The 72,089-nt window shown below is 28.0% G+C and overlaps 4 protein-coding genes across 6 annotated transcripts in view; 3 read left to right on the forward strand and 1 right to left on the reverse strand.

The window, feature by feature from the left end:
- Positions 1-5,725: 5,725 nt before the first annotated feature.
- LOC114181629 (protein trichome birefringence-like 19) lies at positions 5,726-10,323 on the forward strand. Its single transcript, XM_028068134.1, has 2 exons — positions 5,726-6,441; positions 9,359-10,323. The coding sequence occupies exons 1-2, from the start codon at positions 5,821-5,823 to the stop codon at positions 10,136-10,138; spliced, it is 1,401 nt and encodes a 466-aa protein (XP_027923935.1). The 5' UTR covers positions 5,726-5,820; the 3' UTR covers positions 10,139-10,323.
- A 31,243-nt stretch (positions 10,324-41,566) lies between these two features.
- Positions 41,567-48,740, forward strand: LOC114180236 (protein trichome birefringence-like 19). 2 transcript variants are annotated; one of them, XM_028066523.1, is made up of 3 exons: positions 41,567-42,233; positions 47,792-48,403; positions 48,504-48,597. In XM_028066523.1, exons 1-3 carry the CDS (start codon positions 41,733-41,735, stop codon positions 48,510-48,512), a joined length of 1,122 nt encoding a protein of 373 aa, XP_027922324.1. In that variant the 5' UTR covers positions 41,567-41,732; the 3' UTR covers positions 48,513-48,597. The 2 variants fall into 2 exon arrangements, with proteins under 2 accessions (XP_027922324.1, XP_027922323.1); XM_028066522.1 differs by having other exon boundaries at positions 41,568-42,233; positions 47,792-48,740.
- A 14,856-nt stretch (positions 48,741-63,596) lies between these two features.
- On the forward strand, positions 63,597-65,701 carry LOC114182681 (protein trichome birefringence-like 19). 2 transcript variants are annotated; one of them, XM_028069600.1, is made up of 3 exons: positions 63,599-63,831; positions 63,923-64,233; positions 64,605-65,701. In XM_028069600.1, exons 2-3 carry the CDS (start codon positions 63,985-63,987, stop codon positions 65,415-65,417), a joined length of 1,062 nt encoding a protein of 353 aa, XP_027925401.1. In that variant the 5' UTR covers positions 63,599-63,831; positions 63,923-63,984; the 3' UTR covers positions 65,418-65,701. The 2 variants fall into 2 exon arrangements, with proteins under 2 accessions (XP_027925400.1, XP_027925401.1); XM_028069599.1 differs by having other exon boundaries at positions 63,597-64,233.
- Positions 65,702-69,140: 3,439 nt separating this feature from the next.
- Positions 69,141-72,089, reverse strand: part of LOC114180268 (spindle pole body component 110) — a 5,576-nt gene continuing 2,627 nt past the window's right edge. The window contains exons 5-6 of the mRNA XM_028066557.1: positions 69,800-69,864; positions 69,141-69,677 (exon numbers count right to left, since the gene is read on the reverse strand). Coding sequence (XP_027922358.1) covers positions 69,375-69,677; positions 69,800-69,864 — 368 coding nt within the window. The 3' untranslated portion in view covers positions 69,141-69,374. The remainder of the gene's footprint in view (positions 69,678-69,799; positions 69,865-72,089) is intronic.

A 72,089-nucleotide genomic window follows, 5' to 3' on the forward strand; every position in this document is an offset into this window, starting at 1 on the left:
TTGGATTAAATTAGGAAATTGTATTTTACTTTGTTAGTTAAAATGATTTTGGCCACTTGGTGGGTTGTGATTTTTCCTTCTGTGAATATTTATCGGAGCAAGGCTCTTAGCACTGTGAGTTGCTATTTTTTTTCGTGATTTTATAACGATGAGGTTTTATTGAGTATGATTAACATTGGTTGACGATTTGATCATATTACTTCTATATTATATGGATAAAGTTGAAAATTGTTTCGGACAATTGCAGATTATTTCATGAATGATGTTAAAGTATTCAAATAGTATTTTATTAATTTGGATATTATAGTTACGGTCAAGTTTTTAAGTATTAATTTTTAGGAAATAAGCAATTGGGATTTACAGTAGTTTTGTGTTCATTGGCAACCCCTGGATCTTTATTTTCTTTTATATTATTACTTGTCAATGTGATGAGTGATGTGAAATTGTGGTGATATGAATAGTAAATGTTGAGGGGTGTAGTTTATGTATTAGGCAACACTTTTGTTATTTGAATGATGCTTATTTCACAACAGTAGAGTTGGTGTGTATACAATATTGTGGATGTGATTAATTTTAGTATGTTTACATCTATATTCGCATGACAGATTTTGGAAAACTGGGTTAATAAAATTTGTTGGTGTGTGTGGTTTATTATAAAGCCTAGAGTTTATAATGATTGATATTTTATAATGGGAAGAATTGTAGAGAGAATATAGATATATTTATAAAAAAAAAAGGGAGCGCATTTTATTAGGTTGATTCTGTAGTAATTTTTCTTCTCTTTATGCTAAAGTGATACATAATAGATTAAATAATATTATTTTGGTTTATTAGCTTAAATCTCATGGGTGCTTTATTGATGAGTTTACGGGTTACTATTCACAATAGAATTCATATTATTAAATTTAATAAATACTGTAGAAAAGTTTGAAATTCTTTCATGTTAAAATCATAGTATATTTATTTTGGACATATAAATTATAAAAGGTCAAACTATATTCTTTTTTATGCAAATATGAAAGATTAAAAAAAAAAGAAGAGAAATTGGAGTATAGTTTTTAATTCTATTTCTATTAGTAGAATTATATTGATGATAGATTAGATAATAATTTATATGGACTCTCAGTAAATTTTTGGTAGTTTACATATTCTTGGATTATTATATTAAAGATAATATAATATACAATTTTGAATTATTATATTATTTTAAGATAATATAATAATATAAGGTGATTATGGTATTATGGGTTAAGCGGTTTGTAGCCCAATTTTGGTCTGGCGGCACTTAGGCAGCACCAGACGATAGTGTAAGGGTAGGGGTCCATTACAGATGGATTCGCATGGATAGCTTGATGGCTTGGTCAGGGATATGCTGGATTAGTTACGAGCGGGGAGGTTCGTAACGGAGATTGGAGATGCGTGATTGATGCGGGCGGGTAGGTCCGTATCTGTTGTACTCTTGTGTGGGGATACGAGCGGGGAGGTTCGTATGTTCCGTGCTCACACTTGAGGCTACTATGAGCGGGGAGGTTCATAGTAGGTGTTCACGCATGTTGGACTACGAGCGAGCAGGTTCGTAGAGTTGGACTACGGGCGGGGAGGTCCGTAGAGTTGGACCACGAGCGGGTAGGTTCGTGGGAGCATGATAATCCCTAAGGACCAAGGTTGTGCATGGATCTTTCTTATATAGGTTATGAGATTGGGGTATAATGTTATAAAAAGGTCGATAAACTAAAATTGACTAAGTTAGATTGGGTGAGGGTCAATTCTTACTATCTTATTATTTGTATAATTTTTCTTTCTCAGCTCACCCTTGCTTGTTTGTGTGTTTGTGTTTGGCGATGATCACGTGACTTGTTACGTGGGAGCAGACGTGAATTCAGGTGATCATGCTGATGCTTAGTAACAGAGCGGGGCTACCGATGGGGGATTTTCTTTATGCTATGCTTTCCTACCTTTTGTAATAGACATTATGATGTTTTATCCATTATGAACTTGTAATAAAGATGAGACAGTACAAATGGATTATAGCGAGACAAGTTTGAAATTTCCTGCGCTTGGGAATTTATTGAAATGTCTGATTTTCTTAAAGTATATTTTGTGAAAAATCAGTTTTATCTAGTAATATCCATCTGGGGTGTTACATCAGCACAACTGGTAGCATCTGCTGGTGACCCAGAGGTGTTAAAGGTCAGGTTGGGGGTTCGATTCCCACTGGCAACAACCCACCCAGTATGAATGGACGGAGAAGGGTGATGGGTTGGGGTGTATTGGGCTGCAGACCTAACACAACCGGTTTGAGGGTGGCAGGTGGGATGCCTGGTAAGCCCAAGAGGATCCGAGGGTGTTACAGTTTGTATTTGATTTAGAAATAAATAAAAAAAAGGAAAACAAGTATGTAAATACTAAGTTTTTAAAATGCCATTGACTTATCCTTTCATGATGTAGTTAAAATAAAAGTATGTTAAATAAAAGTTAGTTAAAATGTCAATGACTTATCCTTTTATGATGTAGTTGAAATAAAATTATGTTAAACAAAAGTTATAGTTAAAATATCAATGACTTGTCCTTTTATGATGTAGGTCCTTTAAGTTCCAGAAAAAATTCTATTCAAAAGGAAGAAGATGATGTGATCCCAATTCAAGAAGAACCTATGATACGAAGAGAGAATTACAAGAAGAATGCATAAGACATGAAAAAAAATTCTCTTAATATATGTCTTGTAATTTTCTTGTACATTAAAATATAAGATATTATTTTCTTTCTTTAGAAAAAAAAAATCAAGACATTAAGTTTGGGCATAAAGACAATTCTTGAAAATCAAGACCTCAATTGGATAGACATGTGTACCATCCAAACAAGGCATACTCTTCATATTTCATGTAAGGACCTCATTTGGAAATTAGAAACACCAACCATGAAAGTCTTAAACCTTCCATTTTCTTAGCTTGCCTATATAAACCTTCAAATTACGTTTGTAACATAAATTTCAAATTGAATTGAAGATTGTTGTGAATTTGTCTCTTTGTTTGTGAGTTCAAGAGGTTAGTTCCTCCTTTCTAGAATCATATCTTGAGTTTTTCAAATTTAAGTGGTGATTTTCCTTCTTGTACTTATCTTTCAATTTTGAAAGGGACACATTTTATTACTTCCTTCTCTTCCATATTTTTTATGCCTTTGTTTGTTCCTATAATTAAACCTTCACACTTGATTGATTTCATTCTTAGTAAAGAGATTCCAAGAACTTGGTGTGTTCTAGTTTCATAATGTTTTCTTACATGGCCGAAACATTTTCTTGAAAAATCATGAATTTAGCTCAATTTCTTTCATGGATTTGATTTTTTTTAATATTTCTCTTGAATAATAACCTTGTAAACAACAAATCAATCGAAGAAAATTCATCTTAACATCATTTCAATTGTTTTGATCTAATGGATTTAAAATTTAAGTAAGAGCTACATGGGTTTTGTTCTTTCCAACATGTTTGATCTATCCAACTCCTTAATCACAAGGTGGAATCTTATTAGTTTTGTTAAGGCTAAACAAGTTTTTCTATTACAAGATGCATGTTACAATAATAAAAAACCAAACATTTTTTGGTACATCAATATCTCTATGTATTGTGAATTAAGTATAAGATAAAGCTTATTCAGGCACATTTGTAGCTTAAGTAAATATCATGAAGTATGATCAAGCATGACAAAGATAAGATGCAAGTAGTGATAAAACTCTATACGCAGAAGACTTTTGGTCAAACAAATATCTTGACATAATTCAATGACTAGTTATGTCTTCATCTAAACTTGTACAAATATTAGATAGAGTCACACTAGACTTATATCTTCATTATTTTTATCTCTCCACACCTAACTCAAGCACAAAATTGTTTGAATTTCTCCATCACCGAGTCTCTTTTGTCATCAAACCTATAAATTCCTTGAAGAATTATCAAAGGTAACAAAATAAAGTACATCATTGAAGGATCTTACGTTTAATACTACTTATGACAACGGTTAGATATAACATTACATTAAACAATTACGCCAATAAACTTAGTACACTATTTAGTGCAAATATATTCATTTTATCAAATATGAGTTCCTCAAATTGTAGAAAAAATTTCATAAAATATATAACTCATTGAATGATAACATTGACAAAAAAAACTTATCCTTCTTTACGTTAAGATTGTCAATTCCTTTGTCATGATCTAATAACATTAATTATTTATAGTTATACAAGTATAAGTGATTCGTTAATAAATTTAGACTACTAATGAAAAATTATGAATTTAATACTACGAAACAGGTTTAGTCCATTAAAGATAATAAAATCCTAACATATTGAATATACAAAAATAAATTAAAGAAAATGTGATTTCATCGAAAAAATTCATAACATCATGTTGTTATAAGGATCACACATTCCTTAAATTATCTCAATATATGATGTAATCTTTTTTATGTAATAAAGAAATGGAAGAAAACATAGAAAACGGAAAACTTACTTAAGTATATGAATATATTTTCTCATGTAAAAAGAAATAATGAAATGAAAGTAATAAAACGACATTAGAAAAATGATAAGAGAAGCAAAAGTGAATGTAGGAAAATTTTAGAAATCAAATACTTAATAGAAATATTGATTCAAATGGGCAATTGTTCACTTATATTTATTGCATTAACATATATTAAATTGTTAATGAAAAAATATTTTGAAGAATTATTGCTTGATGCTCTTTTATTATTTTCCCTTGTGTGTGATTAATGATTTTCTATTTAATTAATTATATTAATGACAAAATCATGCAAACAATAAAAATGTTGTGTAACCAACCAAGTGTGTACTAAACATATTACACTTGTTATAATACTTATAAATGTACAATGATATATTTTTAATGATTTTCTCTTTTATCTTATCAAACTAAAATATTACTAAATAACTTTTTCTGTAAATATCATCAAACTAAATAAATGCCAAGAAGTTATTAATATGAATAATACTGTACTTAATTTTCTTAAACAAGATTTCAAATTTGAGCCTTGTAACTATAGAAAGAAAAACACGGTTGAGAGGGGAGATTATGTTAAGAATATCCAACAAAAACAATTTTCTATGAAGATTTGTAAATCACAAAACCTACCTATAGTAAGAATATTAAAAGAAATAATTTATATTTCAAAAATAATTCCAAAAGTGAATTAAATTTTCAAAAATCTTACCAAAAGTGAAAATTCTCGAATCCACTGATTTGTTTCTCTTCAAAGATTATGACACCTTGTCTTTAAAAAAAAAAAGTATAAACAATCCATTTTACTTTAATTGAATGAGGAAAATAAGGGAATTTAAAAAACTATTAAAGTTTGAAAACTCAAAAAGTAATTTCTTTATTTCTTAAAAAATAAAAAGCACATCTATATTATGAGTGTTATATTGGATAAAGTTTTCATTCCTTTCCTATATGTGGTATTACCCAACTCTACAAAACCAATGGGCTAACTAAACATTTGAAAGAATTAATTCCATTTGTAAACCATTTTGAAATTAATATTATTTGACGACTCTGCTGTTTATGTTGTACACGCAATACAAAAAATAATTAATTGTGTATGGTGATAAAAATAATTTCATGAACATGAGCAAAAGTTAATTACGAGAGATAAAATATTAAGACACAATATTTAAATTTAATGTAGGTTTTAAAATCAAAGAGTGTCAATCAACAAAAACGATAAATTTAGTGTGATCTTCTTTTGGATTGAGAAAACCTCAATTTTTGGTTCATCTCCTCAATCCCTTCTCTCTCTCTCTTTCAAAATGAAGTTTCTTCTCCATTTTCCTCTTCTCAAAGGGAACATTGGATCAAAACAAAAACAAACAATGTCACAAAAAGTCACAATACTAGTATTCTCATCCTTGTTCGTATTCCTTCTCACCACAATCTCTTATTCTTTGCTTAGTTACGATTCATTATGGAAGATCAACGAATTCACGGGGCTATCTAATGATTATGGTTTGAAGAATAATGAGACACAGAGTCTGCAGAATGAGACAGAAAGTTTGAAAAACCAGACATGTTTTAGGAATGAGACAGAAAGTTTGAAGAATTTGAGAGATAGGTTGAGGGATGAGGCAGAAAAAAGGGCATCAAAAGCTTTGGAGAAGTGTGAGATTTTCAGTGGGGAATGGGTGCCAAATCCTGAAGCACCATACTACACAAACACAACATGTTGGGAAATTCATGAACACCAGAATTGCATGAAGTATGGAAGACCAGATTCTGAGTTCATGAAGTGGAGATGGAAGCCAAATGAGTGTGAACTTCCCATTTTCAACCCTTTTCAGTTTCTTGAAATTATGAGAGGAAAATCAATGGCTTTTGTTGGAGACTCCATTGGCAGAAATCACATGCAGTCCATGATTTGTCTTCTATCTAGGGTTAGTCTCTCTCTTCTTCTTCTTCTTCTTTTTCTTCTATCTTTTCTCAATCTTCAGCTTCTAAAATCATGGTTCCTCAGTTATTATTACCATAATTATCTTATCTTAATTTTGCTCCTTCATTTTCGATGTCAATTCTACTTGTCTTTTTTTCTTTCTCTTTTGTTTATGTTTATATATAGTAATGCATCTGAACATGTCAACTTATGTTTTTCTTCACTCATAATATAAATACTTGCATATAACCTAATGAAGAATTTTCATATATAATTAACTTTTATACTTTTTTTTTTTTTAGTTAATGGTTTACGCACAGGCTTTAGCCGGCAAGTGAAAAATTAAAAAAAAATAGTTGATACTAGTTAAATTTTTTTAATGGCATTAATTTAATTATTAAGGAAAGGTGCATGACAACCAATGAGTTCAATGGTTGTTGAATATTTGACTAGGGGCAAAGAAAGTGAGAAGTGTCTATATTTTTTTATAGTATTTTAATAAATTTGAACTTCAACTTGTTAATATAATATTATCTAAAAATATAGAAAATAGTGTTGCATGTATGAAATTTGTTTTTATCTGCTTCGTTGTTACTTGTTATTAAATCATACATTTTTGTGTGGTCACTAAATTTAGTTAGATGATTAGTCGTATAGTTATCAACATGTTATATTTTTAGCTTAAAACAAATCTATAGATATGAATAATTAATATATACAACTAATATAATATTTATATATTTAAAAATAGACACATGTAACATTATTAGAAATATTTTTTTTTAAAATTGAATTCTAATAAAAGTTATCATTCTTAAATTAAATTTTAAAAGGTATTATTTGTAAATTACAACTATTGAACTATTTAAGATATATAATGGTTGAATATGTAACAGGTATTAATAAAATAACAATAATAATTATATAATTTAAAAATAATATTAAATAAATATAGTATCATAATTTCAAAACATTAAAACTATTACCATGTATACCTTGTATTTCAACTAGTTAAATATAATAGAAACAAAAGTGACTAGAAACATTATTAAATTTTTTTATTAAAGCTATGGAAAAAAATGCATACAGTCATAAAATTAACTTTTTCTTATTAATGTTTATTATGTTATAATTATATAATAAGAGTATTTTGAATCTTTTAAGACAACTACTTTGTTGTTAGTAGTGTTCTAAAATCAATAAAGTTGGTTGTGTTTATCAATATTATGTACTTTTGGTAACTATTTTTGGTGTTTAATTAGATGATTTTATCTTCTAGTAAATGCAAATAGTTTTTTATTTACTAAAATAAGCAGTTTATACCATTATAAAAAGATGCTATACTTTTTGTGATTGCTTTTTATATCATTTTTTAATTACACAATTTTACCTTTAATAAATAAAAAACATTGTTTATTTAATAAAGTAAATAATTAAAGATTTTCTTTATTAAAAAGAATTACATAACTTTTCCAATTAAAAACTATTATTTTAATAATTTCTAATATCTTTATACAAAAGCGTATATTTTTAAAACTGTTATTTTGAGGCAATAAAAATGTTGATACACATATATCATATTAAAATAATGTGAATAAAAAAACTGCCGCAAAAGGAAGTTTTATTATTAATGGCTACACATTATATTTCATTTATTTTTAAAATATTTATAATAAAGTTAAAATCCAATCAAATGTAAGTTTAGAACCGTTCTGTTTTCTGGTTAAAGGATTAGTTTTAGCAACCAGTTAATAAATATGTTAACAATATGCATTTAGGCTTAGCGGCATGTTTTTTTTTTTCCTCTAACATGTAGTAATTATACAATTTAGTTACTTAGTCCAATTTATCAATTTGGTTCTATGAATAAGCCGATGTATGATGTTAATTCTTTATATTCCAATTATATCTTAATTGGATCTGAGTGTCATTTTAGTAATATTCCATTATAATACATTGATTATGTAATGTGGAGAACCAAAACCTCATGAGTATGTGAACATCTAATCGGCACCCTTATAACCTTAAAAACCTAAAGTCATTTGTATATCATAATTGAAACAGTTCAGTGTTGGGATATTTAGAAAACCAAAATTGCAATTATGGCAACATTGTATTGTATTAAAAAATATATACAAACAATTACATTCAAATATTATATATATATATATATATATATATATATATATATATATATATAATTTAACTTTTTTAGCTTTCAATACTTAGATAGTTTGAAATTTGGAAATTAGAGCTACTGCGAAAAGAACTGAAATTTATTTCTCCTTACATTTTTTTAATCAGTAAAAAGCAAATATATTGAATAAGGACAACTGAATTATCCTACCCATACATAATTAAAATAATATATATATATATATATATATATATATATATATAAAATGATAGCAATATATCTCTCGTTAAATGATGCCGAAAAAAACATTATGATAATAATAATTCCATTGAAGACTTAGCTTTACATTGTAATTTATTTTTTATAACAATCCCAAAAACATCTATTAAAAGAATCTTCCATTATAATTCGTTTTTTATAAAAATCCCAAAAACATCTATCAAAAGAATCATCCATGCATATATATATATATATATATATATATATATATATATATATATATATATTTGAATCAAGCATACTCTCGATTCTTTATTTTCTATAACATTTCCCCTTCTTACATAAATATAATAAGCTTTTAGTTTAACTTAAATGTGAAACTCTATTTTTGTATGTGATTTATTTCTGTACAACTAATTTTTTTAAGTCTTACTTTACTCTTTTTTCTAGTTTTTCTCATCAGGATTCATAAAATAAACTTCTATGTCTGCATAACATTAAGATATACAGAAATAAAAAAAAAAAAAAAAGAATTAGGTTAATCTTAATCTTGTGCACTTTTCAGGCAGAGTGGCCCATAGATGTATCATACACAGATGACTTTTCCTTCAAAAGATGGCAGTACTCAAACTACAACTTCACAATGGCTACATTCTGGTCACCCTATCTAGTTAGGGCTGAAAATGTTGATTCAAAGGGTGATCTCATCAACATTTATCTGGACGAGTTTGATGAGAAATGGACGGCAGAGATTAAAGAGTTTGACTACGTGATTATCAATGGAGGACAGTGGTTCTTGAGGCCAATAGTGTTCTATGAGAAGAAAAAAATTGTTGGATGTCAATATTGTCCCAGGGAAAATGTGACTCATTTGACATGGCACAGTGGGTATAGGAAGGCTTTTAGGACTGCATATAAAGCCATCATCAATTTAGGAAACTCCAAGGTTGTAACGATTCTTAGAACGTATGCACCATCTCATTTTGAGAATGGGGTGTGGGATAAAGGTGGGAATTGCATAAGAACTACGCCATTTAAGAGTAGTGAAACAAGGTTGGAGGGTTACAATCTTGAGTTACACACAATACAGGTGCAGGAGTTCAAACGTGCTGAGAAAAAAGGTGTGAAGAGAGGTTTGAAATTCATGTTACTTGACACCACACAGGCTATGTTACTGAGGCCAGATGGTCACCCCAATAACTATGGCCACTCGCCACACCAGAACTTAACTAATGATTGTGTGCATTGGTGCTTGCCAGGACCTATAGACACTTTGGCTGATTTTCTATTAGAAACGTTGAGAAGGGAAGGTCTTTCATCTGTTCCTAAAAAAGACTTCATCTAAAGACAAAATTCTTAATTAGATTTACCATTTAATTTTTTTCTGTAATTTAATGTATAATCACAGGTTCTATAGACTCAGTAGTGATTTTCTACTAGAAATGTTGAAAATGGAAGTTGTTATCTCTCAGGTAAAACGAGACTTCATTTGTAAACAAATTTGATTGTTAGATCTACCAATTTTCTTCACATGTCTCGTTTTTCTGGCAAATTACCATTTGCAATTTTTGTCTTACAATTATCATCAACTTTTTCTAATAGAAAATCAATTCAGGAGTCTATAGGCCTGCACCAATGTCCAATTTATTTGTACTATATATGTTGTTATCATAGTATTACTCAAGGGAACCCTGTGTTAAGCCAAATTCTCTATGCTAAAAGGAAAGCAATAACATCCCAAAAACTATGGTGGCCACAGAAAACACAAGCTCTGTTGCCTTTTATGTCCACTAACTTTCACTGAGACGCGACTTGCACAAGCTAAGGCACTCAGTTTCTTCATTCAGGAGGACACACTACAGAGTAAGGAAGCATCATGAAATCAAGGGAAAAAAGTTGTCAAAATCCACATTACAGTCAACACCTCTCCCTATTGATTCTACACTTTGATTGGATTTAGTATTGGTTTACAAAGTCACTCACATAAAAGATAGGGCCTGTTCAAATCAGAGAAAAGAATTCTCACACCCGCTTGCATGGAAAAACAAAAGAAAACATGTAGATGTGCAAGTTCTATGGGTAGATAATGATTATCTTCAATGTAACTGAGTGAAATGAAGAGCGGGTTTCGATTACTGAAAACAGTACTGACAACACACTTTATCAGTGTTTTTAATATACTATCTTCTATTGATTAAAATTCACTATTATAGAAGATAATACGTCAGAGATCTTTGAAAGAATGGATTCAGACTTAATTCAACTTTATAAAACTGATATGTAAAATAAGTTTTATGTCCAATTATGTATTATAACTCAATCATAGATTTAATCGATATGATATCTTCTCACACCAGGAATCAGATATCTTAATATTTGTGGCTAATGGGAGACTCCATAATAGACTCAACAAATCTCACTCAGAGGCACTCTATATGTTCTAGGTTTGCAACCAACAATCTATTATAATTTATAATTTGATCCTGATTCTAGTCTATATGAAATCTACAACACGAATGTTATAAGCATTCCCCTAAAATCTAATATTGACTTGCAGATTGAGAGGTAACTGACATGAAATTCCAGATAAATACCAGAACAAAAAAGATGAAGTCGCTCAAGCATTTTGCCAAACATGTAGCACGCAAAAATAAAACAAAGAGAAACAACACATGTAACCCACACTTAAACATATCAACAATCGTATCAAAACAAATACATAAAAAGAAATTCATGGAACATAAACAAATATACAGCTGATAACATGAGTTTACATAAATCGTAATATTCAAACTCTTCATAAAATGAAATGATTGCAAAAATGAAAGTTTTCACATAAAATTAATACAAATTACCCAATTGAACTCTCTTATAAGTGTGATTCTAACTTTCTTCAAAATTTCCTTCTCTTTTAGATAAAAGTTCTCTTCCACTCTTTTGGTGCTCTTCTTACATTGTCTCTAGTACTTTCCCTTTCTTCTTTTGCTAATGTGTATTTTGTTTAATCAAGTTCTTCAAAGTTTGTACTTCATTAATAAATTGATGATTCTAATTTCACTTATTTAACTGAACTGAATTAAAAATATGACTTTCACATGCAATAAAAATTATTAAACTTCATATTTTTTACTTGTTTATAACTTAATTAATTTTATAATTATGAAAACTTTCTTCTATTATTTTTTAACTTCTTTTTAATATAACTTGTACACCATTTTAATCAAAAAAAATTACTTAAGATTTTAATTAAATTGACATCCATTCCTCAGTAATCATGTTTCCTAAGTATAAATATATAAACAGAATACAATCAAGCATAGGAAACAAACCAAAACTCATATAAACAAGAAAATCTATATTTAGATAAATCAAATCTACTTTTATAATATTTAAAACTTAGTTTTATACTAATCACATGTATTAAGAAATTATACCTTTATTATATAAATAGATGAAAGGTAATTCTTATAATAAAATAAAGGAAATAAAAATTATTTTCACTAACAAATATATTTGGATTTATAAGGAAAAAAACATATTTGTAGTATAATATCACTTAATGCAATAATAAATAAAAAGCTTTATTACCTACTTTCTTTCATATTTTGTTTTCTGATATTATAACTTTTTTAAGAAAAAAAAAACTTGTATATACACATGTTAAATTAAAAATTATGTAATTATTATTAATATTATATGTATCATTAGAAAAATAAAATAATTATAATAAGACAATAATTAATTAATAAAATATTAATGAGTGATAAGTGATATCTCTCCTATTCAATTCATTATTTTAAAACTGAAAAGGTAAGAACCGTTTAAGAGCAAATTATGGATACAATACAACTTTATAATTATGTATTATTGTTAACTTAAACAAATCCTTAAACTTTCTCTCGTGTTATATGATTATTTAATGAGTTATCAGAAGTTGTAAATGGAATTACCAAAAATTTGCAACCGAAAAACGAGTATATGAATGTGGCTATAAAACTTATAAAAGGCTTAATTAAGTACTTAAAATCAAATAACCTCATTTTGCATATACTACTATTACTGGAAAGTTTATATATATATATATATATATATATATATATATATATATATATATATATATATATATATATATATATATATGAAATGGATATATAATGTAAATTCATAAAAGAAAAACATAAAAATTAGTAAGAAAAGAAATACAATGATGAAAATATAGTTTAACATACCCATCAATCTTGATATCATTAAAGAGACTCTTAAAATATATTATTTTTAATATATTAGATAAAACTCGTAAGAGAATATTTGAGCAATATAAAACACACAAGATATTTTTTAATTTTTTTTATTAGCGCGGAAAGACTTAAATAACTTTTTATCAAGATTTAAATTAATGAGAGCATTGATAGAAATAATATTAAATATTTGAAATAAATAAATGTTTTGTAAGCAGATTTTATTTTATTATAAATTTAAAAATAAAATATTTTTCATTTGAAAAAAAAGTTATTAATTTTGTAATAGATATCTAGTAAGTCCAACAAGCTAGACGTACACATATTGAAAAACTAAGAAGTAACAGCAACAAAGTCGATCAAACTTAAAAAGTCTAATTTTTATTACTTATCTTGTTCCAATTATTGTTTACTTTCGTATTCCATAACTAATTTATTTTGTTCATAAAATCTTAGTAAATTCCTCGTTAATGAATGTTGTTGTTTTCTCTAATCATGTGTAATCTTTAAAATGTTTATTAATTATGATTTGCCTCTAGTTTACTTCAACTTTGTTTGATTGAGTCATATGCTCATGTCATTTTTTTTTAAAAGTCTTCCTTTTTTTAGTTCTTAATTTTTTAAGTCTTCTTTCTTCTTCTTTTTTTTTCTAGTTTTTTAAACATTTTTTTGAAGAGAAATGTTCTATAATGTGTCAATTTGATGTTGTTTATATAACGTCATTTATTTTTTCTAACATAATTAATTTAATTATTATTAATTGTTATATGGTACTTAAATCTTTATGTTACATATATGTATGTATGTTACTATTTTACATCAAATAATTTGCCTTAAAAATATAATTACATGCATGTATGTTACAATTTTACATCAAATAATTTGCAATACATCATATATTTTACATCCTATATTTTTCTAATATTAGGAAGAGAAGGAAAATTATTTATTTTTCCTTCCTTCTCTTCTATGTACTTATTACTAATCTTCAAGCGATAAGAAGAAAAAGTTCATGAGAGGGATGACATGAACCATTGGAGACATAAAAATAAGTGGCTATTATGGGTCATTGCATAAAAACAAGTGACAACTAAAAAGTTATCGAATTGTTGACCATGTTTGTTTATCATGCATCTCTTGAAAAAAAATGCTTATGATGTCCACAAAAAAGAGGTTTGGCACGTTCGACATATTCGTCTAATTAAAGTGATATTTTGAAATTATGTTTTTACAACAATAAAACATGGAAGTGAGATAAATATCACGTAAAATCACAACATATCAAAATAAGATAAAAAAAACACTTTTAAATCCACATACTTTATTACTCTTTTGGTTATTTTATTTGTCAAGTAATGTTAGTCCTCATTTTCTTAAATTTAGTCCTCAGTTTCTTAAAAATGATTCAATAGTTTGATCAGACGGTATTAACGTCAACGTCACGTGCCAATTTCTGATTTTTTTGAATTTTTTGAATTGTTTTGAATTTTTAAATTTTTACACGTGTCACTTTACAGTTGTGTCACATGTCAAAATGATTCAATTTAATCCCTATATTTGTGTTTTAGTTTCAATTTAGTCCCACTTTTTGCAAAAATGAAGTAATATTGTCCCGACTTAAATTGACACTCAATTTACGTGTTTATTAAATATTTCTAGAAATATTTTAAATTAACTTTAAATTCTATACAAAACATTAAACTTTGGTTTTGTTTTGAACTTGAGATTTAATTCCTAAAATTATGTGTGACAAGTTATTTGATTTTTAATCTTCACTAAGTTTGTATAATATGATACACTTGATACCTTCATGTATGATGACAAAATTATTAATCGTTGAAATTAAGTTTAGGGTTTAACTTTGTTTAATAATAAAACTAAAAACAAAACTTGCTTAAAAATATTTAATAAAAATGTCAATTTTAGTAAGAATATCATCATAAAATTTATACAAAAACTAGATTGAATGTCAATTTAATAGGGACAATATTGCTTCATTTTTATAAAAATTGAGACTAAATTGAAACTAAAAACAAATATATGAACCAAATTGAATCATTGTAACATGTGGCACAATTGTGAAGTGAGGCGTGTAAAAAATTTAAAAATTAAAAAAATATTCAAAAAAATCAAAAAATTCAAAACAAATTCAAAAAAAAATCAGAGATTGACATGTGAACTTTAACACCGTTTGGTCAAAATTAACGGCACAGACCAAATTGAATCATTTTTACAAAAATAAGGACCAAATTGAGATAACAAAAAATTGAAGGACCAATTTGGCATTACTTAACAAATATAAAGAGCAAAAGAGTAATTTAACCTTTTTTTATCATACTTTATAAATATTTGAATTAATTTTGTAGTGACTAATCCTAAAAATGAGTTTCATCATGACCAACAGAGTAACCCAACAATATCTCTTTTTGAGTAAAACTCACTCATTTACAACTCTATGGTCATACCTCCAATAACAAATAACTCCAGATAAATATAAAATAAATAAACAAAATTAGTACGTAACTAAATATAAATATAAATTAAATAAATAAAACTCATATATAATTATTAGTAAATATAAATTAAATAAATAAAATAATTACGTACAGAAAAATAAATATAAATATATCATTGCGTAACAAAATACAAATATAAATAAATAAATAAAATAATGAGGACACCTTAGTAAATATAAAAATAAAATAAATATTAATAGATAAATAAATAAATCTAAGTCTCTTTTTCTTACCTTAGTAACTATAGAGAAATAACTTTAACTTTTCAATTCTCTTTCATGTTCTTTTTCCATTTATTTGTCCCTGTTTATATCAACATTCATTCTTTATTCATGTTTCATTTTATTTTATTTTTTTACTTACTTTTTTACTATTTTAGCATTAAATATAGGTGTGGTCAAATGGATTAGTTTGATCCGCTTTGACCTGATCCCTCATCAATCCCTCTAAAATGGATTGAGCTGGTACATCATTTTTTTTCTTAATTTGTTTTTAATTTTTAATTTTTAAAATTTGTTTAATTACATTAAAAGAATAAATAAAATATTTTCTTAATTTTTAATTAATTTGTTAATATTTTTAATGAGATAAATTAAAATAATTATTATATTTTCATGTTAAATTATTCTATTATAACTAATAATTGGACTTTAAATGTAAGTGTTAATGATTTAAATTATAATATTATTATATATTTACATCTTTAAAAAATATATTATAGAAAATTTAATCTTTTAAATTATTTTATTTTAATTTTTAATTTAAAAAAATGAGTGAACATATCAGACCAGACTAACCAAAGAAAATTTCCAACCTGACCTATTTTAATTTTGACGGGTTGATGGAGCGGCCAATCGATTCAACCCATTTTATCATCCCTAATTTAATGTAAATATGTTTTTTATCTTTTAGCATAAATAAGGTTTATATGTACAACTATACATAGAGATAAGTAATTTATTTTCCTTTTAAACAAATCTATACAATTATAATATATATATATATATAGTATAATAATAAATAAATATTTATTTGTAATACTTAACTATTTATATTATTTTATTTTCATAATAATAATACGATTGTTAACACTTAATTTTGTAACTAATTATATATATATATATATATATATATATATATATATATATATATATAATCCAACTATGTTAATTAGGGTGAATACAATCATAATTAGGGATGGCAACGGGGCGGAGCGGGAACGAGTTTTACTATCCCATACCCATCTCCGTAAAAAAAATTCATCCCCATCCCCATATCCAAACCCAACGGGTATCAAACTTTTGTCCCATCCCATCCCCACCGGGTAACGGTATAATCTCGTACTCATACCCATACTCGTTTACTTACTACTTTAATATTAATTTTAACTAATTTTTATAAAATAATAAAAATTACGGTAATGGAAACATAATATTATCAAATATTCAATATTAGGAGTATGGTTGTTTCTTTGATATCAAATATTTTGAAATAAATTATAATTGTTTACATTTTAGATTAGAATACCAAATAAAATTTAATGAGAACACAAACATTTATTAAATTTGCAAACATTACCTAGTTGATAAACTTTAAAAATATTTTTTAAAAAAACTATAAAAGGAAAAAATATTTTTAAAAAAATATAAAAGGAAAAAATATTTAAATTAAAATATATTTTAAATGTTTGTTTACTTCAATTTTTTAAATTATAATGAATCTATATTTTATACACTAATAAAAGTTATAATACATCACTTGATCAAAATGATGCAAAGAACAAATAATAAACATAATAATAAAATTTTAACATAGATCTTGTATCTTTTGAACCACAATATATGTTGGATGGTGGTAAAAAAATATTCATGGAATTACATTAAATTTTTATATTATAGTAAATAAAAATTATTTATACAATTATATTGAAAAAATTAAAGTATGATTGTAATGAGTTAAAAAATAAAAAATAATTAGATAAAATTTATCAAAATAGTATTCTACATGATGAAAATAAACAAAAAATAAAAATATTAAGAAATTATCAAATGTGTGTCTTATAAACAATTTGTAGACTATTGGAAGGAATCACACAAAAAGAAACAAATATATAATTAAGGGTATGATAAGATGAAAAATATCTTAGAGATATAAGAAAACTTTTCACATATCAACATATATACTCAATGGTTGATAAAGAAATGACGCAAAGAACAAATAATAAACATAATAAAATTTTATCATAGATATTGTATCTTTTAAACTCCAATATATGTTGGATGGTGATAAAAAAATATTCATGACAATTACATTAAATTTTTATATTGTAGTAAATAAAAATTATTTATACAATTATAGTGAAAAAATTAAAGTATGATTGTAATGAGTTAGAAAATAAAAAATAATTAGATAAAAATTATCGAAATAGTATTCTACATGATGAAAATAAACAAAAAAAAAATATTAAAAAATTAACAAATATGTGTCTTATAAACAATTTGGAGACTATTGGAAAGAATTGCACAAAGAAAAAACAAATGTATAATTAAGGGTATGATAAGACGAAAAATATCTTAGAGATCTAAGAAAACTTTTCAAATATCAACATATATACTCAATGGTTGAGAAATAACAAAAATTGTTTTAGCGAAATAAAAGAGTTATTGAAATAAAATAAAAATTAATAATAATAAGTAAAGATTTTTTTTATATTACCAAGTAAATAAAATGTTTATGCTATTAAACACTTAAATTAAGAGTATTAAACATTCTCATGTGAAAGGAAAATATACAATAAATAGAAATATTAAAAAATAATAGAAATATTCAAATGTTAGACATAATTTTTTTTAATTGACATACATCATTTTAACATAATTACATAAAGATTATGATAAGATAAAAAATATATTGGATATGCGAATGAGTTTCATGACAAACCAAATATTTAGAAGAAATAAAAAATAAAAAGAATATATAGGGTTACTTAATTAATTGTGAATATTTTAATAATTTAAACGATGATGGAAATATGGCGGGGACGGGTATTATGGCGGGGATATATTCATCCTCATCCCCATCCCCATACCCAATTGAAAAAATCGGGGATTTCCCATACCCATACCCATACCCATACCCAGTCAATGCGGGGATTTCCCGTCAAAACGGGGACGGATTCGGGCAATACCCACAGGGACGGGTTTATTTGCCATCTCTAAACATAACACAATAGCAGTTTAAATTCTAACAAAAGGACTAAAGGTGCTTCTTATTTAACTAATATTATCTAGTCTTCAAAGTTTTGTCTCAAATTCAGAGTTACTAGTCCCGTCTGCACCTACTACTACTCACATATAATCATATGATTATCGCATGGAAAAGAAAAAAAAACACACCAACAAAAAATACTAGGGTAAGCTAATGGATTTAAAGAAAAATAAGGAAAAGATAATTTATAAATGAAGAAGGGATGTAAAATTTATAAGTCTGCATTCATGAAATCAATAATTCTTCCTCATTTCTCCATTTATCTACTTCTGAATTACTCATTCAATGACCATTCTCTTTACAGTCCAACATAAAAGCTCACAAAATTCGCAATCATTCAACATGGACTATCCAACGTCAAACCACACTACTCTATCCAAACATCTCAGTTAAAAAAACTTAGTCCCAAACAATTCACAATCATCGAATCATATACTAGGTACCAGTCCACATGACTCAACCCAATGGATCAAACAACTATTAGTCCAATGCTCAAACAACAAAAAATAATTCTAGACTTTGCTTCTGAAAGACTAATTTGTTGAATGGACTCATGAAATTTTGCATCTGTCATGTTTGCTACCAAATCCTTTAATTAATTAATCTTACACCACTTAGGACCAATATCCCCAAACCAAGCCATGACAGGGTTAACTCCAGCTTCCTAAGCAATGGCGGAACTTGAACAAAAATTTTAGGGGGGACAAATTATATTTGTTATATGTAAATTATTTTTCCTAGTTAAAAAAAAATAATTTCCTTACATCATTTTCTATGTTCAAAACAATAATATATGACAATAATATCTATCCAAAAAATATGACAATAATATATATGAAAGAGTAGCATAAAGTTTATCATTAATAATAATATATTAAAAAACGAAAGCAAAAGTTACCTTCCCGGCATTACGTTCTAAATCATTTTCAAATTCATTATATATAACTTTAGGAACCTTAGAGAGTTGTTTTTCATTTTCTTCAATTTTTGGATTTTCATAAAGTTTCTCAAGTTTATATGACATAGATGCACTTTTTTCATCTTCATCACAAGCCTTCCACTTGAAAAAAAGAATCAATTATTTTACTCTTTACCATAATTTTTCTAATATAAATTTGTCATCTCTCCCCTATTTAGAAAAATATTAAATTATGAATATCCCAAATTAAATCTTAAAACTAAGACTCAATATTCTTAGAAAACTAATAACTTCTAGATGATTTACCTTCCCTTACTTGGAGATTCTTAATCTTGTTCTTCCCTTACACAACTTCAAAGCCTAAAATAGCTCTATCTACACAAAGAAGAGTTTGATCAACAATTAGAGCATGATTTTATGATCTCTAACAGATAGAGATATTCCTAGAGCGTAGAAAAGTCACATACAAGAAGAAAACATATTGCTTCAAAAAAACGGGTAAAAAAGGAACTTACTCAAAAGAAGAAATTATTCAATCCAAAATATTCCTTAACTCCTTAATTTTTTCCTTGTGCAATTTGATTTTGAAAATAATAAACAATTGATGATGAGAATTGAGATGGAAATAAAAAAGAGAAAGAGATGGAAATACAAAAAGAAAAGAAAAACCAAATAAAGAAGTAAAAGAAATTATAATAAAAAGGGAAAATATGATTTTTAAATTTAGAAAAGGTTTTTTTTAAAACTAAATTAATATAAATAAATATATTTTTTAAAAATAGATAGAAAATAAATAAAAAACGTTGGGGTCAACATTATGTTCCGCCTCTGTTCCTAAGTATGATCCTCTATGTGGAGCCTCCTTCAACTTACACCACCTAGATGTCATACTCTATGTGAGTTAAACACTAGTTGAGTCAGGATAATTTAATACACTTGACACACTAAACAATAGTATTTTCCCTTGAAAATAGCCATTGGGACTCAAACTTCACATCAAACCAAAAAAAGTTCACTCAATCTCAAAACAATACCTCCTTTTGTATTGCTATTATAAATTATCCAAATTGAGGAACGAGGGTTCGAGTGAGAATATAGCTTGAAAGAAAAAGTACAAAGGAGGTGCAGCGGGAAGTGCAGCCCCTCGTTGCACCCCACACCCCACCTTTTCACATTTCTATTCCTTGTCTTTATTTTAAAAAAATGATAAACATATTTTATTATATCCATATTTTATTCTTTTATTATGATTTTCTCTTTCTTATTTATTGGACACACCATACTTAGGGATGTCAAAAGGATTCGTACCAGCGGGTATCCGCGGATAAAACCCGTAACGGGTAGGAAATGGATATTGTAAATGGATACTCACGGGTAACGGGTATGTGTATTTTTAATATCCGCATGTTAACGAGGTGGGTACGGGTGTGGGGACGAAAAAATTTCCATTTATTTATTTATTATTAATATTGCCTACAATATACTTATAAAATTTAAATGCAAAAATATACTTAAAATATTCACACACACACACACACATATATATATATATATGTGTGTGTGTGTGTGTGTGTGTGTGCGTGCGTATATTTACAATACTGTATGCATCTTACATTTACACCATTTAGTACATCTTATATTTCCTACACTAGAAGAGGAAGAATTGTTATTTATTTACAGTTTCCCCCTCATATACTGGTTTTTAAACAGGTGGAGGGAAAAGGTTATGGATAGGATTCACTTGGACTGTTGGGGGTAAATAGAAGGTCACTCCGATTTGTCCTTCGATGACAATCGGCGCATTTGGAGCAGAGAGAAAAGTAATAATAGAGTTTCTCGTTTCCTGAAATGTTACAGAATTATTTACTGCATTGGTTTGTCATGCATTCCCTGGGAAAACAACCCCAATGTCTGCAAAGAAGGGACCAGGCATGTTTGGAGCAGCCATCTATGATGATGTTATAAAATTTTGTTTTTCACACACAATCGTAAAATGGGGAAGTGAGACAAATATCACATAAAAAAAATACAGCATATCATACTAAAATAAAATGAAATGAAAATTCTCCTAAATCCATAAAACTAGATTTTTATTATACTTTTATAAAGATATTGATTAATTTTGTAGTGACTAGTCAGAATAAATGAGCTCATGACCAACAAAGTAACTCAAGAACATCTCATCTTGAGTAATACTAACTCGTTTAAATCCCCAAGGTCATACCTCCAACTACAATAATCAAATCTTTATTTATCATAAATTTTATTTCAATATTGAACCATATAATTATATAAATAAATAAATAGATAGGATCAATGGATAATTAAAATAAATATAAATAAATAAAAAGGACCAGTATGTAACTGGAGATAAATATAAATAAGTAAATGAAAGTAAATATAAATTGAGTAAATAGGACCAGTGCATAACTAGGGATGAATATCAATAAATAAATAAGAACGAGAACTAAATATAAATTAGAATGAGGTTAGGGGCACCTCACTTATAGAGATAAAAAAATAATTATGAACAAATAAAAACATAAAATGATAGATGTCTCCTCCCCTTACCTTAGTTACTATGGAAAACACACCAAGGTTGTCTCGAGACTCTGGTGATAAAAATTTTTTTTCGTTGTTGTAACCTCTCTCTCTTTCAATGGATCCACACAAAAGCTTCTCTTTGTTTTTTTTTCATCTTCTCTTTTGCTCTCTATTTCTCTTACCCCACCCCTATTTATACTCTATTAGGTAATCATTACTTCTAGTTTGATTCTTAATTAACTTAGTTCCTATACTATTTTGATTCCATTAGTTCTCAACATTCAGTCCTAGATTTTTTTCACAGTGAATGGATAAAAGATAAAGACGAATCTGCTAACATTAAATGCTTCTGATTACTTCCATTTATATATATATATATATATATATATATATTCTTTTCTTTTAATTTTTATTATATATGATAATAACGTTCTCATTCATTTGTTATTCAATCCACATTCATTTGTTATTCAATCCACTGTCACTTTGTTTTCCAAGATTTTGCATTTGATTGTAACCCGCTTTCCATTTATTCATTTTGCATTTATTCAAACTTTTGCATATAAATTCATATATCGATTATTATTAAACCTATCAGTACAATTTATTTTGTAAATTTACAGCTAGCAGATATTATAAGTACTATCAACACATTTTTTTTATGCATAAAATGTTTTGTCAATGAAGATCTTAAATATGGTTTGTTTAAAATATATTGACTTGATCACAAAATAATAATAATAATTTTTTAATAGTGTATATAATATGATTATTGGGATTTTATTTTGTAATGTTAGAAATAATAAAGATAAATAGTATAACTATAATATATGAAAAGTAATCTATCATTAACTTTTAGGTGTTATCATACTAAAAAATATTGTGGTATAAATTTTATTTTATTTTATTTATAGATGTTACATTTTCTCCCCCAGATACAGAAATTTCGCCTTCGATTTTTTTTTACTAAAATAATTGAGGATAAATATCTTTTATTTTTTCTTCTAATTCCCATGTAATATCCCATTAGCTTCATTCCACATGACCTTTACCAGAGGGATTTGTTTGCCTCTCAGTTCCTTGACCTTCTTGTCCAAAATCTGTACGAGCATTGCGTCAAATGTAAGGTTATTCTTTAATTGTACTGTATCAGGTCTTATCACATAAGTTGGGTCAAAAATATTTTTCTTAATTGAGACACATGAAAACATTATGAAGGTTGGAAAGGAACGGAGGTAAACAAATTTGATAAGCAACAGGACCTATTTTTTTAAGAATTTGGTAAGGACCAATGAACCGGGGAGTGAGTTTCTTTGATTTCATCACTCTACCAATTCTAGTGGTTGGTGTTACTTTCAAGAATACATGATCACCTTCTTGAAATTCAAGAGGTCGTCTTTTCTTGTCAGCATAATTTTTTTGTCTACTTTGAGTTGTTCTCAATTTTCCCTAATCATTTTGATTTTCTTGGTTGTATGTTGAATCATGTCAGGACCTAATACTGAATTTTCACCGGTCTCAAACCAACACAAAGGTGTTCTACATTTCCTTCCATATAATGCCTCATAGGGTGCCATACCTATGCTGGAATGGAAACTATTGTTATAGGTGAACTCAATCAAAGGCATACATCGATCCCAACTATCAGAATTTTCTAACACACAAGCTCTTAGCATCCAAAGATTGAATGGTTCTTTCAGATTGTCCATCAGTTTGGGGATGATAAGTTGAGCTAAGGTGAAGCTTGGTACCTAAGGCTTGATGTAAACTTCCCCAAAATTTTGAAGTAAATCTAGGGTCCCTATCAGATATAATACTTATTGGAACTCCATGTAACCTAACAATTTCTTTTATGTACAATTCAGTCAATTTTTCCAATGAATACCTAATGTTAATGGGTAAGAAATGAGCAGACTTTGTTAACCTATCCACGATAACCCATATGGAATCAAATTTTTGAATGGTTCGTGGGAGGCCAACTACAAAATCCATTGCTATACTATCCCATTTCCATTCAGGTATATCTAAGGATTGTAGCATTCCTGCTGGCTTTTGGTGTTCTATTTTAGCTTTTTGACAAACTAGACATTTTGCTACATATTGTGCCACTTCCTTTTTCATTTTGGGCCACCAAAACATTTTCTTGAGATCTTGATACATTTTTGTTGTGCTCGGGTGTATGCTTAATTTGCTTTTATGTGCTTCTTCTAGAATCATTTCCTTAATTTCCTCATTATTGGGTACACACATCCTGTCCTTAAATCTCAAAGTTCCGATTTTATCTATGCCAAAATTCTCCCCACCCTTTGACCTATCAATTTCTTTTTCTTATTAATGAACTCATCACTTTCTTGTGCCTCATGGATTTGCTTTTGTAAATTGTTAGTGATCTGAATGGAGTTTAATTGCATTTTATCATGGCTTAGGGTGACCAAAAAGTTCATGTCTCTAAATTTTTCTAACAAATTCATTTCATGAATCATTAGTGAAGAGACATGTAAAGATTTTCTGCTTAAAGCATATGCCACTACATTTGCCTTTCCTGGATGGTAATGTAATTCAAAATCATAGTCTTTTAGAAATTCCATCCATTGTCTCATATTTAATTCCTTTTGGTCAAACAAGTATTTGAGACTCTTATGATCACTAAAAACTTCGAACTTACCACCATAAACATAATGTCTCCATATCTTAAGTGCAAAAACAATGGCAGCTAGTTCTAGATCATGGGTTGGGTAATTTTTCTCATGTGTTCTTGTACCTAGAACTATATGCCACTACCCTTCTATCTTGCATAAGAACACAACCTAATCCCATTTTGGAAGCATCACAAAATATAACAAAGTGTCCAGTAGGATCAGGTAATGCTAAAACAGAGAAAGTGGTTAATCTTTTCTTGAGTTCTTGAAAACTATTCTCACATTTTTCTGTCCACACAAAAGCTTGGCCCTTTTTGGTGAGTTGGGTTAAAGGCATAAGCTATTTTAGAAAATCCCTCAATGAATCTTCTATAATATCCTGCCAAACGAGAAAACTGTGAATCTCAGTCACTGTTTTTGGTGGTTCCCATTGTAAAACTGTTTTCTACTTTGGTCGGATCCACTGACACTCCCTTATTGGAAATCACATGTCCTAAGAATTTTACTTTCTCTAACCAGAATTCACACTTAGACAATTTAGCATACAATTTCTTTTCTTTCAAGATTTGCAAGACAATCCGAAGGTGTTCCTCATGTTCCTCAAGAGTCTTAGAATAAATAAGAATGTCATCTATAAAAACAACCACAAATTGATCTAAAAATGGATGGAAGATCCTATTCATGTAATCCATGAATATTGCAGGAGCATTGGTCACACCAAAAGGCATCACTTGATATTCATAATGGTCATACCTAGTTCTGCTAACATTAAATGCTTCTGATTACTTTTATATATATATATATATATATATATATATATATATATATATATATTCTTTTCTTTTAATTTTTATTAGATATGATAATAACATTTTCATTCATTTGTTATTCAATCCACTATCACTTTGTTTTCCAAGATTTTGCATTTGATTTGTAACCCACTTTTCATTTATTCATTTTGCATTTATTCAAATTTTTGCATATAAATTCATATATCGATTATTATTAAACGTATATTCATAATTTATTTTGTTATTAGTTTCAATAATATATATATATATATAATTTATAGAATATTTAACTATCATATAATTTGTTGGTAAAGAACTATTACCTATCAGTACAATTTATTTTGTAAATTTACAGCTAGCAGATATTATAAGTACTATTGACACTTTTTTTTATGCATAAAATGTTTTGTCAATGAAGATCTTTAATATGGTTTGTTTAAAATATTTTGACTTGATCACAAAATAATAATAATAATAATTTTTCAATAGTGTATATAATATGATTATTGGGATTTTATTTTGTAATGTTAGAAATAATGAAGATAAATAGTATAACTATAATATATGAAAAGTAGTCTATCATTAACTTTTAGGTGGTATCATACTAAAAAATATTGTGGTATAAATTTTATTTTATTTTATTTATGGATGTTACAACGGGTATCATAGTATCCGTACCTGTGGATACCCGTACCCGTTATGCTCTAATTTAAATTAAAAAAAACATGATTAAAATATTAACATATTGATTTTGAATGAGTTATTTTTTATCAATTAGTTTTAAAAAAAATAATTTCTTTGTAAACTATCATTCAACACTATTTAAATGGATTATTTAAACTTTGTTTAAAATTTATGAATGTTATGTATTATATTTTATTTGAATTTACGATTAAAACATGTTGTTAAATATTTTTTAATTTTTGTAAATACCCGTGAGTACCCGTAGATATCCGTAAATATTAAAATATTTATTCAGCGGGTAGGGTACATGAAAGCTACTACGTGTACCTTACCCACCTTGTTGACATCCGTAATTATAGTGACTCAATCAATTATAACATGCCAATCTAGAACAGATTTTACAAAGGTAATTTCTTCATCAATCATCCTCATTCATTAGAATTCATATGTCATTAGTACTATTATAAATTAAAACTAACTTCTCTTACCTTAGTTAAACTGTCATCTTTTTCACAAGTGCTCCTTACACCTTTATCTCTCAAGAATGATGACCTCACTACAATACTAAAATTCCAAATTAGAATTTAAGCACATCATCACATCATAGACCAAGAGAGATTCACTAAGCATAGTAGAGCACATGCATTGAAAAATTCCTTACATGCAACTCAAAAAGCTAGAACAACCTTAAAAAAATAAAAAAAGTGAACTTACTTTCTTCACTAGGAGCAATACTACCATTTTAGATCTTCAGAAAAAAAAAATTAAGGATTGGGCTAGAAGTCTAGAGAGAAGGTAGAGGAGAGTTAAGAAAAGAAGTTGAGAGATCATGATTTTATAAAATTAACATCAATTAATAAAAAAACTTATTTATAATTTTAATCTTTTATTATTAAAATATGATAATGTTATCTTTTATAAACCACTACCATTACCATTGGTGAATGTGTAGAGATCTTCACTATGAACAATCCTACCATTTTAGATCTTAAAAAAAATGAAGGATTAGGCTAGAAGTCTACACAGAAGATAGAGGAGAGTTAAGAAAGAAAGTTGAGAGATGATGATTTTATAAAATGAACATCAATTAATAAAAAACCTATTTATAATTTTAACATTTTATTATTAAAATATTATAATTTCATCTTTTAAAAACAACCATCATTCTTAGACCATTAGTTAGGTTCTCACAAAGTACATTTGTAATTAAACTAATCAAAATATAATTAAAAAACTTAAAAATTCATTTCGAAATAGTGGTAAAAGAAGTTCTAAAATAACTATCAACGAAATATATAAAATAAATATCATTTACATAATTAAAAAAAGCCATTATAGAAGAAAAAATATATATTCCTGAATTTGTAATATGAAATTACATGTTCATTATTCTAAATATATCAAAATATAGATGGGCGAAGTTGGAATTTTAAAAGATATAGATGTACAGTTGGAAAAGGTTGAAGTACAGAACAAAAGCCTTTAAATATGGACTGACTCGATGTGATCAAGTTTTTCCAAACACTATTTTTTTACCCTTTTTAGTTTGTTGGTATCTAAGATTCACTATTTTTTAATTTATATTAATTAAATAAAAATATCAAAGAAGAAATTAATCAATTTATCTATCTTTTTTAGTTATCAATTTTGCAATTTGATGCTGTTGAAGTGGGCTCTTCCAACTAAATTAATCTTCACAACTATATTCTTATTAATTTAATCTCTAATCTTTATTTACAAATATATTAAGTATATAAATATTCGTATTTGAATAATATATTCATAATAAATTAAATTATATAAAATTTAATATATTATCATAGTTTGTTGGTTGATTCGTTGAATTTGCATTATATAAAAATTTACTAAAAATATAATTTAGACAGCTTTATCGTGAGTAAATATCATATATATATATATATATATATATATGTATGTATATATATATTATATATATACATACATATATATATATATATAATAGATGATATTATATATATTATGAAAAGTTCAATCATGCCACCTAAACCACTCCTTAGGTTTATAATAATTAGAGTCCTAACAAACCCCACCCATATATAGATATAGCGGAGACGTGGCAATTCTGTGACACCCGATCTCAACTTAAATTTATTGACCAGTTTAAATTATTCAAGTTTTTAAACAATTTTTAATAATTATTCTCGTAAATATTACTATAAATCTCACTATAATTCATTAAAATTGGGAAGCTTTTTCAGTAAACATTTTAAAAATTCTCAGGTGTATGGGACATGTATAGTAAATTGTTAGAAAAAGTTATTTCTTTATCAATCCAAAGATGGCTACACTTGCTATACACATCTCATTCTTTTAACCACTTACAAATTTCATTAATTCATTTCGAAAAAAAATAATTAATTAGTTAATTTCAACAATAGTTATAAAAAATTTGCATCTCGTTATCCTTCTTTATTTTTCGTAATTTAACTATTAAATTTTAAAAAAATACAAATAAAGGTCACTACAATATATATTTCATTGGAATCCAAGTTTCCAAAAAATATATGTATACAAAAATTTAGAAAATAAATGTACATATATACACTTTGCATTTTTTTTTCACTACAGTCTACATTATCAAATGATATAGTATAAAATACGATCATAATGATTATATTACATCGTATATAGAAGAATTTTTAAACATTCACATTACATCATATACATATAAAACAAGTCATACATATATTAATCAAATCACATTCTTAACATAACTTATACATAACAAATTACATCTTTCAAAAAAATTATATTAAATAAATTTTACTGAGGATTAATATTTGACTAATCAAATGTAACATCCTATTTTAGAGCTTAAAACAAATAAAATAGAACGTTTCATCATTATATTCAAAATAAGTACTTCAGCGTATAAAATATATTAATACAGTCTTACAAAAAATAGGACTACAAAGATATATCATTTATACAATCAAACTAAACCAAAAAACTCTATACAAAAACTAAAACATAACAATCAATAATTGCAAGGGTAAGCTAACCGAAAAGAAGTACACATATTTATATTCACAACATACTACACCATTTTATTATCACAATAGATATATTTACGATCATCAGACTAAATCCTACACATATTCCTATACTCTTCTAGACTCAATTATTCGGATACATGTCTTTGACATAGGAGATCACTAGAGGCGTGCACTTGTAATAGTATTTATGCTTTGCAGAGCCATAAACATAAACAAAGGGGTTATCACCCTACTACTCACAAGGTACCTTTCGCGCAAAGGACCAAAAATATCTAGTGACTAGAACCTCCTACCACTCTCACCACATAAATCATTCTACTCTATTTGAGTGTGAATGGTTATTAGAGTATCAGGATACCTCCTTACCGCCTTCCCTATGTCAATGCATACACTAATAATATTGTCACCAAGAATTTCCCTTAAAACTTTTTTAACATTATAACTTCACATGCTCGCACATCATTCCATACCAATCATCGTCTTACATACTCTCAACAACATTTTCACTTCAAATTACAATAATCAAAACCATAAAATATGCTTAGCACAAATTACAGATCATTAAAAAAAGCTAAACAGGAAAACATGCAAAATAAGGCATTTGGCGTTCAACACCATTTGCCTCGCAAAAAATGGCGCTCAGTGCCAGCATGCCACTGCTCATCGCCCTAGAGCCAAAATGCTCATAGACCTGCAATGGTCACTACTGCTCAACACCTATCAATTCACATTTTGTGGCGCTTAATGATGAAAACTATCGCTCAACGCCATACCAGATCGCAACACTTTCAATTTTGGGTTTTTGAGCAATCTGGACATGTTTCATAGTTCAAATTAGTACTTCTACTTTAGGTAATGGTCGACAACAGTTTTTAAATCGTAGTAAATGGTACCAATTTGATCAACGACTCAGATTCCACTTTCCTCAATTACCACCAAATCAAACAAGTAAATAGATCCAAATGATCAAGCATAAATTCAACATACCACAAACGTAGACACCAATATATTTACCATAACTTAATCATCATATATAGATAAACCACAAACATGCAATATCAAACTCACCCATTCTAAAAACAAAAATGCTTCTAACTTCACAAGATGTTCTATCTACACATATAAACATCACAAGAATGATCAAGACATATCGTTATGATTACTGATTAGTATACACCCATACAAAAGACTAAAAAGACATGCAAGCAAAAAAAACCTCACATGCAACTGAAAATAGAAGAATAAGAAAAAGGGGTTGAAACTTAAATTATGCGTACAGAGAAACTGATCGGTCCAAAATTGAAGAGCTCGCTATGATGATCACTCCTATGGTCTCACATCTTCAATCAGGCAAACTAAGAACAAGAATTCTAAGAGAGAAGTCAAAGAACTTTAGAAAAGTGGTTTCTAGAGAAATAATGTGTTTTAAAATCATGAAACCTACTTATTAACAAAAATATTTATACTAAAACCTTTTAATATTAAAATAATCAAGTTTCACTGTATTTAAACCATTATCACTTCTAAAATATCATTTTCTAGGGTTTTACATCAAAAGTATAATACAAAGTATTTCATTTATATACTTTTGTAATAACTTGATGCACAAACTGTCTTTACGTTCTCACTAAAGTCTTAATTTATATAATTAAATTATTAACAAAAAGTAAATATATGAAATTACTTTCTTTAATGAGTTTTGTTCTTAATGCTACAACTCTTGGGACAACAATATTATCCTAAGTATCCTTACTACACACCTATAAAAGGACAACATGTCTATGAGGTTGATCACTTTTGCATGGACCTATTTAATTATTTAAGAGTTGAAGTGGTATAATTGAGATGAAACATGAATATTTTACGTTTAAGTTAAAGCTTACATTACGAGAAAAACGTAAAGAAATGTCCTAGTAAAACCCTCACAAATAGCAAAATATGGACGCTTATGTGTCAACCTAGTGTGGGGAAGGGGCCCTTCCTTAAAGCATGGTGACTAATTCATTTTAGTGAGGGCTAACACATCCATCTCACAAAACTTACAATCAAACCCATGCTTCATTCGTTGGAATCCATTTTATTTTAAAAATTATATATTAGTAGTAGTGAGGGCTAAGCCCTCGCTAAGGTTTTATCTTTTAAAATATATTGTTATTTTGCGTGGGTTAAGCCCTTGCTAAAAATTTATTTTTAAGAAATTATTATTAGTTGTGCGGGTTAAGCCCTCACTTGATATTTAGTTTTTAATATTAATACTAAGATCATTTTAACTCGATTGTTCTACATATTTTACTTTTATAAAAAAGTACTTTTACTAGCATAGGTTAGACCCTCACTTAACAATTAAATAATTTAATTTTTAATATATGATTCAAGTTATATTTCTTCTTGGTTTTTCTTTTCCCGACACGGTACCAGAGGGGTACTTTCATCTTTTCTAATCAACTATTATAAATTATAGGATAATATATCAACATAGAACTTAACCCATGAGACAACATACATCAAACACCATAAAGAACACTAAAAAGACTTGTGTAATTACAAATTACTTGAATAAAAAATAGGTTTGCTATTGGTGTATCATCGCAATATAGGCTTAAAATTTTAACATGAATATTTGACGATACAAAACAACTACATCAGATCATAATGATCCCATCAAGTGGTTACTATATTTGCATTCCTCTTTTTATTGCATTGCATACTAATTCAATATCAGCTACCATTTCTTTTCAATACAGTAGTAACCGGTAAAAAAAATTGTAGACACGTACATAATATGATTACCAACACTAATGTCTCTATTTCAAGTTTGTAAGTTGGTTTGTAAAATAATCATGTTAATGGTTAACAACATGAAGAACAAAAGTACCCATATGGAAGGTAAAGCCCATTTGTAGCTCTTGACAACTACATTTCATCACTTTGCTTCCACCCACATTGGTCAATAACCATAACACAAACCCCTTTTATCAATAACAACCATAACACAAACCTTAAACATTAACACTTTCCAATCCATTGGTTTAAAACAAAACTCACCTTAGGGTGTGTACACAAGCTTTCGCCTCCACCAATGACCCTTACCATCAACTCCAAACCACTCTTTTCTGCATCCACAAAATGATGAACTTTATCCCAAAAGAAAAATAGGTTTCTAAATTGCTACTATTATAGTAGAAATGCTCACCTTATTTGTGCATTTAAAGCTTATTTTGACTGCACTAGGTGACCTCAAACCTTATAGACAACAACTGGCAAGGAGGATGGAAGGAAGACAAGCTCGAAAAATGAAAGTTGGAGGATAGGAAGATTGAGAGTGAAAATGGAAGGACATAAAAATGAAGGCTAAAAAGATGAAAGCGGGAGTTTAAAAATTTTACTGAAAATGAAAGACGGAAAGTGAAAATAGGTAACTTTAATCTTGTATTAATTTTGACTTTTAATTAAAACTTTCTAGTAAAATGCAAGTGTCGATTAATGTGTCTATTCATACTTTTTTATTTTTACTAATTCTAACGTCAGTTAAAACGACACTACACTTTACTATTTAGTACTTTTCAAAATTTATATAAAATTTAATTTTTTCCAATCGTTAGTCACTTAGATTGAAGCTCTCTGGGTTTGTTTTTTTAAATTCTTATCATTGTAGAGTGGGCTAAGCCAACTCTAATTGCACCTCAATAATTTTTCTCAATAAAATTTTTAGTTAAGCGTTAGTTTATTCAACAATATTATAATATTATTTAATAACTAGTATTTATATTTTTTAAATATTGATATAACTTACTTTTTTTTATTTTATTTTGGAGATTGGTAAAGTGAGTTAGAACCAGTTTAACCAACTTTAAAGTATATAATTATTTAATGTTTGATTAGAGTTGGTCTGGTTGTGTCCCATTTTAAACCCTGCTTTTTTGTGGTAGCTTATCGAGGGCATTCTTGTAGTGTTATAAATAGGAAAAGATAACTATTAAAACTTCATTTCAATAAAATCATTGTCTCTCTAAAGCATTTTCTTTCTACCTTCTATACATTCTCTCTAGATTTTTAAAAGATTTGTTCATCCTTTTATAGTTCAGAATCCACCTTAAGAATCTTGATGGATAACAGAGCAAGTCTATCTTATCATAATTTATTTTAGATCAATGTATAGAAGGAGTCTTTCATGTGGTCCTTCTATGGTAAAGAAAAATCTTTATTAGTTCATAATCATCAAGGTATGTCTAGATTATTGTTCAAAATCTATTTTATATAAGTTTAACTTAGGGAATTTTGAAATGTTAATGGAAAACTAAAATGGTCTAAAAATTGAGAGTAAAATGCATTAAAACTAAGCAAAAGAAAAGCAAAGGCTTAAATGCAGAAATTTAGATTGTGAAAAAATCTAGATTATGCAGAAAATGTAACTGTGGCAGTAAAGAAAAATTGTAACGTCCTGAAACTAAAGTGCAATAGAGTGAAAACAAAACATAACATTAAAACAATGAATGAAAATATGTGACAAATGTAAAATGACTTTAGTTGGTGAGTTGTTTAGAAATTATTACGGTGTTGAGTATAAGGAAACAGGGAAACAAAACTATTTTCAAGGACAAAAGGCCTAATGTAGATGAGATGTTCAGTAAGACTCAACTGAAAGCTTGGGTTTGGCTAAAACATAAAAAATTTAAAAGTAACAGTATCATACTCAAATGGGTGCTTATGTCCACTTTAGAGTTTCAAAATAAATGATGTGATAGAGAAATCGAGATTGTGGAAGAGTATGCTTATGGGCGTAGGAAAGAGTATCCATAATGTGGAGGATAAGATGAAAATGATCAAAGTATAAAAGCAACCATAATATGGGAGAAAATCTGCTTAGTAAGTCTGCAATCAATTGGAGTATAGATACTAAGAATGAGATTATTGTGAGTATTGAAATGGGTAATTAGCCAAGAAGGGAGTTGAATTAACTTATTAAAAACTTTGATTACTTTTGGAAACTTAAAACACTTTTAAATTGAATCAAATCAACACGAGATAAGAATGCAACTGCTACTGGACTGCACACTTTCAATCGATTAAAAACATGGACAACAAGTTGATTTCATTAAACAGTTAACAATACAATGTAAATCAACATATCAAAAATATTAAAATAGTTGATTGACATACTAGGAATTCTGCAGCATTTCAAATTTATAGTTTAAACCAAAAACAACATGAAAGACTTATCAAGATTGATTCAAATAAGCAATGCAGATATGAACCAGGCCTTAGGTTGTGCCAAAACACAAAAGAACTGTAAAAAAATTGCGCAATTCAAATTTCTTGAAACTTTAAAGTACAAATCAAGAGAGAATGAATAGAGAGAAGAAGAAGGACACAAAGTTTTTTATACTAGTTCACTCAAATATGAGCTACATCCAGTTTGTCAACGCAACCCGAGCCTAACTTGCACTATTTCAAAAAGATTTAAACAATCCACAAGATTACACTTTCAAAATAAGCAAAAATACAAACCAAAAATCTTGAATCCCACAAGAATCCCAACAAGCATAACAAGATCACAGTTGCAGACCTGGAAAACCACTAAGTAACACCTAGAAACTTGAGAAAGATCAAATGATCCCTTGCCAACCAAACCTCTTTCTCCAAGTTTCTAAAACAAGCAAAATTGCTCCAAGAAATATCAAAGATCAAAGATCAATCACCAATGGTTGCACTTTTGTATGATTCAGATATATATATATATATATATATATATATATATATATATATATATATATATATATATATATATATATCGAGAGAGAGAGAGAGAGAGAGAGTTTTTCCCATAATTTAGAGTGATTTTGTGCTCAAAATGGCAAGTCTTTTGTCTCTCTCTAAAAAAATAGAACTTACAATCAATCTATTAGCATATTCAACAAGTTGATTTTTCCATTCAATCTATTGATTTCACTTAACTTAAGTTAAATCAGCTGATTAAAAAATAATTCAACTAATTGAATATGTAACACATAAAGCTACTACAGTAAACCATTTAACCTCTTAAAAACCAATTCAATAGGTTAAAAGACACCAACCAAACCCTAGACATCTATGCAATGCGAAATGGTCTACACTATGAGCATCAATCTTCAAGTTTTGTGTTCTTCATGTGAAACTCAAATTTAGCACACACTCCAAGTTTGATCAACACGTGAATCTTCAAGTCTTCAAATCTTCATCAATTTACCATAGCTTCATCACGTCCCAATGCAATGACTTCATGTATCTTCATCAAATCTTTAAGCATCAAATCATCAAACCATTTGTGCTAACAATTATGGCAATTAGATGATACAGATGTAGGCTAATTACCCAATTGAAGATAAAAAATGCACAAAGTGGGGTATTTTTTGTGTTGCAATAATGTATTTTGTGTGCATGTGTAAATTTTGAAGGATCATGTGACGTCCCTTCCCAAATAACTAATAATCTTATTTTTCTTTAATTATTATTTAAGAGATAACTATATTATACTAAAAATATAAACTTAAAGAGAAGTTCATGCGTATGTCCTTCATTGTCTAACATAATTAATGTAATCGTTATTATTTTATCATAAAACATAGGTGTAGCATTAAGAACATAATTAGATATATGCCTATATATTACAATGTTACACCAAACAATTTATAACAATCTTATATATTTTACAATATTTTTCACGTCCTATGTTTTACATCTTAGATTTTTCTAATACTAGGAGGAGAAGGTATTTTATTTATTTGCCATCCCTTCTTTATCTAACAACACTTTTACAAATCCTCAAGCATAGTTGGCGACATTTTACAAGAGACCATTATTGGTCATTCTAAAAAGAGTAGGGCATCTTAGATAGTCATAAGTGTTGAGAAACATGTCCCTTGAAAGGTTACAAAATTATTAACAACATTAGACTGCCAGCTCGTTCATGGAAAAGCAGCAATAATTCATGTTGTAAAAGAGTTTAGAACATTTGGTGCTTCCATCTTTATTGTGAGATTTTCAAATTTTATTTTTCATACACAAACAACAAAGCAAGGAAATGAGATGAATATCATGTAAAATTACAAGATATCTAAATAAAATAAAATAAAAATAAAAACTCTTTCAAATCCATGAACTTGATTTTTATCATACTTTATAAAGACTTGAATTAATTTTTTAGTGACTAGTTAGGATAAATGAGTTCCATCATGGCCAACAAGGTAATCCAAGAACATTTCATCTTGAGTAAAACTTACTCATTTAAATCCTCAAAGTCACACCTGCAACTACAATAATGAAATCTTTATTGATCATAAGTTTTATCGTTTTACAATAATTATTATTACATTTATTTGTTATAAATAATTAATGTTTAACACAAAATCATATAATTGTTAAATAAATAAATAGGACAAGTAACAGGAGATAAATATAAATAAATAAGCAAGATCAATACGTAACTAGGCGTAAATATAAATTAAATAAATAAGAACTGAAAATAAATTGTAAATTAAATAAATGGACCAATACATAACTAGAGGTAAATATAAATTAGAATGAGATTAGGGACACCTCACTTAATATAAATATATAAATAAAAATAATTATGAACTAATAATAAATAATAAAATAAAAAGATAAAATAATAGATGTCTCATTCTCTTAACTTCGTTACTCTGGAAGATATATCGAAATTATATTGAAAGCTTCAACATACTCTACTTTTTTTTCTCTATTTCACATTCGTTACACTTACCGCCTATCTTTATTTACTTTTTGCTTCACCTCCCCCACCTTTATTTATAATAGCCATTGTAATCATTAAATTTAGTTTAATTTTAACTAGATTCCTTTACCTTGTGTTTGAATAAAGCATTTCAACAATTCTAAGAAATTGAAATACATTGCATTTGAAATTCTTGCAATTGAATTCCCTTCATTTTATAAATAATTTGTTTGGATAAAATAATTGAAATACCTTACATTTCAATCTCTTGTTTGGATAAAATAATTGAATTTCTCATATAAGATAAAATTTCATTTTAATAATATTTATTTAATATATAATTTTTGAAATTAAATTTAACAAATATAATTGTAACCTTAAAATATTTAAATTCGGCCAAATTTTGATCGAGCTGACTTGACCAAATTCAGCCAAATTTTAGTTGATGTAAACTCAGTCCAATTCGGCCAAATTTAGGTCGGAGCCAACTCAGTCACATTTTGCCAAATTTTGGCCAGTGCAGACTACACCAAATTTTTACAAATTTCAATCGAAGTCAACTCGGCCAAATTTGGATGAATTTCAAAATTTGGACGGCTCGTTTGGGTTGTCGGGATCGTCTGGTTCATCAGGCCCCCAACCCATTTGGGTCATCGGGCCTTCCCAACTTGCCTTGGTTGTCGGGCCCGCCCGACCTGTTTGCGTTGTCGGGCCTATCCAGCCCGTGTGGGTCATCAAGCTTGCCGACCTGTTTGGGTCGTCAGGCCTGCCTGGCTCGTTTTGGTAGTTGGGCCCGCCCAGCCTGTCTGTGTCGTCAGGTCTGCTTAGTCTATCTGGATTGTATGGTCGGCCTAGTCCCTATGGATCGTCAAACCGGCCTGGTCTGTCTAGGTCATTTGGGTCGTCTAGGAATTCCATAAATTAAACAATGAGGAATTCCACAAATTGCGGAATTTCAATTTCCTTCCTTTTTGAGTTGATTTTAAATTCTACTATTTTAGTGATTTGAAATATCTTCTTAAAATTCATCAATTTTAATTTTCTTTTAATTTCCTCATCCAAACAAGTTATTTTACTCCAAAGAAATTCAAATTCTCCAAATAAATGAATTACTCTCTTAAATTGCTTCATCCAAACACACCATTAAACATTGTTCTAATTACATTGATTATAGACTTCTCATTCTAAATATTTTTTATGATTGTCCAAGGGGATAAGGTATGTAATTTAACATGTATAACCATACGTAGCCATTACTTATTATATTATAATAACATTTTAATGGATTGTTTCGTAAGTTCTTCCTTTTTTTATATATTTATATAAGGTAATATATAAGGTTTTCCCTCATGGCCCTATTCTTATTTACCTATGATCCAAAATATTCTGGTTTGTTGTTTTGGTTGTTTTAAAAGTCTTCCAAAAATCTACACTTGTGAATAAACGTAGGAAAATTAGAAATTTCTAGTATTCTTTTTGTTTTCCTCATTCAGGCCTAAGTTCATTTTCAAACTTTATACACTTCATCCTCTCCTTTGGGTAATAAAATAAAATAGATTATTTCCTAATTCTTAAATCTTGGAAGCATATTCTCCTACTGCCATACTTCCTTGTTTCAATTGCATACACTTTATTTCTTTTGCTCTCCTCACACATATCATTAGGAAAATATTTTTCTAAAAAAATTATTTTAAATATTTCCCAAGTACTAATTATTATCCCTCCTTCAAGTAATCTCCCGGTACTATTCCACCAACATTTATCTTCTCCAACCAACATAAACAAAACAAAATTTACCTTTTGGTTGTCAACACAATTCATAACTTGAAATATTTTTTTTCCATTTCCTTAATCCATAATTCAATTTTTTTTGGGTCATATCCTCTGAAAGATTGTGGAGGTTTGTTTCTCCTAAATTCAGCCAAACCTTGTGACCTAGGGGTTCCTTCGAGCCTTTGATTCCTTAATAGAGACATAGTTATGTCTCGATAGCTTGTACTACTTCAATTCATTATTCCTCTTATTGTTTGCCATCGGCAATTGTATGATTTAGTACTTGTAAAAATAAAATCTTTTGATGAACATATTCCATAGGTCTATCATGAAATGTTGCTTTGATAGATGATACATCTGCAATAAACACAAATCTCGCACTATGGAGGGACACTCCAGTCAATATCATCATAAGGCTTGGGCCAAACTATAAAATGTCAAAATTGTCTAAAGGGAGGAAAGGGTGACAAGATTAGTACTAAAGATAGCATCTCTGAAAAGATCAATACAAAAAGCATTATATGAGCAACCTTTGCATCCAAGGACACAATGTCAAGATTTTGGGATAAAAATGTTAGCACAAGTGACCTTAGTGCATGGATTTGATGAAGCTAGTACATGAGATCATGTGTGATTAATGAAGTCTTAATGAAGAGTTGAAGATTGGACTTAATTCATAGACTAGATGACATCATATAAGTGTTATTTTGTCTTGTGTTTGTCCTTTTCAATATGTTAAAAAGGGTTTTAACATGTTAAAAGGTTTGTTGCATATAGTTTTGGTATGAATGTACTCAATCAGTTGAAATGTTATACAATCGACTAATTTCACTTAAGTCAAGTAAAATCAACAAATTATATTGACAAATCATCTTGTTGAATTCACTTATGATCAAGCTATATTAGCTGGTTTTTCAGAGAATGGAGAAACTACTATGATTTTTTAGCATGAAAACAGTGAAACCAATTTGGAAAACCCTCTCTGGATTACACAGTGCGCAGATCGTGGGTGAAGATCTTTGAATCTTGGAGCAAGTTTTACATGGCTTTGAAGCTTGAATGACACATTTAGGTTGGCTAGGGAGAGCCACTACCAAGGTTTGGTTGTTCCTTTGCTTCTGACTATTTCCTAGTGTGATTTCAGGTCTGCAAGTGAGATGTTGTTATGCAGGGGTTGAGATTCTTGTAAGATTCAAGAATCTTGGTGTTTTTATTATATTTAAAAGTGTAATCTTTGAGGGATTGTGTAATTATTTTGATATAATGTATTATCAAGCTCAGGTTGTTCTGATAAAGTGGATGTAGCTCATAATTGAGAAAACCATTATAAAAAAGCAATGTATGATTATATCCTTCTTATCTTGTTCTTCATTTAAATCTCAAGAAAATCTATTTAATCGATCTTTATAAGGATTTCATGTGTTTCAATGTAATCTGGTGGTGCAACAAAGTTTGATATATTAATTGGAATCAATCTTATATGATAGAGCATGTTATTTGAGTGAGTTTGGTGATTTGCGCTTTTCTATAGAATTTTCCATAATATCAATTAGTTGATTTTATTTTTTAATCTATTGAATCATATTGTATGAACAAATTAATCTATTATTTTGTTTTTCAATTGACTAAAATGTGTGCTCTTGACGGTTGTCTCGACCATGGGTGCTACAACGACGACCTTGGCCCAGAGGAGAGAATATGACAATGAACATTGGTGCTTCACTTGGGTAGCTCTCACATGGGTGAAAGATGGAGAAAAAGAAACCCTAAACTAGATTGAACGCTTTAACAACCCTATGTTTGTGTTGTGTGTTTACATATAAAAATAAATAAAAAAACACTTTCTATATCGATTATAACTAGTACCGATATAGAAACTTTTTTCTTTATAATAAAAACATCATCATGTCCACTTTCTATATCGATTATAATTGGTTATAACTAGAACTATTATAAAAAAATTGTTTTTCTTTTACAAAAATATTACCGTACTCACTTTCTATTCCGATTATAATAACAACCGTTATAAAAAGTGTTAACTTGTTTATAATTTTGTCACCAAATCACTTATTGTATAGGTTAGATTTCAACCAATATAAAAACCCGCTATAAAAATCAATTTTTGCAATAGAGTTGTAAAACCATCTTTGTTGCATATTTCTATACATTTTGTATTAATACATGTTTATTTTTATGATAAAAATTCATAATTTAAATCACAAACTTATGACTTTTTATTTAAAAAAGCTACAAAATCGTGGATGAGATTTATTAAACAACTAACAAACTTATACAGTTATGATGTTTTTTCATAAATTTAATCAAAAGATAAAAGAAGTGTTATTATGAATACTTGAGAAAGAGACGTAAAATAAAATCAAATTATCTTAAAAACAACATTAAAAGAAAATATTACCAATTTTAATTATTCCATCTTTTAAGAAATAAATAATTTCTTAAAGTCACTTTTTCTTAAACAATTTGATATCTAAATATGTAAATACAAAAGATACAAGTATAACGTATAACATTTATGATGTTCCATAAATACTAATTAACCGCAATGAATAGTCTTATTAAATGATTATATAAACTATTTACTAATACCACATCCATGCATTTAATGTTCCACAGTTCACGAATATAAAAACAGAGAATCACAGATCATACACACAACTTTAAAGCACTTTACACACATTATATATATACAGAAGAAGAAAACCCTTGAAGGACCCTATCCTATTTCCCTCTTCTTCTGTCCCTTTCTCTTTCTCTTTCTCTTCTTTCTCTCATTCTTCATCATGAAGTTCCAAGACACTGAGAACACCACCATCACCCCAAAGCACATGATCCCAAAACTCACCTTGCTAGCAATCATGGTGATCCTAACACTTGCCATAACCCCTTTATGGTACCCTTTTTGCAGTTACCATTCATCATCACTCTTGAAGATGAAACAGAACAACAAAAACCACATTGACGATGATGATGATGATGATCAGAAGCTTCCCTCAACCTATCTGGAGAAGTGTGACATTTTCACAGGGGAGTGGGTGCCAAACCCTAGGGCACCCTACTACACAAACAAGACTTGTTGGGCCATTCATGAACACCAGAACTGCATGAAGTATGGAAGACCAGATTCTGAGTTCATGAAGTGGAGATGGAAGCCAAATGAGTGTGAACTTCCCATTTTCAACCCTTTTCAGTTTCTTGAAATTGTTAAGGGCAAATCCATGGCCTTTGTTGGTGACTCTGTGGGAAGGAATCAGATGCAGTCCATGATTTGTCTCCTTTCTAGGGTAAGTACAAATACTACCATCACCCTCTTCTTATATCATTATCTACCTGCAAATTTTTTTAAATTCTGCTTCCACGATTATTTTTATATATATAAATATTACAAAAATACAATTATAACATGCACACAAATTATCACCAGGTTTCATGTTATCCTGTTAAAAGATAATTTATTCATAATTTATGGTATATTTTAGCATTTCAATGTTTTGAATGTTGAATTATTTGCAAGGATTAAAATCATTAATATATTGTTATATTAGTTGAGATTATATTTCCATTGATGTGATGTGATGGTTCAGCATTATTATATGCTAACTATTTGTATTTGTTTGTATAGGTAATAGCTTATTAAAACCATAAAAATCTTGTAAATTATAAAAGGAAATTGTGTTTTGTTTTGTTTTTTTATTTTATGTAGTGAGTATAATATATATAAACTTTATCTGATAAAAAATATCTTGTGTAAGAGTGAGTGTGTCACATTTCTTCACGTCCCATTATTATTTATCATAAGTGTTGTTGTTTTCCCATTTGCTTTTTGTCTATTTAATTTTTTATTTATTTATTTATTTATTTTGAGGGTATTGCTTTGGAGTTACGTAATTAGGTATAGGATTACGTTACAAGCTTAAACCTTTTTCTTTAACCAAAGTTTAAAGCCAAAAATGCCTTCATTCAATTAAACTCTTCTTCTCCTTTTTGTGCCTATTGGATTTTCATTCTAGTGAAAAGCACTCATTATTCTTCTATGTGAAGTATCAAAAAGGTTCATGTCCCAATAATTTTATTTTTATCTTTTTAGTATTAATTAAATATGTTGACTCCTAGAACATTATTCTAATACCTATTTAATAATGAAAAGGGTTATGTTAATTTTGAATATTATTGTTTATAAAGGGTAATTAATTAAGAGACAGAAAATGATGATGCATGCCAAAAGGAATCGAATCTTTTGGTCTGAAAACTCTGCTCACATGAAACAGAGTGTAGTGTAGTCAGTGTTTCTTCATTATATGAGTTCTTGCTTTTGTCTACTTTTCAGTTCCCACAGATTTTATTTTTTATTTCTTTACCATTTTTTATTTTTTATTTTTATATTTTGATGCACACTTTACAATAAGATGTACACTTTCCCAAAACACTCGTGAACTGACAGAATTATTTATTACTTTCTTCGTTTCAAAATAACAATTTTTTATTTTAAAATAATAGGCTTTTAGTTTTTTTAAACCTTTAACATTACTCTTCAATTAAAAATATTGGATACAGTGCTAGTAGTATATTAAAAGACTCAAGAACAGTGTATTTAACTGATAAAATATTCGTTTTTAATTTCTTACTAAATTATTCTTCTTTTATGGAAATGCATCACATGTATAATTCTTTTCCTAAAATAAATAATCTCTTTTCAACCTTCCATTTATAAAGAAAGGAACTATATCATACATTTTCAAAATAAGAGATCACTAACAAAAGATTGTTAATTGTTTAGAAGAAAAGACTAAATATTTTCTTATTGAAAAAATAAAATAAGACACATGCAAAAATATTTTAAAAATACACATTGTATTTGCTTATAAACTTACTTTTTTCATTTTATTCGATTTCAATTTTTTTTTGTGTTATTTTAATATATTTTTTATATACATTGTATTTTAAAGACAAACATAATAAAATAAACAGCAACAAAAACTCAGTAAAAAAATTCAGATAAGTCAAATTTTATTTTATTGACCTCCAATATGAGATGACATTATTAATCAATATAATCAAGATTTAATTAATTCACCTAATCCATCCCATAAGTCTACAACAAATAATAATAATAATTGAATTTTAGCAAAGCTAATTGAGTTAGTATAAATGGTTGAAACGTCACAATTAGAAGATGTAACATAAAGAAAGAAAAAACAAAATTCCACTGCATTAGTGCAGATTAATGTAGCTTTCATAATCCTCTGCTACCTATTTTTTCTCTTTTGGTATGTTCCACAAGTTTTGTCTAAAACATTGATTTTATAATTGTGAAAGTTCAACAAGTTACATAACTCTCATAAACATAAAATTTCTCAATTGAGAAGAGATTTTTCTATAAACAATGTTTTTTCTATTTTAAACAAGTATATATTAAAATAATACTCTACTAATGCTGCTATATAATTTCTTAACAAAAGTCTTGTTAATTTTACTAAGAATACTTATAATTAAGGACTTTGGATTCTTAATTAGAGATTTTGATTAAATATTCTTAGAAATATTATTGTCATAAATATCACTATACCTGCCAGCAAGCTGTGTCATAAATTGTCTTTGACCTGTTAACCAATTTTGAATGGGACATATATATTATATTAAGGTTTGGATTAGACAATAGTCGGTGAGATTGTAAAAATTTAAAATCATGATTTTCTATAATAAAAATGATTGTTACATTGTTATTATTATTAGTGTGTTTTGAAATATTAACTAAAATATCATGAAAAAGAAAAATTATAATTATATATTGTTTAATAATCACTAAAAACGATCAACATTTAAAGTTAATTTTCTATGTATTCCATTTTAAATGACATATATTTGCAAAAAGAAAATTATTTATTCATTTCTCATTTTTAAAATTCAAAATAAAACAGCAACATTAATTCACACATGTAATAGTGATTTATTCTCTATGATAAAGTGGTTTGGAGTTTGGGGTTTGATTTGATAATATCAGTTTTTACATGAAAATTAGAAGAGGGATATTTATTAGTATTATGGTTAAGAAATAAAAAAATTAACTTAAAAATAATGTTATTAATTATATCCTTACGGTTGACTTGAGAAAAATAGAAATCTTTATAATTATTTTATTAAAATTAAAACAAATTATTGCCTTTTTTTTATACACACAAGAAAAAATATTAAAAGAGTAGGTGTTCTGTATGCTTTACCAATAAAAAGGGTTATAATTTGGGTCCAATATTATCTATTAGTATTATTTATTCTTCTTATTTCTCACTTTAGAAAATTTAAATAAAATTTTTGTTAAATTTATAATATTATTAATCATAAAAAAGAAAACACAAGGCAACCTAAAAGTGAAGTAGTTGTTGACTAATCTACCAAAGGAAGATGCATATTGTTGTTTGAAAAATCCAACTAACAAACTCCTTTGGGCTTAAGTTGTTGTTTGTTTGTGAAAATTGAATAATTGCTTTTGGAATCCAAGATGACAAACATATACTATGGGCCCTTTAATTATTTAAGTGGATAACTATGCTAAGAAATTTAGAGTCATAATTCACAAAAAAATAAAAAACATAATATTATTATTATTTGTGATTATTACCTAATTGTCTGTTGCAATAAATTGGTATATTTATATTATATAGACAATAAAAAGGAATTATTCCGTTATTGTTTTAGTTCTATTTCCTCCTAAATTATTTTAAGTTAAAATACTTTTTTTTTTAATTTTCGTCAAATTTTGTTAAATAAGTTCTAATTTTATTTTTATATTCAAATAAATTCAAATTTTCATCAATTTTATTCAGTTGAATTTTTTTTGTTAATACTGTTTAAATCATTAACGACCATGAACAGTGATTGTCACATGTCATTTCGTGATTTTATTTTTTATTTTTAAATGTCCACGTGTTAACCCAGTAGCGTACCACGTATCAAAATCAATGTTTTATATTCAATTTGGTCTCAATATTTGTTATTTTTGTTCAATTTAGTCCCAACTTTTATAAACATTAACCAATTTTGTCCGCCTCCAAATTGAAAGCAAATTTAATTTTTATATTAAAATTTACATTTTTTATTAAATATTTTTATATGTAATATATTAAAATTCATATCATTATAACTTTGATATAAAAATTAAATTTTGTCACATCTTCGATAGGGACAAAATTGGTCCATTTAAAACAAAATTGGGATTAAATTGAAAAAAAAATAACAAATATAAAGATCAAATTGAATAAAGAATATTGAATTTGACACGTAGCACGTTGCTTATTGACATGTGGACATTTTAAAAAAATTGAAAAAATTAAAAAAATCACCGACACGTGACACGTGATCGTCACTGTTCATGGTCATTAATGATTTAAACAGTGTTAGCAAAAAAGACTTAATCGAACAAAACTGATGAAAATTGAGATTTATTTGAACACAAAAACAAAATTAGAACTTATTTGACAAAACTTGACGAAACAAATGGAGAGAAAAAAAGTATTTTAACGTTATTTTATTTTAGAATGTTGAGGAAACATATATTACTCTTTCTTTTTCTTTTTCAATTTTATGCTTTTTCATTCTACCCTTCTCGATAGTTTGTTTGTAAGAAAGGGCGTTTTAGGAACTAGTTACTAAAGTGTATAACAGAAAGATTAATTAGATCTTATCATTAATTTCTTAAATTTTACGAAAATATTAACTTTAATTTTTGTGCCTGCAATAGAAAACGTCAATTAATTTAAAATAGGAGTAAATAAAGGGATATTATGATATAGATTAAGTTCTCCTTTATTTATTTATTTAATCTCATTATTTATTATAATTATTACTACTTTATTTTCTTCTTTTCAATCAAACAAAAATGTGGTAGGCCTTCAGCATTTTTCCTATATATTAATTATTATTATTATTATTAGCTGTCAAATTGTCTTTTCATTATGAAATGAATATATATAATTATCTATGGGCTGGATTATTCGATTATGTTATACGCATGCACCTTACTGGGACATAATATTTTGGCTCCAATTGCAATGATTATGAATGTGATGTTACTTTCTAATTTTTGGGCTAAGTTTAGAAAATCAAGTTTCAGTACATAGTACATTCTACATACATTACATATAAATAGACATGGTCATTCCATTTTTAGAAATTTCCGGTAAAAATTATTCATATCTTTGTTATACTCAAATGGAATATTATCACATGATTAACCAATTCATGAAAAATAGTTAAAGTAAAATATATATATATATATATATATATAAAAGGGTTTACATTTTCCTAGTAGATAATCTAGTTGAAAGATTAATGAAATAAATTCTTGGAGGAGCTCAACTAATATAGTAACTAAAAACTAATAAATATATAAATTCATCCCTGTATGAAACACACCTAACATATTACATGTGTTGTTTAAATTAGTTTGGGTTGAACCTTTTCAAACGCAGAGAAATATAAGGGTTGTAAAAAGATAACTAAATTAATACTTGATTGGAGACATGAATATTATATGGCAACATCTTTTCTGTGAGATCAAACAATAATAATTACATTGTCTAAATTATATGATGATAAACCCATTTAAATTTACGAGTAGACTTTATGTCTAACTCAATCTTATAAAATCAATTTACAAGGTAAAATTTGCACCGCATTTATATATTATGAAATTGTCTTATCTCTAGTCGATGTGAGACTTTTAATAAAATCTATTGTATTATATTTATTTTCGGTTCACAACAAACTTTGTTTTTTAATTATTTTCTAATATTTAAATTATAATATTTACGATCGTTAAATTTAAGTTTTCTGGACGCTTACTCAGGTAGAATGGCCAATAGATGTATCATACACAAGTGATGAGTACTTCAAGAGATGGAAGTACCCTAGTTACAACTTCACCATGGCCACATTTTGGACACCCCATCTAGTAAGATCCAGTGTGGGTGACCCAAATGGTCCAAGCAACACTGGTCTTTTCAACCTCTACCTTGATGAGCATGATGAGAAGTGGACCACAGAGGTTGAGGGATTTGACTACATCATTCTTGATGGAGGGCACTGGTTCTACAGACCAATGGTGTTCTATGAGAGAAAAAAGGTTGTTGGGTGCCATTTTTGTCTGTTGGAAAACGTCCCTGACTTGACCATGTTCTATGGGTACAGAAGGGCTTTCAGGACTGCCTTTAAGGCCATCAATAGTTTGGAAGAGTTTAAGGGCACAGTTTTTCTTAGGACATTTGCACCATCTCATTTTGAGAATGGGATATGGAATCAAGGTGGGAACTGTGTGAGGACCAAGCCATTTAGGAGTAATGAGAGTGTTTTAGAGGGCACAAATTTGGAGCTTTATATGATCCAATTGGAGGAGTTTAAGAAAGCTGAAAAAGAAGGGAGAAAGAAGGGTTTGAGATTGAAGTTAATTGACACAACACAGGTAATGTTACTGAGACCAGATGGACATCCTAGTAGATATGGACATTGGCCTAATGAGAATGTAACATTGTACAATGATTGTGTTCATTGGTGCTTGCCAGGACCCATAGACACATGGAGTGATTTCTTGCTACAAATGTTGAAGATGGAGGGAATGAGATCAGCAATAAGCTAGATCTATAACCATATTTACCTCTCTTCTTTTCTCTTTTTCTTGTAACCTATCATTGCCAATATCTTCTTTATTTTGTAATTTTTTGAAGATAAAATTTGTTATGCCAAATACAATACACTTTTTCAAATCTACATAAAGATATACATTATCAAGGGTTATCATTGTTTTTTTTTTCATAAATATTATAAATGTTAATTAGTGGATTTTTTCTCTCCACATTTAAAAGGTTTATTCAATGATTTTTTTTCTTCCATTCAATTTCTATTTTATCAAAATGAATTGATAACTTTTATTAAATTGGTGTAAACATCCTTCGGAAGGTGACTGCATATTAAGGATTTAGGGTTTATGATTTTGGATTTTGACTCTTATCCTTTACTCTTTGACATGTTTTAGTGTAAGTCATTCATTAATGTATCACTATCTTTTTCTTTCAAACAATCAATAGTTCACACTAAGTCATGTTAAAGAGTAAAAGATCGGAATCAAAAACTGAGAGTCAAAGTATAATTTTCCTATAAACTATTATATACTTTTTTTTATTTTTTAATTTAGTGTTTGGGGCCTACACCTCACAAACAAATTAGACAATACATAATTATTATGCTTTGTACTGAAAGGTGGTTATTTTAGATAATTAATGTGGTTGTGAATCCCATACAAATCTCTTAGGGTGGTCCCAAATTGTTATGCTTGGCTTTCACTAACAACCTCTTGTGGTTTTTGGAAGTTTGTGAAGGTTATTAAAAATTGTTTAGAATCATTTGTGTGTAGTCCAAAATATAGTTGTGGGCTGGGTCTGATTTGTTGGACATGTGAACCAAACATTATTGATGAATATGCTCAAACCTTTTGTAAACACTATATAGGATATTAACACAACTTGGTTTTCAAAAATATTAACAAATATTCTCTTTTTCCATTATAATTATTAACAAATATCCTCTCACCTTTATTTTTGTGCATTATTTGCTAGTTTTAATGTTCTTGTGACCTCGAATGCACATGTATAAACATGTTGAAGTATAAACTTTGAGAAAACAAAATATCAGCTTTAGTTTGTCGTCTATAAATGTTAAAAATAAATACATTATTGAATTCAATATAAGAAAATAAAAGGCATACACAATTATAATATGTTCAAAAGAAATATTTCTTAAATGTTAATTAATGTGATTAATATTTAAGTTTTATTTTTTCACAAACGATCCAGATTTGACGTGTTCTGCGTGATATCAAATTGAAATTGGAATGATATTTATGGTTCTTAGTGATAATTATGTGATTCTAATTTGTAAGTCTTCGATGTTCACTTAAATAATTCAATGTATTACTATTCACTATTTACTTATCCCTATTTTCAACGTCACAAAGTAAAAGTCTTAAGTAGTAATTACTAAATAACTTAATTTTGAGTGAGTATTTAGTTGTTTATGTGAATAAAAAGAGAGATTGAAAAATTAATATATGAAAAAAGGACATCTATTGTACGTACAAGGCCAAGATCATCCCTACAACTTAAGGGTAGAGCACATCTCGATATAAATGAAAGGACAAATATGTTATGCTATTACTGCGGTACGAATCTACTTATATAAAAGGACGAGTCACATAGCATATTAAGCAAAACCTAAAACGACTTAGTCTTGCATAATTCAAGACTAACATGTTGAGCCCATCCATATAGTACAAATAGTATTGTTCACAAAATAAGAAACATATCTCATTTATTACAATAACCTATATTTGTTGCACTAACTAACTTGAAGGTCGAAGTATCTTTGTAGATACTCTCACTGCTGAGGACTCTACACTCCTATCGGAAGAGAACATATTGATAAGAACAACTAAAGAAGTTTGAAGCTGCAAGGAAAGATTGAAAAGTGGAACCAAATGTGGATCTAGGACATCTCAATCTCAATAAAAGATTCGTGCATGATGATACATTTAGTCCTTAACGGAACTCTTATAATGAAATGATGGGAATTAATGAGATAGAATCATAATTTTTTTTTTAATTAAGATAATTCTAGGTCTCAGTCTGGCATCTTGTTCACATTGAACAAGATGGACATAATACTTTTATTTATTTTCCTATTAAGCATAACAAAGAAAAAATTAATGCAAAGAAAACAATCAAATAAAAACAAAAAATGGAATTTTTCTTGGGATCATTTGCACTTTATGATGTGGAGTTTTAGGGCTTTTGTACAGTTATGCTGCATACATGCCCAAGGGCCGAAAAGCAGTTCAAAAGGTCCAAAAACTTTTCCATTTGTGTTTTCACATCTTTTGTTTTCAATCCCTTTAATTTTGTAATAAAATCAAGAAAATTATTAAATTAAGTGTAAACTAATTAACACAATATACATAATAGGGATACAAAATTCAACAAATTTCTCCTTGGTAAAGACAACGGACCAAGCTTTAATTAAAGTATCAATTAATCATTATTTATTGTGGATATGAACATGTCACCAATACTTATAGCAACCATATATTTAAAGTAGCTAAAATTTCTCAAAGTGTCTGCATCACAGTTATTTACATGAATCACTTAAAAAATAAGATGCATTACGTAATACAAAATTCTCTTGGAGGTAATTTGCATTGTTTAACTATTTTTAATCAATAAAAAGTAATTTTTAGGTTAAAATCACAAAAAAAGAGAGAATAAAGTTAAATACCCACTTTAAAAATCTTACTATTGATTTTTGATTTTTTATGAAGAGCTTTAAAATTTATGGAATTTGTGAATTTAAGATAAGCAACTTATTTTAACAAATCAAGTATATAGTCTTTCTTTTAGTTGGTTTTTATTTTTAAAATTATAATTTTAGTTTATTAAGTGACATGCGATTAGGTTTTAGTTCTTACATGTTTGATTTATTATTCTTATATAGTATATTGACTTCTCCTACTTGATTTATGAAGGAAGTTTTCATTCATGTTGATGACATAATTGGACCTTAAACCATGACCCCTAATCTTAAACTATGATATTTTATTACACCCCCACAAAGAATGAGGGTGAAATGGGAAAAATAATATTGAAAGAGCATAAAGCAAATAAGTTCAAATGAGTAATGACTACACCAAACTTTTTGATGAAGCATGAATTGCATATTATTATAGGTCTCAACTAACAACATCCTCAAAATGAAGTCCACGTGGAAACCCTAATGCCAAGAAACTATTGTATCTATGAAGATGATGATGGATAAGGGTTGAACACTAAATTTACACCTCACAATTGCATTTATGGAGTTTAGCCATTTCATCTTTGTTGCCTTGTCCATTTCTCAAACTCCCAAACATGACAACTAGCACTTTATTGTGTCAATTATGCCATTATCAATGAATCAATCATAGCCTCTCTTTTTTCCTATTCTTTTTCCTTTCCCACACTTAGGTACAAGTTTACCCTTCATTAGTTGCTATAATTAGTTTGAATTCAAATATAAACCTACCTTGTTAGAAAAAAAATTATGAACAAAAATTAAGTTATACTATAAGTCTATAAATGAGTTTTAAGCCTAATTCAATCCTGTAAAATCAGCTTATAAGGTGAGGATTGTACTTACTTATATATTGTGAATTGGTCTTATCTTTAGTCGATATAGAACTTCTGACCTGAATTGAGAATAAACTTTTTTATTAGAAAATAATTTCTGTAAATTAGTTAACATATAAATTAATTTTATTTCATAGTAAATTTATTTATTTTATTTAATTTTTCTAGAAGTGATTTCTTAAAAGTTAATAACGACTTTAAAGAGTCTTTTTATTGACAGGATTTTTGTGCTCATTTGACTAAAAGAAGTTAATCTAAATTAAATTTTGTAAATGGGAATAAAACAAGATAACAGTGTTAGTTTAAGCTTATTTGGCTAATAAATGACATGACATCGCATAGAGAATGTGCGTTACAAATTGATTCTTTGGGGACACCGAGGTTGATTTATGATTACCTCTACCACTGTTAGTTTATGCTTATTCAGCTTCACTTTTTTTTTTTTTTAAGTTAACTTAATTTGATCCCTCTTATATATTTTATTGCAGTTCTTATGATTGATATCATTTTGAAAAGTAGTTATTATAAAATGTAATAAAACTATTATACAATGAGAATATAAATGGGTTAAATATGTTTATTGTCCATCAAGTTTCAGTAAATTTTGTAATTAATCTTTTTTCGAAATTTTATACCAATTTAGTTATTCATCTTTTAGAAATATGTAGATTTGGTTCTTCTTACCAAATTTTGTTAGATTTATTTGATATTTTAAACGCATTTTATGATAATATTTGAGTTAATATTGAAGCGAAAATGTGTCAAACGGTATAAACAATTCAAATACTATCATGAAATGTACTTGAAATAATATATAAACTTAACAAAATTTGGTTAAAATGACTAAATTCACGCATTTTAAAAAATAAAAGACTAAATTGGTCAAATTTTTTAGAAAGGAACTAATTCTAAATTTCACTAAAACTTGAGGGACAAAAATATATTTAATTAAATATAAATTAACTATTTTTTTAATTATATTAATACATAGTCTATTTTAAAAATATATATCATACCTTTACATCTTCGGTTAACAAAGGGTATGACCTAATTTGCAAACATTATCAAGGATTAAAATATGCTCTTCTTTTCATGTAGAGATTAAATAAAAAAAAAGTTAGAATTTAACTTTGACATGTATGACAATATAAGTAACGAGAATAAGACAAAAACAATACTACTAAATTTATACCGTTATTTTTTCACATGAAAAATATCAACTCATTAGAATATATAAGTTTAAATAGAATTTTTAGTATTTTTTTTTATATATTTAACTATAAATTTAACATGTGTATATATGTTATTATTTTTAACACATCATTAATAAAGTTAAGAAAATAAATGAAATTGCTAAATTTTTATAACGTTAATTCTACAATTCCCTATTATTTTGTAAAGTTGGTAAAAAGAAGTAAATAAAACATCAAATACAGTATATACAAATCATGATTGATGTATAATGTGGGTCCCTCCATGTCCTTATTGATGGTCTTTTGATTTGTTAGTTTAGTGAAATGACCACCCAAGTTCATTTTACCAAAGAAAAAAATAGTAAGAGAATGATGCTACTTTTGCATCTTCTTTTTTCATTTTACGGATTAAACTAGCTAATTAGGACACTTTAACCCATGATTTTGTGCTCTTGGCTCAACAATTTTTATTTTATTTTATGTATTTTTTGAGTCAAAGAGAGGTAATGCATCTTCATCAACGAAAGATGATTGTACTCTTAGCTAATTGTTTATAAGAATGTATTAAGGGAAAAATGTAGTTCATTATCGATTAAATATTTTCAAAATATTGAAATTTTTAAAACTTTCTCAAAATTTATAACTTGCTAGCTATTTCGGTCTCGTTATTGAAAAAAGAAAATGTGACGTGTCTTTGTTGTTAATAACCTACTATAATTATTTGTATTCTAAACTTAAAAATTTGTGATTTTAGTCCTTAAAAGTATTTTCAAAATTTTAATTAAAACCCTCACTAAAATAAAGTGAGTAACCATGTTTAAGCGTTGAAATCCACTGAGTGGGTAAACTTAGGTATTGCAATGATCATAAAGAGATAAGTTTAGAGATTAAAGTGACATTAGAAAATTAAATTTAGGCATTAAAATAATCATATGGTTATGTCTAAATATCAAGATGACACTAAGACATTATATTTATCTATAACAATATATAAAGATATTCTCTCTCTTGTGTCTGCACTTAAAAATTCTAATTTTACCCTTTAAAATATAATTATTAATTAAATTTTTGAAAATTGACCGTTATTTTTACAATATTTTTATAAAATCGTCTATTTCTGCTTTTTCTCTTTTTTTCTATTTATCAACAGTTATTCTCTCATCTTTTCTAATATATTTCACTTTATTTTTAATATATATAATTTTATTTTATATATTTACTTAATAACATTACAATATCATAACTTACTAATATAATATCATACATATTTAAAAAATACTATACAAGTGCGATAACGTCTGTGTTTTAACGTCTGTGTTTATACTAGCTATTTATTAAGAAAGTTAGAATTCATGAATGTGACAACTTATATTTCAAACGTTTTTTTTTTTTAATTTAAAACTTTATAAGTATTTGAGTGAAGTTCATTACATTTTAGAAAATATTAAAAGTGACTAATTAACCAATGAATTAACGGATTCAAGATGCAATGAATATATTCAAACTATGATCATATTGGTCTTGTATTGAAGTATTTAGGTTAATCTTTTAGCAACTTGTGGAAAAAAAAGTGGCGATAACATATAAGGTGGCGTGTTATGAAAACTGAATCAAATAAGATGTGAGATGTGTCAAAGAAACATAACGTGAAGTGTGAAAATGGGAAAAAATGAATCTACAACTACAATCAATAACTTCACTGCCAAGTGAAGCCAAGGGGGAGAAATTCAGAGATGAACAACAATCATTTCAAGAGAAATCACCACCACATTATGATTCAAATCAAAAGTGTTCAAGTAACCTATGATTGCTATGACAAGTTCAAAAAGTCATGAGAAATTTTTCCAAAACGTTTATCGTAAGTTTCTGATGGGTCTATCACAAGAGAGATTTATTAAGGAGATTCAATAAGATCCAAACCAATTTAGATAAGAAATTAATATTATTTTTAATTGAAACCTTTAAAAGAATAAGTTTATGAGGTGTTTTTTTTTTCTAAAATATTCGTGAAACACGGATTCATTCTTAACCTGAAACATTAACGTAATATATTGATGAGTTTTTTTCTCGATAAAGTATTTAACTTTTTCATAATTTACTTAATGTAAGATTTAGATGTTAGTATTATGGTGCTTGATTTAGTCTCACATCGCTTAGAATAGTAAGATGTGGTTATCTATTTTACTATATAAGAGACTCTATGTAAAGCTTTAAGATACACCAGAAATACAAATACTTCCTAGTGTAGTCGTGAACGTAGGCATACACATTGTACGCCGAACCACGTTAAATTCTCTGTATTTTTCTCTCCTTTATTCTTTCCTTCATTGCCTTGTTAAGTTTGATGCAGATAGAGGGCTACTTGTATCAAAAGAAGTTGTATCTACCCTTAACAGGGCAGAAGCCAACCGACATGGAGCAGGCAGAATGAGATTTGTTAGATCGGCAGACACTCGGTGTGATCCGATTGACATTAGTCAAGAATGTTGCGTTCAACATCATGAACGAGAACACAACCGTAGATTTGATGAAGGCATTGTCAAATATGTATGAGAAACCATCTGCAGCTAATAAAGTGTATTTGATTTGCAGGCTAGTCAACCTAAAAATGGGTGAAGGTAACTCAATTACTAATCATATTAGTGAATTCAATACAATTATTACGCAATTGACATCAGTGCAGATAACATTTGATGATGAGGTGAAAACATTAATTTTATTATCATCTCTTCCGGAAAGTTGGAGTGCAACTGTTACTGCAGTTAGTAATTCTGCAAGTAATAGTAAGTTGAAGCTTGATAACATCCGTGACTTGATCTTAAGCGAAGATGTTCGTAGAAAAAGTTCAGGGGAATCTTCCAGTTCTGGTTCAGCATTGAGTACTGAAACTAGAGGAAGAAGTAGCCAGAAAGGTCGTCAGAAAAGGGGTCATTTTACAAATCAATGTAAGGCTCCAAGGAAGAACAACAACAACTAAGTTGAGGCTTTGCATTGCCTCAACTGACCTTCGAGAAAATTGATGATGAAGGCACTACACTAGGTGATAATGTAAATCAAACCCCAAGTGGGAGAATTGTTAGTATTATGGTGCTTGATTTAGTCTCACATAACTTAGAATAGTGAGATGTAGTTCTCTATTTTACTATATAAGAGACTCTATGTAAAGCTTTAAGATACACCAGAAATGCAAATACTTCCTAGTGTAGTTATGGACGTAGGCATACACATTATACGCCGAACCACGTTAAATTCTCTGTATTTTTCTCTCCTTTATTCTTTCCTTTATTGCCTTGTTCCTAACATTAGACTAATATTTATTTACAATTGTTTTGAATATATAAGTTTAAAAATTGATTAGCAATGTCTCTAGGAAGATTTTTGCTTTTATCTTGTCATTAAAATGTTTTAATTCCTATAGTCCGTAAAACAATGTTTTAGTCACTATATTTAAACATTTCTTATCAAAATGTTGTCAAATTACTACATAAGAAAAAGCAAATAAGGGTTGAGTGTTTTAATAATATGAATACAAACTTAAAATATGCTATAATCTAATCAACTTATAATTTTTAGTTACATGTAGAAAAAAAACTATATGTAAGAAAAAATTTTAGTCATGTTTAAAAGAGACTTAAACATATATTTTTTAAATACAGGGTATCAAAATTGAAAGATCGAAAAAGAAACTAAAATAATATTGAAAAATAAAGGTATTGATGATAAAATTAAGAAAGAGATTATTACACATAATCAAGAAGAGAAAATCGAAGTAGAAGAAAAATAAAAATAAGATCATCATAGGAAGAAAAAGTAAAAAATATCAACAATTCAAGAAGTACATCGAGAAAATGTATTCACTATATAGAATCGAGAATATGAACTACACAAGATGGAAAAGAAAGTTCACATATGATAACTACTTCAAAACATGGATTTAGTAGGCATAAGTGATCCAACATGGGCAATTTTAAAATAATATCACAATTTATGTAATTTTCTTTTATTTTGTTTTGGTTTAACCGTTAGAGAAAATGTATAAATAGACTATTAATGTAGAAAAAAATGGTGACAAACTGTGGTTACAATATAAACTCCTAAGAACGCCACATACAGAAAAAATGACAATTCAATGATGATTGTTGTAATTTTAGTCATCACTTTCCTATATTTTCTTTACTAGTTTATGTTTTGTTGTTTATAATTTAGTTTTTCACAATTTACATTCTTGTACTTTACTTTTGAGTTTGACCACTTCAATCCATCTTTATCTTTTTCATTCTTTTTCGATGATTTCCATCCACTATTCCATCTTTATATTAAAACACAAAAAATATGATTATTTGAAATAAATACATAAATTCTTGATTGAAATTCATATTAAAAGAGAAATCAGCGAATTAAATATATTTGTGAACTTCATCCATAACATAAGCTGTTTAAATATAACTTTTGTATTAATTGTAAAATCTTATATCAAGACACTTAAAGTTAAATCGGAAAACTTTACTAACTTGATTGATAGAAAGCGCATGTCGAATTTATTTGGTTCATTCAAAATAAATTGAACAATTATCAAACCAAAATCTTCAAGAAACAGGATAAAAATATCAATTTTAATTTTTAGAAAAAAGACATTAAGTTAAAAGAATAAAATCATATTTAAATTAAGATATTAAAATAATAATGTTTTAGTCATTTTATTGTAAAAATAAATTTCCACCACCTTCTTTTCGATTTAAAAGGAAATAAAAAAAATTTGGTAGCACTTAATTTCTTAAGATTCCTTCCTCTTAAAACAATAACAAAGAATACGTTTTTAATCTTTGATATTTTAGAGTGAGTTTCCAACTATATTTTATAAGTAGAGCCTTTAAAAAAATTGAACTCTAATTTTTTTTATCTGCATAATTGTTAAGTTCATACTGGTTATTTGTTTGAAACGTTAAACACATTGACTTTTTTTTTATTGTATATGAGTTGACCTATGTAGTCACATGGTTTATCTTATTATTTACATCAAAATGGCTTATAAGTATAGAAAAAATAGTAATAAAGTTGATGCAGGTCTTAATATATAAATACTACATTGAAAAGTAAGTGATTTCTATTATTATTTTCGTATCGACAATATGTAAAATATAAAATCTATTTAATTAATACCAATAATACAATGTGGGTTTACTTTTTTTCACTATATTCTTTCTCGTTTACTTTTTATGCTGAGTTTGCAAGATAACTTATTATAAATAACTAAAAGTACAACTTGAATAACTTAAAAAAATAAAACAAATAGTAATCTCCTTTACCCTCTTTTCTATATATAATAACGCTTTCTTCAAGTGATTAGTTGCTTATGGGTGTATCAAAGTTAACTTTTTTTCCTCTCAAATCAATAATCTATTCTCTTTATTTATCTCTTTTCCTTTTTTTTATTCACCATTCAAAGCACGAGATTCTTTTCTAATTTAGACGAAAACTATAGAAAGCCAAATCCAAGAGAGAAGAAAAGAATAAGATAAAAGTTTATTACAACTATTAATCTAACTATGACCATTGGTTTAATATAACTCAAATTAATTAAAATGCTAAATCATTAACTATTATGCTTCGTATTAGCGAAACAATTGGTAATTTGTATAAAGTAATTTCTAAATTTTCAAATAAAAATATTTGATACTATTTAAAATTTGATTGCGAAAATGTTTTACTTTAATTAGTTTGTCATATCAAGTATTTGTTGACATAACTAAATGATGATTTCTCAAAAAGCTAAAAAGATGAATTAAAGTGTTAATAGAAAAGTATAAAAAAAATTAAAGTTAAGCCCTATTATTTGTCGGTAATGCATATTTTACTAGTGATATAGTAATCAAATGTTAAAAACTGATTTTATTTTTTCTCAAGTGTTAATTATTATTATTATTATATATTATTATTGAATTCAATTATTTGGAGGCTATAATTCAAGTTTCCCTCTGATTTGTTATGATAAAATAATTATATAGAAACTGATATCTTAACCACTTAATTAGCTTTGGACAATGTTTAGGGTTATCATGAATGTCGAACCCTAGAAGAACCCCACCAAGACAAAAAGTTAGTTCAAATGGTATTCCCACAAATGATTGTCATATAGAATAGAGAGATTTTTCAATAAGTAACTTTCATTTAAACACTCGTGAAATTAATTTTAATAAAAGAGTTTATTTTTGACCAATATAATAAGTTACTAAGCATAATTAAGCATATAGGAATTTGTTGATGCCCAAAACCATCACAAGAAACATAAAAAAAAAGTGTTTTTTTTTAATTGATGACAAGAAACAAAACAAACAAACAAAAATATGTTTCAAAAAACAAAAGCATATTTAATTTCTCACATCAATTATATTAAACATCATTATTGGTAGAAGTTTTGAAATGTTGGTGCAACTTTCTAAATTGAATATAAATCCAACTCTTTGATGTATATCCTTGTCATCACCATAGTTAAATGTCTGATGTATAGGGCTTAAAGATAGTTCAATAATTAATGATGGTAATTTAAAATATGAAGAAAAATGGGTACAAATAATATATTATGAATTGAAAAATGATCTAACATATTGGGCATTTTGGATGTTATAGTGCCAACAATCACTTGTAAAAGATGAGGATTTGCTAAAAGTCATTGCTTTGTTGGCTTTTATATGTTTCACTCTCACACACTTCTATTTTATTCCTTACCAACCACTTTCTTCCAAAATATGCCAACTTCAGGTATACATTCTGCAAAACCCACCGTTTCTCTAATTTTTTTTTTCTTATATCAATTCAAAAACATTGGACCACACACCTCATCATGATATTATCTTTTTGGGTAGTTTTATATTCCACTTCCTAAATGGTAATTTTACTTTTTTATATTTATATTTATTTTAAAAAATCTATAATTTTGGATCTGATATCAGATTATTGGTTAAATGAGATCTGAGTATGTATATATATATATAAGAAATTGACATCACTTCTGATCCAAAATATTAAGGTAATAGATAAAATAAATATGTAAAATTGATACGATGACATAGATTAAAATGAGAGCAAGTTAGAATTTAGTATTATGTTTGTTTTTATGGCGAAAAAATAGGACAGAAACAGCTGTTGGAAAATCAATAATCTGTCGGCAATATTCCTGTCTCTTGAGCCACACCACTTTGTTCCAAACTCTACACATAAAGCTCTCATGAGCCTTTGGTGCGTCAACAATGTGTTGTAAGTGTCATCGATGATGAACACTAAGTGGAATAAAAATAACAATTGAATCATCATATTTTGAATTCCTCTTGTAGTTTTTGAAACAATAAAAGGGTTCAAAATAGAATAATATACTTAACAAAATGAAAATACAAAAAAAGAACACAAATCACAAATTATTCCTTCATGCCACTGTTTTTTTATAGAAATTACACTCCAGCACTATCTCTTCCTAGCTAGAGGACATACTCAAAGTGATTATTAGGACATAGTTTTTTAGAATTTAATATTTAGATGATACAATTATATTATTTCAAGTATAATTAGTGTATGATTTTGGTGAAATTTCTAATTTCGTTAAGGATTTAAATCTAAGTATTAATCTCACACGGAAGAGGAAAAAGTTGCACAATAAATTAGAGAAAAATATCTACAAATTTGTTGTTTTAAAGTTTTGGGTTGAATATAAATTCACTAATGCACTTCTGTCAAATGTTTCTCTAATCAATTCTTCAAAAAATCTCAACAGAGTTCATGATTTTTCTCGATGATTACTCATATAAACATGATTTAAAATATAGAGTTTTCTTGACAATGATTTAAGGTAAGATAGTTGTAATATTTATAAATTAAAATACTTTCACTAGCCAGGAATCTATCAATACTGAAGAAAGTCACATATAAAAGAAAAATTATTAAAAATTCCAGTGAATTCAGGTTTTAAATTTAATATAAATAAATAAAAAACATCTTTTACCTTGACTGTTCAAAAGTTATTGGTACCATACCTCCATTGCAGTTTGACTTTGTTATTTTACTTTATTATATGAAATAATTAGAAAAACCGTTAACAGATATATATGAATAAAAAAAAAATTGGTAAACTTGTTATACATGTTACTTCTTGGTTGAACAACATTGTAAATATTGTCTGGAGTGGGAATAGCGTGTGTACTGTTTAAGTCATTTTTTTATATCTGGTCTCAATATTACACAATAATTCGTTGTGGATGAAGCATTAATGATTGGATGAATAATTTGTGATACAGGGTACCAGAACCAATGGTATAAAAATATTCTATAACATAAATCATGAAAATTAGATAAAAAATGTGGTGGGATTAAAAAATAATTAAAAGGAATAAAGGAGACACAACTGAATTTTGCTTCTGTCATTCAATCATGAACCCTTCTCAGCTTTCTTTTCTTTCTTTTTTTCTTCTGTTGGGATAAAAACAGATTGCTTTTTCTTTTGATCAAATTTATGCAGAGTAAACTTTACAATTTCATGCTTTGGAAGGAGTCTGGTTCACCAACCACCATCAAAATATATCAGAGGATCTACCTGCTTTACTCAATCCCTACAAGCTTTACTTACATAAAAGAGAATAACTAAAACCATGGAGAAATAACCAATTTGAAAAAAAAAATTGATTTAATCTTTTAGACGTGTAAAATATATATATATATATATATATATATATATATATATATATATATATTGATATCTCAATATTCTAACTTATTGTCTAATTTAAATTAGCACTTAAATGTTGGAATCCTTACTCATAAATTTACATTATAATACTACAAACATTATTTTACAAGTCAATTTGTATGATTAAATTAAGTTTAATGTTCAATTTTAAAGTGGTATCAGAAGTATCCAAAGTTTATTCTAGTGAAATTTGTTGTTTGTTGGATTCAATGTGTTATCCATTATCAGATTAATTAATCAGGACAATGATATTTTGACTACTAAATTTTGACAACTTTCTCTTACAACATGAGGTGTCATCTCTTAAGTGGTTTTGAAATATTGAAAATGAAAAAAAATGAAAAAATGAAAACCATTTTCAAAATTTAGTAGTCAAAAAATTATTTTCCAATCATAAATATCTAGTCTCACGCTCAATATATATATACCTTATCATGAAGAGGTGTTGGAGATCTTACATCGACTATTAATAGAACAAATTTACGGTATATAAGTGATTGCAAACTTCATTTTATTTGGTTTTGGTTTTGGAAGGTTGAATTATATTTGAAATCCATTTTATAAGATTAAGAAAACATAATTTAGTAAGCTTGACTTGAGATAGACTTTAAATTCCACAATTTTTTCTTAAGAATAGAAAAACACAATTTGGTGTAAATTTGTTCTTAAGGCTTAATCATCAAATGGTTTAATAAAACTTAGCAACATATTATGATGGTGATAGCCGTTAAGTATCGAAGAGCTAAATGAAAGTTTTATTTCTTTGAACGTCTAAATCATAAGGTAAGGTCCCATTGTTCATCTGTTTTTAAAACAATAGTTAATCTTTTCTTCTTACCAGTTTTAGCTTGGGTTTTGTAACTTCCACAGAGGAACTGACAAATGGTACTAAACAATGAGAGCACAAGAGGGGCCATTATATTCTTGGATTCCCTTTGATGGTTTCTAACACCACATTTATTTTATTTTTCATTTTTGTAGTTTTTGACATGTTTTATTAGTCAGACTTAGTTGTTTATGAATTGGCCAGCATCCTCAAAGGTTCTTTGTCCTTGTGTGTACATTTTAAAAGATGTGCATTCGCAAGAGAAAGGACTATTCTTTATGCAAATCTAGAAGCACAACACAAGCCAGAGTGTGAGTGTTCCATGCCCACTAGTTTAAGAAACAAGCAATTGCCCCTTTCTACAATAAAGCATTCAAACTCACCATACACAAAAACACTGCAACATCACTTTTTTTATTTTTCTTCTTCTTTTCTTGTTTCTTTCTGTTTTTCCTCCATCTGTCTATGTACACGTCAAAATATCATTAATGAATAATAACACTATAATGACACTATAACAAGACTTAAAGACAACTCACGAATGATGAAGTTAAATTAAACGGTGTTGGTACTACATTCAATAGTTTCATATAGTTTAGTTTAGAAGTCGAGATTTAATATGATTTAAATACATTTTATATTTTTCACCTACCGAAACGTCTTTTAAAACTGTGGCAAAATTGTATGCTTCAAAGCGGATAATTCTGATATTTATATAACAAGGAACTCCTTTGAGAGAGAGTTCGGTTTAAAACTGAATTAAAAGATGAAAGGTTTATCCTAACCGAACATTGGAAGAAAGTTCATATTTATATGAGGCATTCAGCAGGTTGAGAATAAAACTGAGCAATGACAATGAAGGTTCGGGGCAATGAGATATTCAATGGGAAGTACACAACAAGAAGCACAGCCAAAAGCTTTCTCCTGGTACCCTTCACTCTTCTTCTCATCATGCTCCCTCTTTCTCTCATGAGAAGCTCTCATGAACCAACTCCTCCTGAGGTATCATCTTCTGCAGCTGTCAGCAGCAGTTTGAACAACACAGAAATTAAGCAGTGTGACATCTTTTCTGGGAGATGGATGCACACTTCCAGACCACCTTACTACACCAATGATACATGCCACTGGATCATAGACCAGCAGAATTGCATCAAGTTTGGAAGACCTGATAGAGAGTACCTGCATTGGAGGTGGAGGCCTGATGAATGTGAGCTTCCACTTTTCAATGCTACTCAGTTCTTGAATCTTCTCAGAGGAAAGAAAATGGTGTTTGTTGGAGACTCAGTGGGGAGGAACCAGATGCAGTCTTTGTTGTGCCTCCTAAGTCATGTAAGTGGTAAAGTCACACCTTCTGTTTTCTAGCTTTTGCAAGAGAATAGAAGCTGAAAGTGTTTGTCATATAGCTCTCTACCCTTTTGTCTCAATTTTTGAGAAATCATATCCACTAGTTGTGTTTCTGATAGAAAACTCTGTCACTGAGTTTCTTGCATGATTATGTTTCAAGGTTTTGAGTTATGATGAGTTTAGCTTCACTGATACTAATTCTTCTGGAATTTGTTTGACTATGCTATTGTGATTAGGCTCTTGGTTAGGAATTTGTCATCAGATTACCAACTGTTTTTCAAAACTTTGATTATGTTAAAAATTCGTTCACAGTGATGTCTAACATGAACTTATTTGGGATTTATTTGGTGTTTCAGGTGTCTGAACCTGAGGATGCTTCTCATAGATATTCTTCAGATGTGATGTACTTCAAGAGGTATATCTATCATGAGTACAACTTCACCTTGGCAAATCTGTGGTCTCCATATTTTGTGAGATCCAGTGATGCAGACCCCAAAGGGCATTCCTTCAACAGCATCATGAGGCTGTATGTGGATGAGGCAGATGAGGCATGGAGAAGTAAGGTTGAGGAGTTTGACATTGTGATAATCTCATCAGGGCAATGGTTTTTCAGGCCTCTGTTGTTCTATGAAGAGGGGAAGCTTGTGGGATGCAACAAGTGTGGGATGGAGAATGTGACAGACCTCACACACCTCTTTGGGTACAGAAAGGCCTTCAGGACAGCATTTAGGACACTGAATGAGCTTGAAGGGTACAAGGGGGTCACATTTTTTAGGACATTCTCCCCAGCACACTTTGAGGATGGGGATTGGAACAAGGGAGGGAAGTGTGTGAGGACTAGGCCATTCACCAAGCAAGAAATGAAGCTTGATGGCTACATTCTTGACATGTATATGACTCAAGTGGAGGAGTTTGTTGAAGCACAAAGGGTAGCCACAAAGAGAGGGTTGAAGTTTGTGATGATGAACACTACTGAGATTATGCTTCTTAGACCTGATGGACACCCCAACAACTATGGACACTCTCAGGACAAAAATGTTACTCTGAATGACTGTGTTCACTGGTGTCTGCCAGGGCCAGTTGATACTTGGAATGAGTTTTTGGTGCATATGTTGTTGGATTTGGAAAGTGAGGCATGTTATAGTTCAAAGCTAGAGAGAGTTTTTTAAGATGTTTGGATTTTTACCATGTGGAGGATAGTGTTAAGCATGTGGAGATAGATACTTTTTTTTGGTGTTTTGTTTTTGGGTTCAGAGAGTATATTGTGTTTATGTTGTGTAGATGATATAGAATGTATATCCAAAGGTATTTGTGGACACAAATTGTCTTCATTAGCTGTCATGCATTATCATAAAAGTTGGGCAATATTCATTCATGCCCAAGAACAACTTCAAATGTATAACAATAATTGCAACTCAGAAAGTAACAGAGGTTATTTTGATTTCACTACAAATATTTGGGTTGTTCAGAGAATGAAGAACAATATACTTTCAACGATTGCTGGTTTGATTGCTTTAAACATTTGTTTAGATTCTTTACTTACTTTTTTGGGAATATGAATGATGAATGGTCTACCTTCTACATAAAAGTTTATAAATTTTAAATTTTTATAAACCATTAAACTCTTTCACTCCCAGTTGTATACTACCTTACAAACCCAAGTTCCTTATTAAAATATTATAAGAAAGCATGAAAATACTCTCACTACAAGTAACAATGCTTGATGTCTTTACTTACACTTGAATTAAAGTGTCTTGGATAAAAGAAATAGCAGAGAACGATGCATTTTAAGGATTGCAATTCTTAGAAATGCTAAAAGTTTTATTTGACTAAGCATAAATGTTGTGTTAAATATTAAAGTGAGAAATCTACCAAAACTTTAATTAAAGCGTACCTTTATCACAGTAATTTCTTTAACTAGAAAAGTTAGAGTTTTCACCTTTAGAAATGATCTTCTAGAAAAATGCTGAAAAAATAGTCTCAAAATGTATTTTTTTTAAATAAAATAAATATTAAAAATAAACAATTTAACATTAAATTTCTCATAAATAAGTTGCTTTTACACCAAACACTACTTAAATATAAGTATGCTTTCATTTATTTTATTAATATTATCCGTCTAAAATTATAAAAGTTATCTTTTCAGCAGTTATCTGATTTTTTTGGTAGGTGGATATGACACGGATCAGGATAAGTGAGTTTTTTTATTTTTATATATATATATATATATATATATATATATATAATTTCATATTTTTACTTTTGGTGAATAATGCATAAATCCACATTAGTGATTATATCTATGAGAATATTTATTAAATAATTTATTTCATAAAATAAACATTTAAAACAAAGGAAAAATGATATTAACATAAATTTAATAAAAAGAACATACATATTCTTTGATGTTAAATAAAAATAAAAACATTATAGTTATATAAATTTAATAATCAACTAAACAAAAAGTATTTTAGTAACTAAAAATAGACAAAAATATAGAGATTCATTCTCATTAAATATTATTCATAGTTAAATTTATATTCAATCCATGTTAGTTGTTGTTAATATCATAACTACTTTAAAGCATGTTCATAAATACAAGTTAATAAACTTATGGTTTAGATGTTAATTCATATCTAATGTAACATAAGAATATATATGAACTATAAACAATGTGATTAATACACTTCTCTAACATTTGTATGAAAGTTGACAATGATATGTCGGTGGGTTGGTTCTGCATTTTGCAGAGTGTCTTTATTGTGTGGGGTATCACTATTCAAATTATGAACAAGTACTGCACCATAATACTGTATCAATTTATTGTCTCAATTTATTCACCTTTGAAATTTTCAATCTCTTTCATTCAAAGTTAAATGTGGACTTTTCAAAAGTGAAAAATAATAATTCTAGTGCCTTGCAATCCACAATACATTGTGTGTGTGAATTATTCAATGGTTTCATAATTTCAATTCTTTATGCATGTGCATTTTGTATAATTAATGTGGTGGATTAGAATGTACTATATATAACGTGTTTAATATTAAACATTTCATCATTTTATAATTAAAAAGTTTTTGTTTAAATATAAATAATTTAAATTGAGTTTATTTTATAAAAGATTAAATGTAATTTTAGTCCATGAATTTTGACACGTGAAAAATTATAATACATTTTGATTCTTAAATTATAAAAATAAATTAATATAGTTTTTTTAATCAATTCAGTTAATTTTTTTGTGTCAAATGTTAATATATGACTTATTTACATCGTTTGACACATTTTCTTTTCGAATTTTTTAAAGATACAAATTTCATTTTTTTTTCAAACTTGCCACCATGCTAGGTAGTCACGGCACGCCCACAAAGATGGTCAGGTACAAAACTCACGGAACTCAAAATTTTTATGTATTAAGACTTTTACAGTACTTATTTGGAAACATTTGGAAGTCATTCTTTAACGTAATGAGATTAAAAAAATAATATCAATTTGTTTTTAAAATTTGAAGACCAAAATATATCAAAATTTTGAACATAAACAAATTCTAATTTTGTAAATGTTCAAAAAACTTAAAACATGTTAAACTCTTTTATAAAGGTCGTATGTATCTAGAAAGTAAAACTTTCCTCCTCTTCTAACTTCTCTCAAAATCTTTGACTTTTTTACTTGTTTGTTTAAAGATCAAAGTACAACGAGATCTATTTTTTTTATTTGATCAACGTGTTGAACAAACTAAATTTGTCTTTTAAAATATTTTCACTGTTAATTTGGTGTAAGAGATATTAAAAACATAAAGGTCGAAAAGAATTGGTGTAAGAATTAGATGGGCTGAATAATAAATTATGAAAAATAAATTAAGTGGTTAGATAAAAATGAATTTATGTAAGAATTCGATTTAATTCACTCTACAAACATTTGGAAGTTGCAGGAAATTTTCAAAACCTGACCAAAACAAGGTAGACGACTCGTGGGGTTGGTATATAAGCATTAATTCATGTCCATCACATTAAATTGTGAATGGAAGAGAAATAAAAAAATATTATTTCTAAAATCAAAATTTTACTTTTATTTTAACCTTAATTGCTTTTAGTCTCATTATTTATCTTAGATTCAGTTAGATTTTACCTTTACTAAAAATTTCAACACTTCCTTCAATTTTTTAAAATGAAACCATACATGACCTTTCATCCTATTAACACTAAAATATTTAACAAACAAAAAAAATTGGAGGTTGTAATTTATGCATAATATGATTTATATTAAACAATTCATAAAGCTAGTTATGTCAATTTTAACCTATAAAGGAGTCACATGATTATATAATTGAACTTTTCATTAACCGAGAAACTAAATAAAATAAAATAAATTACTAAAAAGATCAAACTAAACTGTATTTTAAAACAATTAAATACTATTTGGTGTTTTCATTTCTACACATGCCATTTTCAGTCTATTTTCATCCATAGACACCATGTTAATCTTCTAAAAAAACTCAACCTAGTAGTTCTAATTATTAGATACCGTTTCTCCTAATGTTAAAATAATTTTTGTCATATCCCATAAACATACTAATTCTTAGTTGTCAGATTGTCAAATATATCCCATAAAAACTGAATTACTTCAGTAATTGATTATAATGTATAATCAATTATAATAAAAAATCACTTTTTTTTTTATTTATATAGGTTTGCTGAAAAAAAAAATTAATCGTCTTTGAGTTCATAAAAACCTTAGCTTAATGAAATATATTTGAATAATGAGTAAATCTGAAAAGATTTTGGCCACTAGGTAACAATCACTTGAACTATCTCTTTTAGGAACGGTATCTTTTGTCAACAGTAAATCATATTAAATATAGTTTAACATAGCTATTACATCATAGGTTGCTTATATTCAAAACAGATTCTGCTGCAAAAATTGCATTTTCTGGTGATTTTCTCTGCTTCAACTAGTTACTGTACGCATAGATGCTACATTTTGATCAAACTTTAAAGCATGAATGAAAGAAAAAAGCCATTTATACAGACTTGTGTATATATGTGCAAGGGGTATCTAATGAGTACAAACATATTCAAACATGCAGGGTAAAACTTAACATGTAATTTTGATGGGTCAATCAATGGTGGTTAAAAGGATATCCTGATAAATACCAGTATATGTAAAGCTAGAATATAGAGCACAAATGCAGACCTGAATAGCATAAGCCTCTGCTGGGTTTCAGTTCTGGCAGCAGAGTGATAAGGAAGCCTTTGATGGCCTTCATAATCTGACAAACTCTGTAACTTATCTGAGGAGCTTTTACCGAATCGATTCCTAGCAGCAGTGTTTGCCTCCAAATTGCTGTTTTCTGTTTGCCGCCATAGCCCATTCAATCTTTCCAGTTCCATCTCTTTCAAATGAATGTCACCAAGTAAGCCCTCAGCTTGTGCCTGAAGGTATGGGAAGTAAGGCACTTAGTTAAACACTTTCACATCCAAATAATCAATCAAACACTTATCAACCAGCCATTGTCAATTAATTTTTCTCTATTAAAAACCAGAGATGGAAGGACCTGTTTAACAGCCAGTTGCTCAATTAGACCATGAAGTTGTTTATCCAACGTCTTCTCTCTTTGTGCTGCAGAACAAGAACGTTTAAGAGCCAAAAAATCATGCAAGATGCTTCCCAAGTGTACAGAATCACTAGGAGAGTTAACACAACAAAAGTAATAAAAAGTATATTTATGTCCCGATATGGTTAGTGGGTTTCTAAGAGCATGAAATAGTATCTAATGTTATTAAGATATGAAACAAGATTGAAGTCTTCCCAACTAAAGTTCTTTCTTTTCTCTTGATGATAAAAGAAGTCATTCAAAAAGAATACAAACAGGAGTACCATGAATCTTCCTTAAAGCTACAATGGAAACAACAGAGGCAAGTAAATATAAAATACACCAAACCAAATGAAAAATCCGGTCTCTTGGCACCAGTAAGGAAACACTCTTAAAAAATTCTTCAATCAGATTTTTGAATCAGCATTTTGAAAATTATTACTACGCAGCAATGCAGTGGCAGGATATAACCATAGTAGAAATTTATTATGAATATACAAAAAGTTCCCATAAACCCATTTTTAAACACGAATAAATGTTTGAAGAAAATCTAACATACAAGAAATCACCTAACCCAGTATTATGCTGAGTATTTTGTCATCATCATGATGGACTTAGTCATTCAAAGAAGTTTTTGGTCCTCAGCATTCACAATTATGGCTTGCAACATTTCTTACAGGAAATAAGTTTATGATATCTTTTCTCAGTGTGGTCAATTCAATGGTGGTGCATGACCTATTCACGCAGAAATTACAAAAGTATATACCACCTTCAGCAAAAAAGGAATACAAATAAACAAAATGCAAAGAATACAAAGAAGAAAAAGACAACAAAGGGCATAGCTTATGCTTTTAGATTAAAAAAATTATCATACAGAAATCTGGAAAAAAAGAATAATATAAGATGGACATACTGACATAACTGGGCTTTAATAAACATCATGTTCCTTTTACAGTTCCAAGCATTGAAAGTAGCATAATAATATCATGTTCCTTTACAGTTCCAAGCATTGACAGTAGCATAATTGGTATTTTAGGCATCAGTCTAGGTGATATATTTCCCAATTCCACCTTCCAGGGGTCCCAAACTTTTGATCTTTCCCTCCCACATTGGGGATCTTTTTGGAGCTATGGTTCATGTATTTGATAAATCCAACCTTTCTCATGAAGAATTTGAAGATTGACAATGATCATGAAAATCTATAAGTGTTTTAGGTTGTGTTGTGTCGAGTAGGAACTGTTGTAAGTTTTCTCTTTCATGATTTGACCCTAAAATTGCAGTTAGAAAGCTTTTCCAAATGAATTAGAACTTGTCTTGGTGATAAGTTGATTTTTAATTGATTAAAATAATGTTTTTAACCTCTTAAAATGTTCTTTGCTGATCTGGATTAACTGTAGGAAACATTTTAATTGATTAGATAGTCGTTTTAACCTATTAGAATCACTTAAAACCATGAACAATTATGATCTCTCCGTTTTAATCTGCTCAAAACAAGCTTTTAATAGATTAAAAATTACTTAAGTTCAGTGAAGGTTTTGGATTTCTCTGTTTTAATATGTTAAAAAAGAGAGTACATACCGAGTTGCAAATTGTTCTTGTAGCTCTCTATGCAAATTTTGTGATTAATACCTGGTTTATTCTTTTTTGTTGTGTTGATCTTGTTCTAGGTGATATTGCTTTCATTTTATCAATTTGTTTTGTGTCTATAGTTTGTCTCTAGATAGAGTTTCGAGGTATAGAGTAGTATCAGGGTGTCACTAGGTGTGTAATCAAATCTTGTAAGGTTCGATATTTGGTTTCTTAAGTTGTTTACTTTCACTGTTTTGGTTGTGTGCCAGTAAAAACTCTAAAATTTTAGTGAGCTTAGCTGGTGTGGCTGAACAAATGGATGTAGGTCTTAGATAAGAGTGAACCGGTATAAAAGTTTATTGTGGACATCTCTCTCTCTCTCTCTATCATGCGGTTCTTGACGTTATTTGGTTTTGTTTCTGTGCATAAAATTAAAACCAACCAAATCCTGTAATCAATAATTTTAATAAGGATCTCATTCTAAGTTTTGTGAAAACTTGAGATAGTTCAATTGGCCGTCTCTCTGGAACTCAGCCCCTTTAAACTAACAGATTTATGATATGAAATTTGGGAAAACTACACAACAAAAGCTAGCCAGTAGTTGAAGAACTTAAGGCTAGATAAACCCCACCTAGACACTCATACTTCCAATTTGGACTTTGAGTTCGATATATGATAAGAT

Source organism: Vigna unguiculata, chromosome 4 (assembly GCF_004118075.2).
Source record: "Vigna unguiculata cultivar IT97K-499-35 chromosome 4, ASM411807v1, whole genome shotgun sequence".
Classification (NCBI taxonomy): domain Eukaryota; kingdom Viridiplantae; phylum Streptophyta; class Magnoliopsida; order Fabales; family Fabaceae; genus Vigna; species Vigna unguiculata.

What these genes read in the sequence shown, in the direction of transcription:
- LOC114181629 (XM_028068134.1), top strand. Translation starts at nt 5,821, where the DNA reads ATGAAGTTTCTTCTCCATTTTCCTCTTCTCAAAGGGAACATTGGATCA. An exon ending in TGATTTGTCTTCTATCTAGG is followed by an intron (nt 6,442 to 9,358) that starts GTTAGTCTCTCT and finishes TGCACTTTTCAG; the next exon opens with GCAGAGTGGCCCATAGATGT.
- LOC114180236 (XM_028066522.1), top strand. Translation starts at nt 41,733, where the DNA reads ATGAAGTTCCAAGACACTGAGAACACCACCATCACCCCAAAGCACATG. An exon ending in TGATTTGTCTCCTTTCTAGG is followed by an intron (nt 42,234 to 47,791) that starts GTAAGTACAAAT and finishes ACGCTTACTCAG; the next exon opens with GTAGAATGGCCAATAGATGT.
- LOC114182681 (XM_028069599.1), top strand. Translation starts at nt 63,754, where the DNA reads ATGACAATGAAGGTTCGGGGCAATGAGATATTCAATGGGAAGTACACA. An exon ending in TGTTGTGCCTCCTAAGTCAT is followed by an intron (nt 64,234 to 64,604) that starts GTAAGTGGTAAA and finishes TTGGTGTTTCAG; the next exon opens with GTGTCTGAACCTGAGGATGC.